General features: G+C 40.0%; 2 protein-coding genes across 2 annotated transcripts; both read left to right on the plus strand.

The window, feature by feature from the left end:
• Positions 1-13,145: 13,145 nt before the first annotated feature.
• LOC133577904 (probable vesicular acetylcholine transporter-B) lies at positions 13,146-15,530 on the plus strand. The gene has a single exon (XM_061932025.1). It carries the CDS (start codon positions 13,478-13,480, stop codon positions 15,050-15,052), a length of 1,575 nt encoding a protein of 524 aa, XP_061788009.1. The 5' UTR covers positions 13,146-13,477; the 3' UTR covers positions 15,053-15,530.
• A 4,530-nt stretch (positions 15,531-20,060) lies between these two features.
• LOC133577903 (choline O-acetyltransferase-like) lies at positions 20,061-47,615 on the plus strand. Its single transcript, XM_061932024.1, has 15 exons — positions 20,061-20,181; positions 20,319-20,395; positions 24,384-24,575; positions 26,749-26,867; positions 34,487-34,540; positions 34,610-34,790; positions 38,417-38,594; positions 38,654-38,823; positions 38,891-38,991; positions 39,063-39,191; positions 41,838-41,960; positions 42,021-42,162; positions 42,307-42,369; positions 43,955-44,092; positions 45,582-47,615. The coding sequence occupies exons 2-15, from the start codon at positions 20,357-20,359 to the stop codon at positions 45,840-45,842; spliced, it is 1,890 nt and encodes a 629-aa protein (XP_061788008.1). The 5' UTR covers positions 20,061-20,181; positions 20,319-20,356; the 3' UTR covers positions 45,843-47,615.
• Positions 47,616-72,089: the final 24,474 nt, after the last annotated feature.

Genomic DNA, 72,089 nt, shown 5'->3' on the forward strand with positions numbered 1-72,089 from the left:
GACTTTTTAAAACGCCGCTGTATGTAGTGGTACACGGACGTAGGTTCAAAAATTGTCATTTTGATAACAAAATAAAATGTACTAGTTTGTTCCCCCACTTTTACTGCATCAAATTTTTATATATTTTTTTTAATTTTGTTCAAGTAACCTGAAAAAAGCTGTTATCAGAGCCTAGACTAGAAATTAACATTACTTGTATTGCATTGTTAGAGCAAATATTTTACATTTTTATTAGATATCGGCAGCCCGATATTGGCCGATAAACGCTTCAAAATGTAACATCGGAAATTATCGTTATCTGTTTCAAAAAGTAAAATGTATGATTTAAAACGCCGCTGTACGTAGTAGTACACGGATGTAGGGAGAAGTACAGAGCGCCAATAAACCTTAAGCACTGCCTTTGCGTGCGGCTTTTCACACAAGTGTATGCCATGCATACTTGGTCAACAGCCATACAGGTCACACTGAGGGTGGCAGTATAAACATCTTTAACACTTACAAATATGCGCCACACTGAACTAACATCAAACAAGAATGACAAACCCATTTCGGGAGAGCATCCGCACCGTAACACAACAGAACAAATACCCAGAACCCCTTGCAGCACTAACTCTTCCAGGACGCTACCCCCTACCCCCCCAACCTCATGTTCTCTCAGGGAGAGCAGGTCCCAAATTCCAAGCTGCTGTTTTGAGGCATGTTAAAAACAATAATGCACTTTGTGACTCCAATAATAAATATGGCAGTGCCATGTTGGCATTTTTTTTTCCATAAGTTGAGTTGATTTATTTTGGAAAACCTTACATTGTTTAATGCAACACAACAAAATTAGGCATTCCACGACTGTATATATCGGTATCTGTTATCGGAATCGGTAATTAAGAGTCGGACGATATCTGATATCTCAAATTTTTATTCAACTTATGGGGCAATGTGGTGCAGTTGGGAGAGTGGCCGTGCCAGCAACCTGAGGGTTCCTGGTTCAATCCCCAGCTTCTACCATCCTAGTCATGTCAGTTGTGTCCTTGAGCAAGACACTTCACCCTTGCTCCTGATGGGTCGTGGTTAGGGCCTTGCATGGCAGCTCCCGCCATCAGTGTGTTTGAATGTGGAAATAGTGTCAAAGCACTTTGAGTACCTTGTAGGTAGAAAAGCGCTATACAAGTATAACCCATTTATCTAATAAAAATGTGAAGAAAAAAATCCTACTTTCCACTGCATTATTAGACAAAACTGATTTGTTCAACTGTTTAAAAAAATGTATATATACAGTACAGGCCAAATGTTTGGACACCTATTTTCATGACTATTTACATTGTAGATTGTCACTGAAGGCATCAAAACTATGACACCTGTGAAGTGAAAACCCTTTCAGGTGACTACCTCTTGAAGCTCATCGAGAGAATGCCAAGAGTGTGCAAAGCAGCAAAGGGTGGCTATTTTGAAGAAACTAGAATATTAAACATTTTCAGTTATTTCACCTTTTTTTTTGTTAAGTACATAACTCCACATGAGTTCATTCATAGTTTTGATGCCTTCAGTGACAATCTACAATGTAAATAGTCATGAAAATAAAGAAAACACATTGAATGAGGTGTCTGTACTGTAGAAATATAAAAAATATATCGAATTAGGCCCAGATTTTTTTGAATGTGGAAAAAAAAACTTGCAATATTTCAGATATAACTTTGTATAATATAAATAACATTATTGTTACTCTTTCCGAGGTCTTAATCAAGGCTCAAGTTAGTTTTTCTCCCACAGACATTTATTTCAGCCACGCCTTCTTCTCGTTAACGATGCCAAAATAATGCTAAAAAATGTATTAGTCTTACATCAAATAAAAGAAAACACATTGATCAGAAAGCATCATACCTCACTGGCCTCACAAACTCAGAGGGAATAAAGTTTCTTTTGAAGCCCAGACTCTATTAACCTCTTCCATCGAATGCTTGCTGTTTCATGCTGCTTTCCTTATTTCGTCACATATTAATTGTCCCCCCAACAATGTGACCAAACCGGAACAAAAAATATGTTCTCCTCCAAATTTACATGGGATTTGCAACAAAAAATAAAGTTAACATATACTTGCATGAATTAACCAAAGGAAATACATTTTTTAATCACATTATATGTACCGTATTTTTCGGAGTATAAGTCGCTCCGGAGTATAAGTCGCACCGGCCGAAAATGCATAATAAAGAAGGAAAAAACATATATAAGTTGCAATTTTTGGGGAAATGTATTTGATAAAAGCCAACACCAAGAATAGACATTTGAAAGGCAATTTAAAATAAATAAATAATGAATAAGTGTACGTTATATGAGGCATAAATAACCAACTGGTATGTTAACGTAACATATTATGGTAAGAGTCATTCAAATAACTATAACATATAGAACATGCTATACAATCTGTCACTCCTAATCGCTAAATCCCATGAAATCTTATACGTCTAGTCTCTTACGTGAATGAGATCAATAATATTATTTGATATTTTACGCTAATGTGTTAATAATTTCACACATAAGTTGCTCCTGAGTATAAGTCGCACCCCCGGCCAAACTATGAAAAAAACTGCGACTTATAGTCCGAAAAATACAAAATGAACTTATATTTATACTGTATTTATTTACTCTAACCAACTATGAAATGATATAACATATTTACAATGTGCTTCTGTCAGCAGCTACAATTGTTATTGGAGTGAGAGTTTCAAATACATAAAGTAAATGAACAAATGACACTTTTTAATCTTATAGCAGTGGTCCCCAACCACCGGTCCGTGGACTGATTGGTACTGGGCTGCACAAGAAAAAAAAAAAAAAAACTTTATTTTTTTATTAAATCAACATAAAAAACACAATATATACATCATATATCAATATAGATCAATACAGTCTGCAAGGGATACAGTCCGTAAGCACACATGATTGTATTTCTTTATGACAAAAGCCTAACTCTAAAGTGTTTGTGAGTTGTAGTTTGTAAATGAACACTGAAATTCAAGTATTTATTTTATTTATTTATATATATATATAGGCTTCACGGTGGCAGAGGGGTTAGTGCATCTGCCTCACAATACGAAGGTCCTGAGTAGTCTTGGGTTCAATCCCGGGCTCGGGATCTTTCTGTGTGGAGTTTGCATGTTCTCCCCGTGACTGCGTGGGTTCCCTCCGGGTACTCCGGCTTCCTCCCACCTCCAAAGACATGCACCTGGGGATAGGTTGATTGGCAACACTAAATTGGCCCTAGTGTGTGAATGTGAGTGTGAATGTTGTCTGTCTATCTGTGTTGGCCCTGCGATGAGGTGGCGACTTGTCCAGGGTGTACCCCGCCTTCCGCCCGATTGTAGCTGAAATAGGCTCCAGCGCCCCCCGCGACCCCAAAGGGAATAAGCGGTAGAAAATGGATGGATTGATGGATATATATATATATATATATATATATATATATATATATATATATAGCTAGAATTCACTGAAAGTCAAGTATTTCTTATATACATATATATATCTTAACCACGCCCCCAGCCACGCCCCCCGCCCCACCCCCGACCACGCCCCCACCCCCCACCTCCCGCAAACTGGAGGTCTCAAGGTTGGCAAGTATGGACTTAAAACCTGTTTTCCCTTTATATTGAAGCTTTTAATTTCATGTTTCCTACAATAAGTCTTTATTAAAACTAGAGATGTCCGATAATATCGGCATGCTTTAAATGCTTTAAAATGTAATATCGGAAATTATCGGTATGTTTTTTTTTTTTTTTATCATCGGTGTCTTTTTTTTTTTTTTTTTTAAATTAAATCAACATAAAAAACACAATATATACATTATATATCAATATAGATCAATACAGTCTGCAGGGATACAGTCCGTAAGCACACATGATTGTATTTCTTTATGACAAAAAAAATTAAAATAAAAAATGTCAAGAAAAAAAAAAACTTATTTGAACTTAAAACCTGTTTTCCCTTATTTTGAAGCTTTTAAATTCATGTTTCCTACAATAAGTCTTTATTAAAACTAAAGATGTCCGATAATATCGGCATGCTTTAAATGCTCTAAAATGTAATGTCGGAAATTATCAGTGTCGTTTTTTTTTTTTTATCGGTATCGTTTTTTTTTGTTAGTGTTTAAATTTTTTTTTTAATTAAATCAACATAAAAAACACAATATATACATTATATATCAATATAGATCAATACAGTCTGCAGGGATACAGTCCGTAAGCACACATGATTGTATTTCTTTATGACAAAAAATAAATAAATAACCCCCCCCCCCGGTCCGTGGGACACATTTTCAAGCGTTGACCGGTTTAACAGTTAATTTTACTCATTTTCATTAATTACTAGTTTCTATGTAACTGTTTTTATATTGTTTTACTTTCTTTTTTATTCAAGAAAATGTTTTTAATTGATTTATCTTATTTTATTTTATTAATTTTTTTTAAAACGACCTTATCTTCACCATACCTGGTTGTCCAAATTAGGCATAATAATGTGTTAATTCCACGACTGTATATATCGGTTGGTATCGGTAATTAAAGAGTTGGACAATATCGGCAAAAAAGCCATTATCGGACATCCCTAATTAAAACCAATACAATGAGTCAAAAATGTGGTTAAATGGCAACATTCCAGGCATACCTTGTACAGTTTTAAAAATTCCACAAAACGAAATTCTCATATAGTCGAGTAAAGACGTGGAAGATTAGAAAGGCCTTCTGGGAAAGTCTCCCCCCAATGGAAGGCGGGCGTTTGATTCCACGTAGCGCCTGGACTAGTGATCCAATTCGGTCTAAGCCGGCGCTAAATGAGCTCACTAAGAGCAGAACACTTTGTCATGGACGAGTATAGCGTGACGCTGACAATAACTGGCAATTGCATCATCATAAACTGGATAACACGGACTATCCTTCACTTTAGGAGGACACTTTGCACACAAGGGTGCCGAAAAAAGGCCCAAAAGTGGTGCAAAATGTAACGTTTGTTTGCAGGATCGTCACATACTTGGAAAGCGTAACAATATTCTGTCTCCAGCAACGGCTGGGGGTGTCAAAGGTCAAATGACGTCATGCTGACATTACATAACCGGGGCTTTTCTTCATTTTTTGAAATGATTGCGACAAATCACGCTCGGATTAGACGCGTCTGCGGTAAGGAGCGCGTTTATATGATCCCCCCTCAGAGGTCAGGGGTCACCGACGTCCAGAGCGGCGGGAGATGTAATAAAAAAACATAAATAAGTGACATTTGAAATGCGCTAATCCTCATGATTTGACCTGCAAAAAGCAACACAAAGTAGCACAAAATGACACTTTAGCGCACAGAAGAGGAAGGAAATTGTAACCTGCCTGTCGATCATGTCGCGGGAGTGTCGGTCGTTGGTCTCTACCGCCCTCTAGCGGATCAGCATAATAGCACACCGCTCCAGTGCAGAACTGCGTTCAAAAAAGGCCAACATGATTTACCTACAAAAAACAGCAAAAAAAGATACAGAACAGTCAAGAAAAAAAATTAAGTCTATTTTTTTAAGCATAAATATACACTTCGGCAATGATACTATTTAGATTTATAAGTACCGTGTCTTTACTAAGACTGTAAATCTCAGTTGTGAGTCATATAACGTAATTGACCAAAAACTTAATAATTGTGAGTGTAGTTTGCAATTGTATTTTTTAAAATTCTCAATATACACATTTAAAGGTTAATTAAATAATATATAACTACACTCCCTAATCAATCAAGCAATTCCTTTATTGTCATTGTCATAATAACCCTTAAGTCATACATGAACAACGAGATTTTGTTTGAGCTTTGTCCAGCGGCATAGAAACTGCATTGATGTGCAGGTTGACAATAGTTTACATTTTACATTTTTAATCTTGGGTTTCATTTCATCACATTGACTCCGACAATACACATAGTTTTCCTCCAGGATAATAATGCATCAAAATGCCATTAATAGTACGATATATTAATTGTAATTAACTTTCAGGATGAGCTCATTGCAGTCTTGACTAAGTCAATACTTGATGATTACATTGGTTGACCATAATGAATTATTGGCTAAAAAAAACATTCTTGCTTCAGAATAAAACTTAAAAAAAACACAAATAAATAAATGTATTTATAGTTAGGTCTGAAATTATCTGATGCAGTGAAAGTATTTTTTTTTTTACATTTTATTGCACTTTTAAGAAAATAAAGTGTCACTTCTCATTTAATTAGAATTGTATGCACTTCCACTTTCTACCACAAGATGTCACTAAAGTTTACATATATGATTTTCTCCCTCTCTCGCCAACCTTAGACTCGACTGAGGGCCCCACACCTAGAAATGAAAGCATGCGGGGGCAATTTTGACATTTTTCATTTCCAACACCAATACAATATATATTCTAACCCTTAGTGGATCTCAAACTTTGTCCCCCAAGTACCACATGAGAAAACACTTGGCTCTTCGAGTACCATCCCAGTGACCAACATTAGAATACAGTAACGTAGTAGGCCTAAGTATTCATTAAAAACAAGGCAGAGGTTTTATTTAACAAGTAAATGTAATATTTTCGGCCACTGTAACATTACGCACAATTTGAACAGTAACACCGTGTTTGAATATAGGGAGAATACAACACTGTACTTTAATGAAGTGATTATTTGGCTCCAATAGATGGAGCCTGTGTACCACAGTTTGAGAATCATTGCCTTAGGGCAGTGTTTTTCAACCATTTTTGCACATTTTTTTCATAAAAAAAAAATACGGAGGCACACCACCAGCAGAAAAGGTTAAAAAATGAAACTCCACCCGGTTGTCGTGCCTTATTTTGAGTTTGTTTTGCTTAAGTTTCTGTCTTGCGCTGTTATTTTGGTGACCCTTCCTGTTTTGTTGGTTTTCTCCTGTAGCAGCGTCACACCTTCCTTTGAGTGCTATCGCCCGCACCTGCTTTGTTTTCGCAATCAAGACTATTGAAGTTGTGCGTACGCTATCCTTCTTTGTGGGGACATTGTTGATTGTCATGTCATGTATGGATGTGCTTTGTGGACACACACGCTGTAAGTTTTTGCTGTCGTCCAGCATTCTGTTTTTGTTTACTTTGTAGCCAGTTCAGTTTTACTTTTGTTTTGCATAGCCATCCCTATGCTTCAGTGCTTTTTCCTAGCGGGACTTGCCTTTTGTTCACTTTTGGTTTAAGCGTTACATACCTTTTACATACCAAAAAAGGTTGAAAACACTGCACTAGACAACGGCACATTATTATGATTATTGATTTGCAAAAAATATTTTTGGGACCAATTAGGTGAAGTTGCATGATTTCCCACAGCACACTAGTGGTTGAAAAACACTGCCTTAGGGCTTCTCTCAATTTTGGAAAATGTTAAAGGTCCCGGAGACCCAAAAGGGTCCCAATAATTAAAGTCTTAATAAGTTATATAGTGTTTTTTTTTTTAAACTTTCAACAGCTAAATATCCATAAACAAACTTCATATCTATCCCTTGACATTAAGTTTATTTCATTATTTTATGCATTTTTGTCAAACCCTCTTTATATAATAGAAAATATTGCAAAATTTCCGCCCCCAAAAAATGTGCTAGGTGGAATATTTAATGTGAAGTAATTGGAGCCTTAAATAGGTAAATGGTTCATAACAACATTGCTTTTGGTTCATTATTATTTTTTGAACAATAACAGTTAAAAAAAATCAAATCTGACTAAAGGGCCCCGGGGGTTCCAAAAGGCCCCCACTCATAAAAGGGTTAAAAATGAGTCATATATCAACATACATTATTTTTTACTTTCGACACTTAAATTACACACACTTAAGAACCATCCATTGATTATAAGTTTTTTTTAATTTTTTTTAGCACTGACACTTTTCAAGTAAAAACTGCCAACACTTAGGGAAGTATCTGTTTATTTTGTTTTTACATGTTATAATCTGTGTAAAAACCTTCTTTATTCACCATTTTTATTTTCACATTTTATTTATTTATTTTATTATTATATGTGTATGTGTGTCTGTTGTTTCAACTATTAAGAAAACTGTCAGAATAATTGTATCTAAGTTGACAAAACTTTGTGTTTCAATGAGTTCCCGGCAAGGGGACAAAAGCCGTCTTTAATCCTACCAAGCAGAAGGCTTGTAAAACTCCACTGTGTAGGATGGGAAGCAACATGAAGGTGTCGGTTTCTTTCATGTATTGTAATCAACAGAAATATATTGTCGTGACCCAAGAACTACAAAGCGGAGAGGAAGCAGGGCCTGACTCCCCTCAAGGCGACCTTTTGTTTGAACTGTTTTACGACCTTTTTTTTTTAACCTGTTCTGTAACCAAAGGCGATGGCTGTTTACGACCCACGTCCCTTAGAAACAGCATGTAATCAGGGAAAGTCCAAATAAAAGAAGGCGTACAATCTTTCGTCAGAGCGTGATGGAGACTGTACAAGAGTACAGCCCAGACACGCTCTCCTCAATTGAGCCAAATTTAACTCTGTCTCTGTTTAATTCCTTGCTTCTTGTCTTGTTTAATAGATGTCATCAGTGTTTGAACCTGACAAAAACTGACAATAATAATAATGATAATAATAATAATAATAATAATATATTTTATTTGGTATAGCGCATTTCAGAGTACACAAAGATGCTTTACAAGATAGAACATTTAAATATAAAACAGTTCAAAGTAGTAATATGAAATACAGGAAATATAAAAGCAGTACATTGTAAAAAAAATAATTTAAAAAAATACATAATAATACTGGAGATTTACAAAAATACTTTGAAAATAAAAATAAAAATAAAAAAACTGCCGACACAGCAGCTTTGTGTTATTAGTAGGTATGTAACCATATTGTAGGAACCGCGGTATTACGGTTTCAAAATCCTCACAATAATGCAGTGACGTGTGACGGTATCAAACGAAAACTTAAGTGAGTGTAGTTTCTTCCATGAAAGTCTTAAAAGTAAATCTTTTTTTTTTATTTTACTTTCAACGCTTAAATCTCTAGATCAACTTCAGATCTATCCGTCGATATAACGTTTTTTTTAATGTTCTCTATGCACTTTTTGTCAAAGATAACCCAGTTTTTTTTATGGAAAACACACAAACTATACAATATTTTGTAACCTCTTATGTCACTACCAACATCGTTTTTATTACTAAGTTGTTTAAAAGCAACTAAATGAATATAATGGTACTCTATAGCAGTGTTTTTCACTAGTGTGCTGCGGTACACTAGTGTGCCGTGAGATACAGTCTGGTGTGCCGTGGGAGATTATCTAATTTCATCTATTTGGGTTAAAAATATTTTTTGCAAACCAGTAATTATAGTCTGCAAATGATGTGTTGTTGTTGAGTGTCGGTGCTGTCTAGAGCTCGGCAGAGTAACCGTGTAATACTCTTCCATATCAGTAGGTGGCAGCAGGTAGCTAATAGCTTTGTAGATGTCGGGAACAGCGGGAGGCAGTGTGCAGGTAAAAAGGTATCTAATGCTTAAACCAAAAATAAGCAAAACGTGAGTGCCCCTAAGAAAAGGCATTGTAGCTTAGGGAAGGCTATGCAGAACGAAACTAAAACTGAACTGGCTGCAAAGTAAACAAAAACAGAATGCTGGACGACAGCAAAGACTTACTGTGGAGCAAAGACGGCGTCCACAATGTACATCCGAACGTGACATGACAATCAACAATGTCCCCACAAAGAAGGATAAAAACATCCGAAATATTTTTGATTGCTAAAACAAAGTAGATGCGGGAAATATCGCTCAAAGGAAGACATGAAACCGCTACAGGAAAATACCAAAAAAAGAGAAAAAGCCACCAAAATAGGAGCGCAAGACAAGAACTAAAACACTACACACAGGAAAACAGCAAAAAAGTCCAAATAAGTTAGGGTGTGATGTGACAGGTGGTGACAGTACACCTACTTTGAGACAAGAGCTATAGTGATGCATGCTTGGTTATGGTTTAAAGTCATATCCAACAATTGCGACGACAACTTTTTACTGTCAACTGAGTTTCGTTTTTTAATGATTTCTGCTGGTGGTGTGCCTCCGGATTTTTTCAACGCCATGGCTCAAAAAAGGTTGAAAAACACTGATCTATGGTACTCTGGCGGTACTTAGTGGTTGAGGAGTCAAATTACACCTCTAATAGAATTTGCAAGTATTTCAAAGGGAAATGCTTGGATTCATTTGGTTTCCATGGAGAATGCCTAATAAAAAAACAAAAACAGCTTTACAGTATATCCAACAATGGTCATTATAAAAGGGAGTCAAAGGGGGACAGAAGGGTCCCGGGGAACTCCAATGTATACTCACTCAATAGTTAGTGCTGGCAAAGAAAGGACATTTTGAGATAAATCTAATTACAACTTCTGTGGCCATATTTCAGTCTGCTCATTTTTTTAAATGAACATTCTGTTGCATGATGTCATCTTCAAAGACAATAAAAACACCCAAAAAGGTCCCAGGTCTCCTTAAAGCAGCGTTTCTCAAAGTGTGGGGCGCGCCCCACTGGTGGGGAATAGAGACATGACAGGTGGGGCGCGAGGAACGGGAGGAAATTTCACTTTACATTTTTTTTTAAATTATTATATTCTTAGATTATTTTTTTTACTATGCTTTAATTTTCTATACACACTGTAAATCACTTTGTGATTCTGTCTGTGAAATCCGCTATATAAATAAATGGAAATTACCGGTACTTATTTTTACTGTAGGCTTTATATTTCTCGGTACGAGCGAAAGTTTGACAGACATAGCAACATTAACTAATGGGGGCGGGGCTAAGCGGAACAAACTTTCGCGCGGATGGGTAGCAGGCTAATGTGTGGACTACAATTACACAAATATATACATTTGTGACTCGCACCTCAAAGGTCGTCGAGCCAGAGCCAGCGCCTGCAGAGAAACAAAAATGTGACGGGCACACACTGTGTCATTCACCGGGAAGCACTCGCGTCAAGGCAGCTCAGCCCCGAACTCAATGAGGTTTTAACAGATGTTGTGAGCGCGGTAAATTTGATCAAAACACGACCACTGAAAGTGCGACTGTTCTCTGCACTGTGTGAGGAAATGGGAGCTGATCATACAGCCGTGCTGTTTCACAGTGAAGCAAGGTGGCTCTTCCGGGGAAAAGTGCTGTCACTTGCCCTGTCTTGCCAAATGCATAGCTCCTCCTTTTTTTTTGTTGCAAAGATTGCAAAGTGGCACTTTTATTGTATTTATTATTGAACTTGATGCAAGTTATTTGATTTATTATTGAACTTGATGCAAGTTATAACACTTTTGTTTTATTTGTTATTGAACTTGATGCAAGTTATAACACTTTTTTTGATTTATTATTGAACTTTATGCAAGTTATTTGATTTCTTATTGAACTTGATGCAAGTTATAACACTTTTATTTGATTTATTATTGAACTTGATGCAAGTTATAACACTTTTTTTGATTTATTATTGAACGTAATGCAAGTTATAACACTTTTTTGGATTTATTATTGAACTTGATGCAAGTTATAACACTTTTTTTGATTTATTATTGAACTTGATGCAAGTTATATCACTTTTTTTGATTTATTATTGATCGTGATGCAAGTTATAACACTTTTTTGATTTATTATTGAACTTGATGCAAGTTATAACACTTTTGTTTTATTTATTGAACTTGATGGAAGTTATTTTATTTATTATTGAACTTGATGCAAGTTGTACCACAGCTGCACAGTTATTTTATTTATCTTTGAACTTGATGTTATTTTATGTTATTGAGTTTGAATGTATACAACTTGATGTTCAATAAATTTGAAAATGTTAAAGCTTGGCATTAGCGCTCTGTTGGGGCGATGGGGGCAGGTGGGGCTTGAAAACTCCCCCTTGTCCAAAGTGGGGGATGACAAAAAAAGTTTGAGAACCACTGCCTTAAAGACACTCAACTTTGTTGTTGTTTTAAATATTTGCTTGAAACAGTGGATGTTCACGCACAATTCTTTGCACTTAAACATGGTTCGAAAACTTTTTCCGCCAAGTAAAACGTGGCTCCCTAAGTACCAATATAATGACCAACATAAAAAAAAACACAGTAGCATAGTGGCCCTAAGTATTCATTAAAAACAAGGCGGAGGTTTTATTTAACAAGTGCATTTAATATTCTTACACACATACTGTGTTTGAATATAGGAACTGTCGGAGGCAGATATTTACATATATCCGAATTTTTGTGTTACTTATTTTCTTTCATAGTCATATTTGAAAACAGCTCGTGTTTTCCATTTATTCTCTTTCTGTTTCTCTGCAAGTAAACTGTGTGTGTTAACCTTGAATTCTTTGGAATGTGTTTTGACTAGGGAGAGGGAGAGGAGAGAGGTGAGAGGGTTTTGGGGTCGGGGGGACAGACCATTTTGGCGACGCGATAGAATGTTCTATGCTGGACTGGTCTCAAATGTATATTTGCAAGGCTTTGCCAATATATTACAAAATACCTATTCTGTCTCTGGTGGTTTTTCAACTCAGCTTTAAGTGTCGTAAAGAGCTTGGGAGCGACTTGTGACTTGAATTCCCTGGGAGGAACAACTGGTCCAAAACGCAACAGAACATAAAACACTGTACTTTAAAATAGGACGAAAATTATTAGTCATTGAAATGATCACTGGTTGTATTTCACTTGTTTGCTCTTTTATTACAATTTTTAATGTTTTTGTTTGATATTATTTTTTAAATGTGTCAAAAATTTGCTGCGGCCCACAAATGGCCCCCGAGTCGCACTTTGGACACCGCTGCTTATGTATGATTGTTAACACACGTTTATTGTCTTATTGCTTGGGAATAGAAACCGGAAGTGCTTGAATGCTTCTCATTGGCTGACAGGTACTGTTATTTTTGTTAGTTTCCTTGCAAGTGATACATTCAGGCAATGTAAAAAAAAAAAAGTGTCATTTTGGATTAAAAATAAGCAAATCATTTTGTGGGAGAGAAATTAAGGGATAATTTTAAGGTTCTAATTGGAAGATGGAGGAGCCCACGGAGTCTCTCATTGGTTGAAGTGTCGCAGCAGGGGGGGGGGGGGGGGGGGTCGAATTAGCATAAAGTGGGCAAAGTGTGGAAGGGATGCAGTCAGGTCGTCGGTGCTGATGTCACATCTGCGTGGAAAGAGAGAAGGAGGAGGGTGGCCAGGAGCAAAACTCGCGCGTTAATGTGCTCCAATGGCCAGGAAGGCAGCGCCCACGCTGTCAGAGCCGCGCGCCAAAGTTCCACAGGTGGAGAAGGCTGCGAGGATGGAAGTCTGCCGGCGTCCCAGCCGCGAAAAGCCCGCCTGCACGGTGCTCAGTGCCGCGTAAAAAGACCCAGATGGCTGCGATCTTCGCTTTTACGCACGGGCGCGGTGAGGACGGCGGCGTCCAGGTATGACGCGTGAGCGGCGCTGAGAGAAAAAGCACAATTTTTTTTCTTTTTTTCTGAAAAAGACGCACAATGAATCCTGAGCGCGGACCGTCCGGGTTGGCCGTCAAACTGTCCGAGATGGGTGCGCGCACCAAGCAGCTGGGCACCGCCATGCGCGACCCGCACCAGCAGCGGCGCATCATCCTGGTGATCGTGTGCGTGGCGCTGCTCCTGGACAACATGCTCTACATGGTCATCGTGCCCATCATCCCGGACTACCTGGCCGACCTGGAGAGCGAGCAGGCGGAGCACGTCCACGTCGTGCTGCACCCTAACGGCACCGGCAACGGCACCAGCCCGCAGGACGCGGCGCGCATCCGCAACAACCTGGACATCCAGATCGGGGTTTTATTCGCCTCCAAGGCCATCCTGCAGCTCCTCGTCAACCCGCTCAGCGGCACCTTCATCGACCGCGTGGGCTACGACATCCCGCTCTTGATCGGCCTGACGGTCATGTTCCTGTCCACCTGCATCTTCGCCTTCGGGGAGAACTACGCCACGCTGTTCGCGGCGCGCAGCCTGCAGGGGCTGGGCTCGGCGTTCGCGGACACCTCCGGCATCGCGATGATCGCCGACAAGTACACGGAGGAAGGCGAGCGCAGCCGGGCGCTGGGCATCGCGCTGGCCTTCATCTCCTTCGGGAGCCTGGTGGCGCCTCCTTTCGGCGGCGTGCTGTACGAGTTCGTGGGCAAGCGCGTTCCCTTCCTGGTGCTCGCCCTCATCTGCCTGCTGGACGGCGTCTTCTTCCTGGCCCTCATCCGGCCCTTCTCCAACAGGACTCGAGAGAACATGCCGGTGGGCACCCCCATCTACCGGCTCATGATCGACCCCTACATCGCGGTGGTGGCGGGCGCGCTGACGGTGTGCAACATCCCGCTGGCCTTCCTGGAGCCCACCATCTCCAACTGGATGGAGACCACCATGCACTCCAAGCAGTGGCAGATGGGCCTCACCTGGCTGCCGGCCTTCTTCCCGCACGTCCTCGGCGTCTACATCACCGTCAAGCTCGCCGCGCGTCACCCCAACCTGCAGTGGTTCTACGGCGCCCTGGGCATGGTCATCATCGGGGCCAGCTCCTGCACGGTGCCGGCGTGCAAGACCTTCGAGGAGCTCATCGCCCCGCTCTGCGGCATCTGCTTCGGCATCGCGCTGGTGGACACGGCGCTGCTGCCCACGCTGGCCTTCCTGGTGGACGTGCGCCACGTCTCCGTCTACGGCAGCGTGTACGCCATCGCGGACATCTCCTACTCGGTGGCGTACGCCATGGGCCCCGTGGTGGCCGGCCAGATCGTGCACAACCTGGGCTTCGTGCAGCTCAACCTGGGCATGGGGCTGGTCAACGTGCTGTACGCGCCCGCGCTGCTGCTGCTGCGCAACGTGTGCCAGATGCGGCCGTCCCACTCGGAGCGGGACACGCTGCTGGAGGAGGCTCCGCAGGGGCTCTACGACGCCATCCGCCTGGAGGAGCGGCGCGCCAAGAAGAAGAAGCCGGGCTACCGCGCGGCGGGGAACTGCCTGCCCGTGGACGAGAACGGCTTCGACGCGTACAGGGCGCAGCAGCAGCGGTCGCCCTCCGAGGAGTCGTCCGGCGCGGAGTTCACCTGAGGCGGGCGCGCCTCACCAAAAGACGCCCCCCACCCCCATCATCTCAATTAATGCAGTGTTTTTCAACCAATTCTTTCCAAATCATAAAAAAATACAAATAAATTGCTGGATTGAAAATTTAACTCATAACCAACCGTGCATGACTGATGAACATTATCCGAAAATATAAATAAAGACAGAATATTAACCCGTGTAAAAAAATAAATAAAAACCCCCAATGACATTATGATTTGTAAATTTTTTTTTTCTAGAATGTCCTTTGTTCTATTTTCAAACAAAGAAAACAATCTGAAGTTGTCTTTATTTTTAAGTTATCGTGCCGTGATTTTGAGTAGATTTTTTTTCTCTATCTAAAAATGAGTTTGGCACCCCTGATCGACATCATTAATATGATTTGCCTGAGTGGCTGGACAGCACATATTTATTAAAAAAAATAAAAATAAATAATAATAAAAAAAAGTCAGTTACTTTTGTCATCGTTGTTGTCGACGTGCGTTTTGCCTTATTTCCATCAGGGGACAAATAGGATAACTAAGACGAAAATTATTAGTCGTTGAAATTATCACTGGTTGTATTTCACTTGTTTGCGGTATAGCTCAGTTGGTGCCAGCAACTTGAGGGTTCCAGGTTCGATCCCCGCTTCTGCCACCCTAGTCCTTTACCCAACCTTCTCCCAGTGCCACCCACACTAGTTTAAAAATGTCACTTAGACATAACTCTTGTCTACTATCACGCCGTGACTTATTTAGAGTTTTTTTTGTGTTTTCCTGTGAGGTTTTGTCTTGCGCTCCTATTTTGTTGGTATTTTTCTGTTGCAGTTTTCATGTTTTCATGTGTTGCCGTTCCCCGCACCTGCTTTGTTTTCGCAATCAAGAGTATCTAAGTTGTTGATTGTCGTATCATGCTCGGATGTACTTTGTGGACGCCGTCTGCTGCGCCACACGCCGTAAGTCTTTGCTGTCGTCCAGCATTTTGTGTTTTGATTACTTTGCAGCCAGTTCAGTTTTAGTTTGGTTTTTGCATAGCCTTGTCTTAGCGCCACTCGCCTTTTGTTTATTTTTTGGTATAAGCGTTAAATACCTTTTTACCTGCACTCTGCCTCCCGCTGTCGTCTGTATATTGTGATCATGACAAAAAAAAATCGTCGTCTCACACGACCTGTTCCCGACATCTACAAAGCAATTAGCTGTATAGACACTCAACAACGGCACATTTAATTGCGGATTATAGTTACTGGTGTGCAAAAAATATTTTTGACCCAATTAGGTGAAATGACATAATCTGTATTTCACGGCACACTAGTGGTTGAAAAACACTGAATTAATGTGCAACAAAATCGCGACCCCCCCCCCACCCCCTCTTCTTCTTCTCTCGGTTGTGATCGTGTCCACGTCATGTTCGTCAGAGTGTCTAGAAAAGATCGTCACGTATTAATGTGGGACCAACTATAAAGAGCACACACACAAAAAAAGAAGCCTATATCTCTACATATATTTTTTAAAGAATTCAATTTTTTTTTTTTTTTTTACTTTTTAAAGAGGCCACGTTTGAGTATTCGTTGGGAGAAATGACATTTTTAACAAAAAGGCCTGGTCAGTATTATATTTTTATTGTTGTTGTTTGGAATTAAATGTACCATCATGTTTGTACATATGTGACATAGCACAATGATGCACAATGTAAAGACTTCATTAATCAAGCGTGGACCACTGAAAAGTGCATGTGTGTGTGTGTGTGTGTGTGTGTGTGTGTGTGTGTGTGTGTGTGTGTGTGTGTGTGTGTGTGTGTGTGTGCGTGCGTGGGAGATTATGCTAAATAAAAATGTGTTCATTTATTTACTGTGGGTTTAATAAATCTGTTGGAATCTGGCAGACGCCTGTGGTTATTTCTTATTCTATTACACATTTATCATCAAAATATAAAAAAAACAAAATTGCTTGAATGACGTGTCAGGTGAGAGCAGGTCTCTATTTTTTTTTTTTCACGCTCATCCTGAAGTAAATATATATTTTTTATCTTTACTAACACTAAATTTGCTGTTGCCTCTCACAACCCCCCACCCCCCCTTTCTCCGACCCCAGACCCCCAAGGGGACCTGCCCCACTATTTAATTAACATACTATCAAAGGGGTTGTTTGGAATTTGCTCAAAGTTACAATTTTCAGGGGACATAATTTTTTCACGCCCCCCCCTAAAGCAAATATATATATTTTTGATCTGTATTTGCCAAGATATCTCTTTACGAACAGGAAAGATGCTGTTGCCTCTCACCCCCCCCCTTTCTCCGACCCCTAAGGGGATCCGCCCCACTATTTAAAAAACATCAAAGGGGCTGTTTGGAATTTGCTCAAAGTTACAATTTCCAGGGGACATAATTTTTTCACGCCCCCCTTATGTAAAAAAAAAAAAAAAAAAAAAAAAAATATATATATATATATATATATATATATATATATATATATATATATATATATATATATATATATATATATATATATATATATATATATATATCTCTCTGTATTTGCCAAGATAGTTCTTTACTAACACAAAATACTCTGTTGCCTCTCACGCCCCCCTTTCTTCGCCCCACTATTTAAGAAACATTGCAGCTGAGATAGGCTCCGGCGAACCCCCGCGTCCTCAAAAAGGGACAAGCGGTAGAAAATGGATGGATGGATGCATTAAAGGGGCTGTGTGGAACCTGCCCATATAGTTACAATGTACTCGGGGACACATTTTTCACGCCCCCCCCCCCCTTAAAGTAGATGTTTTTTTTTAAATTTGTCAAGAGAGTTCTTTACTAACACTAAAGATGCTCTTACGCTGTTGCCTCTCCTATTTTGTTTTTGTTTATCTTTATGTGTCAAAACAGTTCTTTACTAACACTATTGCGGTGTTGGCTCTCATGCCCCCCCTATTTAAGAAACACTGCATTAAAGGGGCTGTTTGGAACCTGCTTATTGTAAAATTTTTCTCAAAGACATACATTTTTCACCCCTCCCCCCTAAAGTATATATATATTTTTTATCTGGATGTGTCAAGATAGTTCTTTACTAACACTAAAGTTGTGATTAGATGTTGCCTCTCACACCCCCCTTTTCCTAGCTCCCCCCTCCCCCCAAATTACCAAGGGGACATCATTTTTTTCCACCCACCCGAAGTAAATTTTTATTAGTTTTATATGTAAAGATACATCTTTACCAACACTAAATATGTTATCACGCTGTCGCCTCTCACCCCCCCGCTTATCCCTGTGCCTCATGGTGCCCACCCCCCCAAGGGAATTTTCTATTTTCTCTTAGTTCCCTTTTTCTAGGGGATGACATTATTTCACAGCCCCTCCTGAAGTAAATGTCTATTTATTTTAATATTTTTGTGTCAAGACAGTTCTTTACTATCACTAACACTAAAGATGCTTTTACGCTGTTGGCTCTCACGCCCCCCTTCCCACATCACCTCGCGGCACCTCCCACCCCCTATTTAACAAACATTGCCCACCCCCAAAGTAAATTTTTTTTGTATCAAGACAGTTCTTTACTAACGCTAAATATGTGATTAGTTGTTGCCTCTCACACCCCCTTTTCCTGGTGCCTCATGGCCCCCTCCACCACCCCCAAATTGCCAAGGGGACATCGTTTTTTTCCACCCGCCCGAAGTAAATCTTTATTAGTTTTATATGTAAAGCTAGATCTTTACCAACACTAAAGATGTTATGAAAAACTGTCGCCTCTCACACCCCGCTTTCTCCGGCGCCCCCCCGAGGGACTTTGCTCATAGTTAAATTTTCCTAGGGGACGACATTATTTCACAGCTCCTCCTGAAGTAAATGTCTATTTTTTAAAAAATCTTTATGTGTCAAAACAGCTCTTTACTAACACTATTACGGTGTTGGCTCTCATGCCCCCCCCCCCTATTTAAGAAACACTGAATTAAAGGGGCTATTTGGAACCTGCTTATCGTAAAATTTTTCTCGAACACATACATTTTTCACCCCCCCCAAAGTATATATATATTTTTTATGTGGATGTGTCAAGATAGTTTTTTACTAACACTAAAGTTGTGATAAGATGTTGCCTCTCACACCCCCCTTTTCCTAGCGTCTCGCCCCCCCCCCAAATTGCCTAGGGGACATAATTTTTTTCACCCCCCCACCCCCGAAGTAAATCTTTATTAGTTTTATATGTAAAGATAGATCTTTACCAACATTACATATGTTATCACGCTGTCGCCTCTCACACCCCGCTTTCCCCGGCTCCCCCCCACAGAGAGACTTTGCTCATAGTTACATTTTTCTAGGGGACGACATTATTTCACAGCCCCTCCTGAAGTAAATTTAAATTTTTTTTTTAATCTTTATGTGTCAAAACAGTTCTTTACTAACACTATTACGGTGTTGGCTCTCACGCCCCCCTATTTATGAAACACTGCATTAAAGGGGCTGTTTGGAACCTGCTTATCGTAAAATTATATATATATTGTATATATATATTTTTTATCTGGATGTGTCAAGATAGTTCTTTACTAACACTAAATATGCTATTACGCTGTTGCCTCTCACGCCTCCCTTTCCACAGCACCTCACGGCGCCCCCCCAAGGCAATTTGCTCATACTTACATTTTTCTTGGCGACATTATTTTTTTTCACCCCTTCCGTAAATTAATATTTATTTACCTGTGTGTCAAGATATAAGCTATTACTCTATGGCCTCTCATGCCCCCCCCTAAGTGAAGTGTTTTTTTTGTGTGTGGATTTTATCGTCCCATATAAAAAAAAGCCTGGAATGAGCAAAAGTGCAGATGAATATGAAATTGTTGGATACAGGGGAGAGAGAGAGAGGGGTCAGATAATATGATGCGCAAATAGATTTTGATGGGAGGAGTCTCGTGCCTGCGGGGTGGGGTAGTAGTGGCGGCGGTGATGATGTCGATGGGTGGTGTTGTGGGGTGGGTGGGGGGAGAAGGGGGGGGGGGGTAGGTGGACTCACCCAACACCTTCCTCCCTTCAGCATCTTTCTCCACGCCGCCTTTTCCCGTGGAGCGTCACTAGCCAGCCCGAGACACGGCGGGCGGGACATGTCTCCGCCGCTCCTCCTCGCTGTCCCCAACAAGGGACATCTTCCAAGCAGGTAAGGAGACTTTTTAAAGACGTGATGAAATGCAAAGTGTTATTTTAGCCTACGCCGTCTTATGTTTGTCACTTTAAGGAATGAATTTGAAGAGTAGTTTTGCAGAAAAATCTTATGTGTTTGCACGCTCCCTGCAGGCTGTAGTGCTGTTTGCCCCTGATCGCCTCCGTCAGAGATGCCGCTTCTGGAAAGAAACACGACCGGCGACCCAAAAGTATGCCTCATTTTAACTTTTTTTATCTTTATTACTCAAATTATTCACAAAAACAAACCGTTTTTTATGTCTAAAATGCTTTGTGATGCTGTACTGTTAGAAGCAGCAACTTCAGCACGCGGGACAGCTCCTGCAGTACCGCCAACCCGCCGCTATGGGCGCTATAAGCACTGCACGCCAATTGGCCAAAACATTAGGTACAAGGAGAAAAGGACTTCTCCCTTTGCTTTTATTATAATTTTTTTTAATAAATATTGCTAATGCAAGGCTCTAAAAAGTATAAAAACGTTCACCTCACCACCTCATGGATAATAAACTCACACCGCGCTGTTTTTAGGGAGCTACTACAAAAACGCAAGTCAAAGATCCTCTATAAAAGGAGTGCAATCGGATGTTTTCAAGAATCTGCTTCACATACGTTAGTCAAAGATCCTTTTTATGACAGGAGTGCTGTGCTGATCTTAAAAACCTCTTACTAAAACACCAGTCCAAGATTATCGACATGACGCAAGTGCTCTTTTTTAAAGAATTACTGCAAAAATGCAAGTCAAAGATCCTCTATAAGAGGAGTGCAATCGGATGTTTTCATGAATCTGCTTCACATACGTTAGTCAAAGATCCTCTTTATGACAGGAGTGCTGTGCTGATTTTAAGAACCTTTTACTAAAACACCAGTCCAAGATTATGGATATGACACAAGTGCTCTTTTTAAAGAACTACTGCCAAAATGCAAGTCAAAGATCCTCTATAAGAGGAGTGCAATCGGATGTCTTCAGGAATCTGCTTCACATACGTTAGTCAAAGATCCTCTTTATGACAGGAGTGCTGTGCTGATTTTAAGAACCTCTTACTAAAACACCAGTCCAAGATTATGGACATGACGCAAGTGCTCTTTTTAAAGAACTACTGCAAAAACGCAAGTCAAAGATCCTCTATAAGAGGAGTGCAATCGGATGTTTTCATGAATCTGCTTCACATACGTTAGTCAAAGATCCTCTTTATGACAGGAGTGCTGTGCTGATCTTAAGAACCTCTTACTAAAACACAAGTCCAAGATTATCTACATGACACAAGTGCTCTTTTTAAAGAACTACTGCAAAAACGCAAGTCAAAGATCCTCTATAAGAGGAGTGCAATCGGATGTTTTCAGGCATCTGCTTCACATACGTTAGTCAAAGATCCTCTTTATGACAGGAGTGCTGTGCTGATCTTAAGAACCTCTTACTAAAACACCAGTCCAAGATTATCGACATGACGCAAGTGCTCTTTTTTTCAAGAACTACTGCAAAAACGCAAGTCAAAGATCCTCTACTTGACAGAAGTGCGCTGCTGTTTTCAAGGATTTAATGTAGGTCAAAGATCCTCTACTTGACATAAGTGCGCTGCGGTTTTTAAGGATTTAATGTAGGTCAAAGATCCTCTACTTGACAGAAGTGCACTGCTGTTTTTAAGGATTTAATGTAGGTCAAAGATCCTCTACTTGACAGAAGTGCGCTGCTGTTTTCAAGGATTTAATGTAGGTCGAAGATCCTCTACTTGACACAAGTGCGCTGCTGTTTTTAAGGATTTAATGTAGGTCAAAGATCCTCTACTTGACACAAGTGCGCTGCGGTTTTTAAGGATTTAATGTAGGTCAAAGATCCTCTACTTGACAGAAGTGCGCTGCTGTTTTTAAGGATTTAATGTAGGTCAAAGATCCTCTACTTGACACAAGTGCACTGCTGTTTTTAAGGATTTAATGTAGGTCAAAGATCCTCTACTTGACAGAAGTGCGCTGCTGTTTTTAAGGATTTAATGTAGGTCAAAGATCCTCTACTTGACAGAAGTGCGCTGCTGTTTTTAAGGATTTGATGTAGGTCAAAGATCCTCTACTTGACAGAAGTGCTCTGCTGTTTTTAAGGATTTAATGTAGGTCAAAGATCCTCTACTTGACACAAGTGCGCTGCTGTTTTTAAGGACATAACGTAGGTCAAAGATCCTCTACTTGACATAAGTGCGCTGCCGTTTTTAAGGATTTAATGTAGGTCAAAGATCCTCTACTTGACAGAAGTGCGCTGCTGTTTTTAAGGATTTAATGTAGGTCAAAGATCCTCTACGTAACACAAGTGCGCTGCTGTTTTTAAGGACCTAACATAGGTCAAAGATCCTCTACTTGACACAAGTGCGCTGCTGTTTTTAAGGATTTAATGTAGGTCAAAGATCCTCTACTTGACACAATGGGAGACCGGGCTTTCTGCTCCGCCGCTCCCAGTCTGTGGAAATGCTCTCCCTGATCACCTGAGGGCACCACAGACTGTGGATGCTTTAAAAAAAGGCTTAAAACGCTTCTTTTAAAAGAAGCCTTTTTCAGATATATGCGTGCTAGTTCTAGTTTAAATTTTTTTTAAATTTTTATTATCTTTTTATTTTTTTTAATACTCTGTAGCACTTTGAGGTTGTTTGCTCAATGGAAAGTGTTATTTACAAATAAAATCTATTATTATTATTATTACAAGTGCACTGCTGTTTTTGTAAGGGTTTAATGTAGGTCAAAGATCCTCTACTTGACACAATGGGAGACCGGGCTTTCTGCTCCGCCACCCCCAGTCTGTGGAACGCTCTCCCTGACCACCTGAGGGCACCACAGACTGTGGATGGTTTTAAAAAAGGCTTAAAACCCCCCCCTTTTTTTTTTTTTTAGATATATGCGTGCTAGTTCTAGTTTTTATTTCTTATTTATTTGTATTATCATTATTTTTTATTATTTTTTAATACACTGTAGCACTTTGAGGTTGTTTGCTCAATGGAAAGTGCTTTTTACAAATAAAATCTATTATTATTATTATTATTACAAGTGCGCTGCTGTTTTTAAGGATTTAATGTGGGTCAAAGATCCTCTACTTGACACAATGGGAGACCAGGCTTTCTGCTTCGCCGCTCCCAGTCTGTAGAACCCTTTTCCTGACCACCTGAGGGCACCACAGACTGTGGATGCTTTTAAAAAAGGTTTAAAAACCCTTCTTTTAAAAAAAGTCTTTTTCAGATATATGCGTGCTAGTTCTAATTTTTATTTCTTATTTATTTGTATTATTATTATTATTTTTTTTTAATACACTCTAGCACTTTTGTTTGCTCAATGGAAAATGCTTTTTCCAAATAAAATCTATTATTATTATTATTATTATTACAAGTGCGCTGCTGTTTTTAAGGATTTAATGTAGGTCAAAGATCCTCTACTTGACACAATGGGAGACCGGGCTTTCTGCTCACAGCACCCAGTCTGTGGAACGCTCTCCCTGACCACCTGAGGGCACCACAGACTGTGGATGCTTTTAAAAAAGGCTTAAAAATCCTTCTTTTTAAAAAAGCCTTTTTTAGATATATGCGTGCTAGTTCTAGTTTTTATTTCTTATTTATTTGTATTCTTATAATTATTTTTTAATACACTCTAGCACTTTGAAGGTTGTTTGCTCAATGGAAAGTGCTTTTTACAAATAAATTATATTATTATTATTATTATTATTATTACAAGTGCGCTGCTGTTTTTAAGGATTTAATGTAGGTCAAAGATCCTCTACGTGACAGAAGTGCTTTGCTGTTTTGAAGGACCTAATGCTGTTTTAGAGCTCTACAGTAAAAACAAAGATCCTCTATTGGCTCCATCATTCCAAAGCTCGGGTCAACCTTAACAACCGGTCGCCCACGGCAACGGTATGCAAATGCTCCAACATCACACGGTAAAAGAGATTTCATTAGCATTTCCCCGCCTTAAAAGAAACACAACAAGAGTATCTCGGAGTCCCAGTGGGGAATTTATCGACTAATTGGCCTTGAAGCGTTAACGATGAAATATTAACCCTCTAATAATTAAAGTCGCAAAAGCCCCGCCCCTTTATCCATCTCACTAATGAACAATCACTGAAGAGGGGGTGACATTAAACAGCTGTTTTTATGTTCATTACATGCCATGAGTGTTCAGTGTGTGTGTGTGTGTGTGTGTGTGCGTTAGGGGTTGCCTAAGGTCCCTGTGCCCCCCCTCAAGCAAACCCTGGACACCTACCTGAGGTGTGTGCGACACCTGGTGAAGGCGGAGCAGTTCGACAAAACCAAGGCCATGGTGGAGAAGTTTGGTGCTGCGGGCGGCGTTGGGGAGGTCCTGCAGAAGAAGCTCCTGGAGAGGAGGGACAAGATGGAGAACTGGGTAAGACATTACTAATCCAAACAAGATGGAAATAAATGTGAAGAAAAAAAGCATCCTGTCGTTTCTTTAAGAGTAGAATTGTTCGTCATGCGTCCATTCAAAAGCCCATTGAGATAATTGCTCATTTAGCATGGCTACGAATGACAGATTAACGAACGCACTTCTAAAATGACGGTACTATTCATGTTGACGTTTTAGCCGAACCCTTCCCCCAAAAATATAATGTTTAAAGAACGTTTGTTTTTAAGAGTTTTTGCTCATTTATTATGTTTTGTATACCTTTTTGATTGTTGCCAAAGCAGCATAGCAGTTTTGAATTGGCTTCACAGTGGTAGGAGATATCAAACACTCATCTGTCCTTTTGCAACCATCAACATATATTTGACCTTTTCATATAAACTTTGGACATCATCTGGAATATATGTGTTCATTTTTACGTACAATATACATGATGCAAATCTTTGCAGAACTCGTCAAATATTAATAATTCCTTATTTCCTAATATCTAGTTCTAGATATTTTATCTAACACTTTTTATCGCTGTTAATTGGTAAATTAATTTCCATGTAGTAGGAATTATTAATTATAAATTGAATATTTTTTTTACAGCTTTTACATACAAAAAACCTGATTTTCTAAATATGGTTACAAGCTGCAAACTTTGCCGTGAGTATTAAAAAATTAAATAAAAAATACATATATATATATATATATATATATATATATATATATATATATATATATATATATATATATATATATATATATATATATATACACACCCCATGCATATATACTGTACATATACACACACAGTATATATATAAAAATATTTATTTATTTATACACAGTATATATATATATATATATATATATATATATATATATATATACACATACATATGTATATCTACTATATATATATATATATATATATATATATATAGTCGAGGTTACTGTGGTTTAGCAGTTATACAGTGCTCAATACTGGGGTAGAGCAGAATATATGTTAAAATCCCCTGAAGAGCAGGAAACGGGCTTGTAGGGATGAAATAGTCTGTGTTTTTTCCAGACCTAATGTATATATATGTACATTTATACACATTTACATTTACATATATATATATATATATATATATATATATATATATATATATATATATATATATATATACATATAACTATATATATACACACTTACATATATACATATACATATAATTATATATATACACACTTACATATATATATAGTCGAGGTTACTGTGGTTTATCAGTTATACAGTGCTCAATACAGGGGTACAGCGGAATATACGTTAAAATCCCCTGAAGAGCAGGAAAACCTGTGAAACAGGCTTGTAGGGATGAAATAGCCTCTGTGTTTTTTCCTGACCTAACGTATATATAAAAATGTACATATATATACATATATATATATATATATATATAAATATATATATATATATATATATATATATATATATATATATATATATATATGTATATATATATATATATATAAAAAAAAAAATAAAAAAAAATATATATATATATATATATATATATATACACACACACAAAGTATATATATATATATATATATATAGATGTACATTTATACACATTTACATTTATATATATATATATATATATATATATATACATATATATATATATACATATATATATATATATACATATATATATATATATATACATATATATATATATATATATACATGTAAAAATCTGTCAGCTTAGTCGACAGAATTGTACTGTAAAATGTACGTTGTTTTTTTTACAGCATACTACTGTAAATAGACAAAAAGTACTACTGTCATCATGACAGAATTTCTCTTTGAAGCTGACTTTGCAGATCAGCCGTGGGGCCTTTCTGCATCAATTAAACGATCGTCTCTCCTACCCATCCATCCGTTTGATCGAATCGCTAAAAGACAGGTAAACGTAGCGACCCGGTAAAAGGAGAAGTAAATAGGATTGATCAGAAGAGTCTTTTTGCCGCTTCAATATCTCTAAGAAACTCTCGGCCATCTTCAGCGATATCCATCACTGGCGTTCACCCACGCGCTCCTCCATCCAGCGGAGACACAATGTCATGTTTGTGAGCGATCCAAAAAAGGAACCTTGGAAAAAAGTATTCTTGTGTCCTGCAGGTGTACGACTACTGGCTGGAGGACATGTACCTGAACAACAGGTTGGCCCTCCCGGTCAACTCCAGTCCGGTCATGGTGTTCCCTAAGCAGACCTTCAAGGACCGTAAGGACGCCCTCAGGTACGTGACGCGTCGACCACAACTAAGAGTCCTCCATGAATGCAGTCGGGAAGGGATTCCTGGGTGGATCTCGCCTAAGAAGAAAAGGGGGCGTTAATCACTTTGCAATGCAGTCTGCTGAAAATGATGGGAAGCGCCACTCTACATAGCAACTGACATTGTGGTCAAAGTTGGAATTGCCGCAAAACACATTTTAAGATATTCAACATTCTACTGCCGAAGTGGATAACGCACTTCCGTTATTCGTCACCTTTCATGTGTCAGGTAAAGCGCCACGACTACTGTAGGTAAGCGACCATGTGGAAGCTTGGTTCAGGGGCCCCTGCTGTGCACAATCCATGTGTACTCTGGATGCTTTCACATTACATCCCGTGTACTATGAATCTTCCATAGTAGTAGTTTAAGCAAGTGTTTCTTACCCCATTGTTGGGCCCCTAAAGGGCGGCCCCCGCAAAAAATCTATTTGTCAGCTCACCCCGTAATGGACCGCAGCGGTACTCAGTTGTAACAAGTAATGACGATCTCAAACAAACAGAAGAAGTCTGGAAACAAAGTCATAGAGAAGTTTCTTAAGCGCAAAAAATATGACTAAAGTGGTGAAGCTGTATTTTCATTTGCACTTTCAGTTAACTGACAGTTTATTTATTTTTAAGTCCTTTCTTTTGTTATATATTGGATTAGAATTTATTTTTGTAATCAGCCTGACCTATGTCAGGTTCAAACATTGATGACATCTATTAAACAAGACAAGAAGCAAGGAAATAAACAGACAGAATTCAATTTGGCTCAATTTGAGGAGAAACGTCTGGTCTGTACTCTTGTACAGTTTCCAGCACGCTCTAACGAAAAAAGGTTTACGTCTCCTCTTTTATTTGGATATTTCCTGTTTACACAACATCAGCTGTTTCTAAAGGAATGGGGGGTATGCAAACAGCCATTGTTTTCGGTCACTTTAACACAAAAGAAAAAGATGCCTCGGGCTTAGGCTGGTCCTGGATCGAGCTTGGGCAAGTCTTGGATCACAATAGATAACCCCTCCCGTCTCCTCCCATCGTACACAGCGGAATTTTCCAAGCCTTTGGCTTGGTGCAACAAAGACAGCTTTCACTTGTTCACTGGGAACGGAAAGTTTTTTGATCATTTACATACAATTTTTCTGACACCTAAGCCTTAGTAATAATCTTGGTGATCAACACATGTTTTCATATCATTTGACAAGGTTGTAAACTGTAATTAGGTTAGATATATTTGTTGAATACGAATAAAACCAAGAGTAAGATTACTAATTGATAAAAAATAAATACAAATAAAATAAAATATAATAATAATAATACATAATACATTGTGTATATATCAACACAAAAGTGGTGATGAAATAAATGCATTTATATTTTTGAATTAAAATAACGATATTTAATAATATTTTAGATATTAATTAATTAATAATAATAATTACATTATATATTATATTATATATATAATAATATTAATAATTATAACTAATATTTTAAATATTTTATATAAATACTAAATATTCAATATTTATATTTATTCAAATTTAGCCAATAGAGGGTTACTGCTTCACAAACATCTAAATATGCACGCACACATTATTTTTTTTTTTTACACATACACTCAACAGAAAATTCAGGTGGCGCTGGGGGCCCAACACTGGTTAAGAATCACTGGTATAGAGCAACTTGGACCCCTGCAAACACATTGGCAGATCCTTGCATTGACCTGCTTAAAACCATAGAACATTAGGGTCCAAACGTGTGATTTACATAACTGAGGAGTCCCTCAAGGCACCTCTTTAAGTCCTCTCCTTTTTGGCAGTTTTTGTCCCCCCGTAATTAGCTTTATGTAACTAAGGTGCTGCTGCAGTTTGTTTGTCGGTAGTCATTTCTTCAACTTTTTTAGTTATACTAGTCGTGTTCCTCAAGGTTCTATTTGTTGTAATAATAAATTGAGTAATCTAATCAACAGTCAAAATCTTTCGTATTCTTTTGGATAGCGCTGTCATGTTTAATGTAAAAGATCGCATTCGACCAAATATTACTTAATTTTCCCAGGAAACTCCAATCTGGCTGTGAGCAGGCTACTGAATGATCACATTTTGTTGCAAGTCATACAAATTATATTCATATTGGAGTTAATTACAGTCACCCGCACCTTCTAAAGTTTTACGTATCATTGTAACGGCTATATTTTCAAATGGGTCTTTTTTCATCTATATTTTTCTGTGTTCAGTTTTCGGAGGTACAGTAATGACCGGCTGACAATCGCTCCGAAACCCCAGAAACAAGCACCTCCAACTAACTTGGGACCGGGCAGACTGTGCCAAGCTCCAGCACATAGCTACTTATAATATGATTTTCATATTTATAAAGGGGCGTGGCCTGGACCTGCCCAGCCCATAGACATCTATGGTCAATTTCAAGTTGATTGCCAGGTAATAAAGACAATTCCTTGGATTTGTACGTGTGCACACTTAAATAGGTCTGAATATTTACTCGCCGTCGTTTTTTTCTATTTTTAGTCGGAAATCCACGCAACTCTCGTCACAAAAACCCAAAACCAGTGAAGTTGGCACGTTGTGTAAATGGTAAACAAAAACAGAATACAATGAAAATCCTTTTCAACTTATATTCAATTGAATAGACTGCAAAGACAAGATACTTAACGTTCAAACTGGTAAACTTTTTTTTTTTTTTTTTTTTGCAATTTGATGCCTGAAATATGTTTCAAAAAAGCTGGCACAAGTGGCAAAAAAGACTGAGAAAGTTGAGGAATGCTCATCAAACACTTATTTGGAACATCCCACAGGTGAACAGGCTAATTGGGAACAGGTGGGTGCCATGATTGGGTATAAAAGCAGCTTCCATGAAATGCTCAGTCATTCCCAAACAAGGACGGGGCGAGGGTCACCACTGTGTGAAGAAGTCCGTGAGCAAATTGTCCAACAGTTTAAGAACAACATTTCTCAACGAGCTATTGCAAGGAATTTAGGAATTTCACCATCCAAGGTCTGTAATATCATTAAATGGTTCAGAGAATCTGGAGAAATCACTGCACGTAAGCAGCATGCCAGTAAAAATGACTGCATCAAAAAGCAACATCAGTGTGTAAATGATATCACCACATGGGCTCAGGAACACTTCAGAAAACCACTGTCACTAACTAAAGTTCGTCGCTACATCTGTAAGTGCAAGTTAAAACTCTACTATGCAAAGCGAAAGCCATTTATCAACAACACCCACAAACGCCGCCGGCTTTGCTGAGCCCGAGCTCATCTAAGATAGACTGATACAAAGTGGAAAAGTTTTCGGTGGTCTGACGAGTCCACATTTCAAATTGTTCTTGGAAACTGTGGACGTCGCGTCCTCCGTACCAAAGAGGAAAAGAACCATCCGGACTGTTATAGGCGCAAAGTTGAAAAGCCAGCATCTGTGATGGTATGGTGGTGTATTAGTGCCCAAGACATGGGTAACTTACACATCTGTGAAGGCACCATTAATGCTGAAAGGTACATACAGGTTTTGGAGTAACATATGTTGCCATCCAAGCAACGTTACCATGGACGCCCCTGCTTATTTCAGCAAGACAATGCCAAGCCACGTGTTACATCAACGTGGCTTCATAGTAAAAGAGTGCGGGTACTAGACTGGCCTGCCTGTAGTCCAGACCTGTCTCCCATTGAAAATGTGTAGTGTAATATGAAGCCTAAAATTCCACATTGGAGACCCCCGGACTGTTGAACAACTTAAGCTGTACATCAAGCAAGAATGGGAAATAATTCCACCCGAAAAGCTTCAAAAATCGGTCTCCTCAGTTCCCAAATGTTTACTGAGTGTTGTTAATAATACATTTTTTATTTATTTATAAGGCGCCTTTCTGGGCACTCAAGGACACCGTACAAAATCAAAACAATAAAATCAAATTGCATAAAAACAACAACAACAAAGGTAGAAAAGAAAAGATGATTACAATGAATAAGCAGTCAGGAATAGGTGTGTTTTGAGTCTTGATTTGAAGAGGGATATTGAGTCTAAGTTACGAAGGTCTGGTGGCAAAGAGTTCCAAAGATGTGGGGCAGAGCGGCTGAAAGCTCGGGCACCCATGGTTAAAAGGAAAGGCATACTTGCCAACCTTAAAACCACCGATTTCGGGAGGTGGGTGGCGGGGGGCGTGGTCAGGGGTGGGGCGGGGCGTGGTTGGGGGCGTGGTTAAGAGGGGAGGAGTATATTGACAGCTAGAATTCACCAAGTGAAGTATTTCATACATATATATATATATATATATATATATATATATATATATATATATACATATATATATATATATATATATATATATATATATATATATATATATGTATATATCTACATCCTGAAAATATGCAAACAAAACTGTGTTTGGATAATTGATACTTCAAACTTGCATAAATAAATACTCAGGAATATAACATAACTTGGCTTCTGAGAGCTTCAAAATGTAATGAATAAAATGCTAAAGTTGTTGATAAACAAGCAATTATTTTAATAATTAAATATGGTCATTTTAAATGAATTATTATGATAATTTAAAATTAATTATTTCAAATATGTTTGGACCACCATCCACCGCCTCAGGAAGGGGAAGCAGTGCACTACCAACACTGTGTATGGTGCGGATGGTGTTCTGCTGACCTCGACTGCGGAAGTTGTGGATCGGTGGAGGGAATACTTCGAAGACCTCCTCAATCCCACCAACACGTCTTCCTATGAGGAAGCAGTGCCTGAGGAATCTGTGGTGGGCTCTCCTATTTCTGGGGCTGAGGTTGCTGAGGTAGTTAAAAAGCTCCTCGGTGGCAAGGCCCCGGGGGTGGATGAGATCCGCCCGGAGTTCCTTAAGGCTCTGGATGCTGTAGGGCTGTCTTGGTTGACAAGACTCTGCAGCATCGCGTGGACATCGGGGGCAGTACCTCTGGATTGGCAGACCGGGGTGGTGGTTCCTCTCTTTAAAAAGGGGAACCGGAGGGTGTGTTCTAACTATCGTGGGATCACACTCCTCAGCCTTCCCGGTAAGGTCTATTCAGGTGTACTGGAGAGGAGGCTACGCCGGATAGTCGAACCTCGGATTCAGGAGGAACAGTGTGGTTTTCGTCCTGGTCGTGGAACTGTGGACCAGCTCTATACTCTCGGCAGGGTCCTTGAGGGTGCATGGGAGTTTGCCCAACCAGTCTACATGTGCTTTGTGGACTTGGAGAAGGCATTCGACCGTGTCCCTCGGGAAGTCCTGTGGGGAGTGCTCAGAGAGTATGGGGTTTCGGACTGTCTGATTGTGGCGGTCCGCTCCCTGTATGATCAGTGTCAGAGCTTGGTTCGCATTGCTGGCAGTAAGTCGGACACGTTTCCGGTGAGGGTTGGACTCCGCCAAGGCTGCCCTTTGTCACCGATTCTGTTCATAACTTTTATGGACAGAATTTCTAGGCGCAGTCAAGGCGTTGAGGGGATCCGGTTTGGTGGCTGCAGGATTAGGTCTCTGCTTTTTGCAGATGATTTGGTCCTGATGGCTTCATCTGGCCAGGATCTTCAGCTCTCACTGGATCGGTTCGCAGCTGAGTGTGAAGCGACTGGGATGAGAATCAGCACCTCCAAGTCCGAGTCCATGGTTCTCGCCCGGAAAAGGGTGGAGTGCCATCTCCGGGTTGGGGAGGAGATCTTGCCCCAAGTGGAGGAGTTCAAGTACCTCGGAGTCTTGTTCACGAGTGAGGGAAGAGTGGATCGTGAGATCGACAGGCGGATCGGTGCGGCGTCTTCAGTAATGCGGACGCTGTATCGATCCGTTGTGGTGAAGAAGGAGCTGAGCCGGAAGGCAAAGCTCTCAATTTACCGGTCGATCTACGTTCCCATCCTCACCTATGGTCATGAGCTTTGGGTTATGACCGAAAGGACAAGATCACGGGTACAAGCGGCCGAAATGAGTTTCCTCCGCCGGGTGGCGGGGCTCTCCCTTAGAGATAGGGTGAGAAGCTCTGTCATCCGGGGGGAGCTCAAAGTAAAGCCGCTGCTCCTCCGCATCGAGAGGAGCCAGATGAGGTGGTTCGGGCATCTGGTCAGGATGCCACCCGAGCGCCTCCCTAAGGAGGTGTTTAGGGCATGTCCGACCGGTAGGAGGCCACGAGGAAGACCCAGGACACGTTGGGAAGACTATGTCTCCCGGCTGGCCTGGGAACGCCTCGGGATCCCCCGGGAGGAGCTGGACGAAGTGGCTGGGGAGAGGGAAGTCTGGGCTTCCCTGCTTAGGCTGCTGCCCCCGCGACCCGACCTCGGATAAGCGGAAGAAGATGGATGGATGGATGGATGGATGTTTATTTTAATGTATAATTCTATGGCTGGATGTAATAAGGAGTCAGAAAATATACAAATAAAAATACAATTAATTTTGATGTTTTTAACAAAATATAGTAAAAAATATATTTCGTTTTTTTTTTTTTTTTTAAATTAATAAATATATTTATTTTTAGGTGAGATAAACATAATAATACAATTTATCTCTAGTCTGGATGATTTAGTTCTTGTCACCCTGTTGTCCTCCCGTCATAAAAAAAAGGCTGTCCTCACTCAGGTCCGCATGGAGCTGGAGGGGGCGTGGCCTCCAGCTCCGGCTGAAAATCGGGAGATTTTCGGGAGAATATTTGTCCCGGGAGGCTTTCGGGAGAGGCACTGAATTTCGGGAGTCTCCCGGAAAATTCGGGAGGGTTGGCAAGTATGAGGAAAGGCCATGTAACACAGTGGTAAAAATGCCCCTGTGACAACTTTTTTGCAATGTGTTGCTTCCATTAAATTCTAAGTTAATGATTATTTGCAAAAAAATATATATTAATGTTCGAACTGAGAAACTTAAATATCTTGTCTTTGCAGTCTATTCAATTGAATATAAGTTGAAAATGATTTGAAAATCATTGTATTCTGTTTTTATTTACGAATTACACAACGTGCCGACTTCACTGGTTTTGGGATTTGTACATGAGGCCCCTGGTCGTTAGCTCTCTGGAAATGTGGCCAACAAAACAACTCAGTTGAATATCCCTGACCTAAAGGTTAGTGCAGTCTGAATTGAGGTGGATCTCACACTTACAGAACAGGAAACTAAAAGCCAAATAATCCCTGGTACAGCAAATACTAGACAGGTCGACCTGTCATTATTAGCTTTTGTCAGCTTTGATGCACTAATTGAATATTTCCAGAGCACCTGCTCTCGTCTACGCCACACACACTTATTAGATTGGGAGTGACAAGGCCAAGCTCTCCGCTGAGGCCGGCAGTCAGGCCTCATTTAGGGCTGCGACAGCCTTCCGACCAGTACCACCTCCCCCCCCCGTCGCATTGATCCGGCTTGGGAAACGCGATAATGGCAAAGATGAACGACGTGCAGCATTGGAGCTGACAAGCCTCAGTAGTTCCCCCTGGTCGTCCGTGTCGCCCACCCACGTGAACGCTGCTGAGCCCGTGCAAGCGTTCCCTCTGTAGTCCGGTAATTTCCACTAATGTCATTACCGCCGGTCCTTAAAGAGACGGGCGGGCACCTCATCATGAGGCTTGCGGGAAAACCTTTAACTTCCTATTTCTTTGCAGATATGGCGCTGGTCTCATCAGAGGCGTGTTGGAGTACAAGGCCCTCATTGATACGTAAGTCCGCGCAGTGACAATGAGTCCCATTGCAATGGAGACTCAACTGTGAGTGCGACTGTCTCTCAGGCGAGCGCTCCCGGTGGAGTTCGCCCGAGGCCAGCTGGCTGGGACTCCTCTGTGCATGGAGCAGTACGGCCGCCTGTTCACCTCGTACCGCTACCCGGGCCTGAAAACAGACACGCTAAAGGTCCAGATGAACGCAGCCTCCTCGCCATCGGAGCACGTCATCGTGGCGTGCAAGAACCAGGTCAGGGCGCCGACAGTCACAGCTCCACGTGAGAAGAAACGATGTCAACGCATGCATGTGTTCTCTCCATATGTGCATTTTGCTGATATTTGGATTAAAGCCACAGTTGTGACTTACAAACTGCAGGTCGATTCGGAATTTTTTGCCCATACGCGACCTGTATCGGATTTTTTCATGTCAGAGTGATCGTGCATTTCCGAATTTTTCATATCCGACCATTTGTATGTGGAAATAATTTGTGTGTATATATGTATATATATATATATATATATATATATATATATATATATGTGTGTGTGTGTGTGTATATATATATATATACATACACATATATGTATATATACATACATATATGTATATATATATATATATATATATATATATATATATATATATCAGTGACGTGCAGTCACTAGAGGCAGGTGAGGCGGGGCCTCACCTGCCATCATGGAAAGAAAAAAAATGTAAAAATATTTTTTTTTTATTAAATTGTTATATGTATCCAGTGATTATACTATAAAGTTATTTTCCATTTAACTTCACCAGTTTTAGATAATTTTTTATTTAAAATCGCTGAATTTTCACATTTGCCGTTCAAATACTGAGAAGAGACAATGCGGTGATCAGCAGCCAGTTGAGGCACGTCACTGCGTTGTGCCTCACCATGGATTGCGGACTCGGCTAACTGCTGGCCTGCTGTGCAGTGAGACCGTATTGCTATATGAATTATATTATACATTTCCATAGTTTAGTTAGCTGAGGTATATAATGTAGAGTGTATTTTGTCAACAACTGTATGTGTGTAACGTATTTCTTGTGCTGAGCGATCATAAAACGGCTGCAAAAGACGCACTGGCTGAGGCTCGCAGTAATCCCGCCTCCTGCACCCCCGCCGTAGAATGCACCCCCTGACGGGAGTGTTGTATCAACTAAAGCCCACACTTAAACTTTCCACGTGCAAGATTGAATCTATTTAAAAAAGTTATTTCATAAGAAGCCAAAAAGTGCCAAAACAATAATGTTTGTGTTGGAGGAGTTGCGAATGACTGCTGGGCCACAACATTAGGTACACCTGCAGACTGCAGGTGTATCTAATTCACAACTCCTCCAACACGAACATTATTGTTTTTGCACTTTTTGGCTTCTTATTAAATAACTTTTGTAACCTATTTTTATGGGCTTTTCTCTTTGTGATGTTAAGTTCCTGTTATGCACTGTTATACAGTATATGCCTTGAGCTCTTATTTTGAAGGCGCTAAGAGCGGAATTTTGACACGTTGGAGTGGAGCGGAAGTTTTTGAAAGAAGGTAAATAAAGTGGTCCTCGTGTAAACTGGAGCCTCCGTGTTTGTTATTTTGTAGTTTCATACAGTATAGGCCACATTTATAAACCCTCGGTTACACTTTTTAAAATAGATTCAATCTTGCACGTGGAAAGTTTAAGTGAGGGCTTTAGTTGATATAACACTCCCGTCAGGGGTGCATTAATCCAGCACAACAGCGGCGCATGGACTTAATTTATAATTAAAGGTAAGACCATAATAACGTTTTTTTTAATTAAATGTGCTTTTTTGTGTGCTACAGTTTGTATGTGTAAAGTTAAAGTAGCAATGATTGTCACACACACACTAGGTGTAATGAAATTTGTCCTCTGCATTTGACCCATCCCTTGATCACCCCCTGGGAGGTGAGGGGAGCAGTGGGCAGCAGCGGCGCCGCGCCCGGGAATCATTTTTGGTGATTTAACCCCCAATTCCAAGCCTTGATGCTGAGTGCCAAGCAGGGAAGAATGCTGGTATATATTCTGGTTTCTTCAAAATAGTCACCCTTTGCTCTGCTTACTGCTTTGCACACTCTTGGCATTCTCTCGATGAGCTTCAAGAGTCACCTGAAGAGGTTTTCACTTCACAGGTGTGCTTGAAGCTCATGTACTTGATATCTCCAACCCCCCCCCAATTTCTTTAATGACAAATACTGCTGTGATGTCGGTTGATCACTAATTTATGTTGTCTTTGTATTCTTTCAAACGGTTACTCTCCAAATGGGTTTCTTTTATGTGATGTTGTTAACTGCCTCATCCAATGTTTAACCAAAACATTCCTGTCCACGATCAGATAGATGTATTCACCCATTTGGTTCTCTCTCCTCCCTCCTCTCTCATTCCTAAAATCATACGAGATTTGAAAGTTCTCTCTCTCTCTCCTTCTTGCTCTTTCTTCTATCTTTCTGTAGCAGCTTAACACATTTCTCAAATAAATACTTAAAAAATATTTTAGTTTCCTCTCGACATTTCTTTATGGAAAAGGAAACAATTCAAAACACAGCAATACTAGCAAATTCTAATTGGAATAAAATAAGTTATATGTGATTCATACTTGCCAACCTTGAGACCTCCAATTTCGGGAGGTGGGGGGTGGGGGGTGGGTGCGGGGGGCGTGGTTGGGGGCGTGGTTAAGAGGGGAGGAGTATATTTACAGCTAGAATTCACCAAGTCAAGTATTTCATATATATATATATATATATATATATATATATATATATATATATATATATATATATATATATATATATATATATATATATACCCGCGACCCCGAAGGGAATAAGCGGTAGAAAATGGATGGATGGATGGATGGATATATATATATATATATATATATATATATATATATAAAATAATTGACTTTCAGTGAATTCTAGCTATATATATATATATATATATATATATATATATATATATATATAAATAAAAGAAATACTTGAATTTCAGTGTTCATTTATTTACAAATATACACACACATAACACTCATCTACTCATTGTTGAGTTAAGGGTTGAATTGTCCATCCTTGTTCTATTCTGTCACTATCTTTCTAACCATGCTGAACACCCTCTCTGATGATGCATTGCTGTGTGGCACGCACAAACGTGCTTTCATCAAATGCACTAGATGGCAGTATTGTCCTGTTTAAGAGTGTCACAACATTGCTGTTTACGGCAGACGAACTGCTTTACTGTAGACGTTCTTTATATTGTGGGAAAGCGGACTCAGGTCCGCATGGAGCTGGAGGGGGCGTGGCCTCCAGCTCCGCCTGAATTTCGGGAGAAAATTTGTCCCGGGAGGTTTTCGGGAGAGGCGCTGAATTTCGGGAGTCTCCCGGAAAATCCGGGAGGGTTGGCAAGTATGATGTGATTACTTTAGTTACTTGCTGTAAAATGTTTGGGTTCTGGAATCTATTGTCAAAGTATCGGATAGGGACTCGAAATCGAATCATCTTCGAGCTAAATAAATTGGATCAGAGGCCAAAAATGTTGATCAGGACATCTCAATCTTAAATCAGACTGAAGGACCGCGGAGTCATCTGGACGTGGTTCCTAAAGCCATCAATCTGCAGCAAGGGCCCATCCCCAGAGAGATAGCGTCGCTTAACTGAATTACAACTGATTCCATCTGCCACTTTGCCAGAGAGCTTCTTGAGTCCCATGTTTACCTGATTACAAGACACGGAATACTGTACCTATTTTGGGGGGTGACTGGCACTTTTACACATGAGTACTCTGAAATTCCTTTGCGTTTATTCTGTAAGTAACGAGTCGGTTAGAAAAAGTGTTGTTTTTTTTTGTTACAGTTTTTCGTGTTGGATGTGGTCACCAACAGCAAGCCGCTCACTGAGGAGGAGATCTTATCCCAACTGGAGAAAATCACGTCAATGGCAGGAAATGAGGAAGAAAGATCCCCTCCTTTCGGTATCCTGACGTCCGATGGGAGAACAGAGTGGGCGCGAGCCAGGGACATCCTGACAAAAGGTCTCACAGCCTGTTTGGCAATAATGAAGACACATCGACTCACAAGTTTGTCTGTCTAGATCAAACCAACAGGGACTCTTTGGGACTGATCGAGAGCTGCCTGTGTGTGCTTTGCCTGGATGAACCCAGTGGGATGAAGCCCAGTGACACAAACCGGGCCCTGCTGATGCTTCATGGTGGCGGTCAGGAGAAAAATGGTGCAAATCGCTGGTACGACAAGTCCATGCAGGTAAGACCGATGACATGTCCACCGTCTGGGAGTTTGATTCATCACTTTGGAACATGTTCCCTTTCAGTTTGTTGTAGGAATGGACGGAATATGCGGAGTGGTGTGCGACCATTCCCCGTTTGAGGGCGTCGTTCTGGTGCAATGCTCAGAATATCTGACTAAATATGTGTAAGTGTTGCCACTAAGTGCGGGAAAGGGGTCGCTAAAATGCGGAAAAGGACATTTGTTCTTCTAAACAGGGCTGGGACTCCATCAGAGGCCGGGAAACTGGCGAGCGCAAGAAAGCTTCCTGCCCCGAGAAGACTGCTCTGGAAATGCAACCCGCAAATCCAGGGACTGTTTGCGGCATCAGGAGAGCGACTCCAGAGGCAAGCTAAAGACAATTCCAGAGAGTCCGTATTTAAAGGGGAACTTTATCACCAGATCTATGTAAGCGTCAATATATACATTGATGTTGCAGAAAAAAGACCATATATTTTTTTAACCGATTTCCGAACTCTAAATGGGTGAATTTTGGCGAATTAAACGCCTTTCTAATATTCGCTCTCGGAGCGATGACGTCACAACGTGACGTCGCATCGGGAAGCAATCCGCCATTTTCTCAAACACCGAGTCAAATCAGCTCTGTTATTTTCCGTTTTTTCGACTGTTTTCCATACCTTAGAGACATCATGCCTCGTCGGTGTGTTGTTAATTGATACCGGAATTTCCATGAAATAAATCAATTATTTTCACAGTCAGCGCATTAAAAAACTGTTTAAACCCTTCTAAATGTGTTTTTTTTAAACATAATTAAAACCGCACTAAGTAACTTTTCAACCTTCATGAAATACTTTCATAACTTTTGGGATGATACATGGACATACAACTAGCTGAATGACACCTCTGTCATGGCTTGAGGGGGTGTGTATCGCTTTTACTTTGAAAAAAACTACAAATGTGCTGACTTGCTTTACAGCATACGTCACTCCCCCTTTCCCCATTCGTAAATAAGATGGAAGTTGATGCGAACGCCTACGTGCAATTACTGCTATCATGGCCGATGCTCCAAAACAACCAAAGAAACAAAAAGTTTTGTCTGAAATGACAAAAAAAGAAATAGGGAGGTTACCCGGTTAAAGGACAATCTAGGATCAACATTCAATCTTTCAATCGCTGGTGTGAGCTAAAAGATGAAGAGGGATTTTCGGCCGATGCTGCCTTGGCTGTGTTCCTGCTAAACTAGTGGGTACCTTTCGATGCTCAAATCAAAATGTTATTGCTAATGTTAGCTATCGGAAATTTGCGTGGTAGCAATAAATAACCACCAGCTTGATAGTTCTGTTCCTTCGAAAAAACTTTCCCGTCGTTCTTTCTCTGCTTCGGACCTGCATCCCCCCCTGATACATTCTTGATAGTAGCGTCATGTTTGTAGCACAAGCCGAGATCATTTTTTGATAATGTATGCTATTTAACATCAGCATAGCCATTAGAGACGTAATATTTGTAATCTGTGACAATGGAACAGCGGACATCATGTCAGTTTGACGCAATATGCGCTCGTCCTCATGGGAAATGTGGTCTTCCTTCTGGCAAAACACTACCGCTTTGGTCCACTGGTGCTGCCCAAAATCAACCAAAAGTGGAAATTTAATTGAATACAAATTTGTCAGCAAAATGCTTGTGGGAACATTATCACCAGACCTATGTAAGCGTCAATATATACCTTGATGTTGCAGAAAAAAGACCACATATTTTTTTAACCCATTTCCGAACTCTAAATGGGTGAATTTTGGCGAATTAAACGCCTTTCCACAACGTGACGTCACATCGGGAAGCAATCCGCCATTTTCTCAAACACCGAGTCGAATCAGCTCTGTTATTTTCCGTTTTTTCGACGGTTTTCCGTACCTTGGAGACATCATGCCTCGTCGGTGTGTTGTCGGAGGGTGTAACAACACCAACAGGGACGGATTCAAGTTGCACCAGTGGCCCAAAGATGCCAAAGTGGCAAGAAATTGGACGTTTGTTCCGCACACTTTACCCACGAAAGCTATGCTACGACAGAGATGGCAAGAATGTGTGGATATCCTGCCACACTCAAAGCAGATGCATTTCCAACGATAAAGTCAAAGAAATCTGCCGCCAGACCCCCATTGAATCTGCCGGAGTGTGTGAGCAATTCATGGACAAAGGACCTCGGTAGCACGGCAAGCAATGGCGGCAGTTTGTTCCCGCAGACGAGCGAGCTAAACCCCCTGGATGTCTTGGCTCACACCGTCCCTTATGCCACCGAAGATGATCAAGAGAAGAATATCGACCCTAGCTTCCCTGGCCTGCTGACATCAACTCCAAAACTGGACAGATGAGCTTTCAGGAAAAGAGCGCGGATGAGGGTATGTCTACAGAATATATTAATTGATGAAAACTGGGCTGTCTGCACTCTCAAAGTGCATGTTGTTGCCAAATGTATTTCATATGCTGTAAACCTAGTTCATAGTTGTTAGTTTCCTTTAATGCCAAACAAACACATACCAATCGTTGGTTAGAAGACGATCGGCGAATTCGTCCTCGCTTTCTCCCGTGTCGCTGGCTGTCGTGTCATTTTTGTCGGTTTCGCTTGCATACGGTTCAAACCGATATGGCTCAATAGCTTCAGTTTCTTCTTCAATTTGGTTTTCGCTACCTGCCTCCACACTACAACCATCCGTTTCAATACATGCGTAATCTGTTGAATCGCTTAAGCCGCTGAAATCCGAGTCTGAATCCGAGCTAATGTCGCTATAGCTTGCTGTTCTTTCCGCCATGTTTGTTTGTGTTCACTATGTGACGTCACAGGAAAATGGACGGGTGTATATAACGATGGTTAAAATCAGGCACTTTGAAGCTTTTTTTTAGGGATATTGCGTGATGGGTAAAATTTTGAAAAAAACTTCGAAAAATATAATAAGCCACTGGGAACTGATTTTTAATGGTTTTAACCATTCTGAAATTGTGATAATGTTCCCCTTTAAAGTCTGGTGTCGTTCCTCCAGGCTGGTGAACAATCTGGACATGGAGGTTTTCCAATTCAAAGATTACGGAAAAGAATTCATCAAGAAGCAGAAAATGAGTCCGGACGCGTTTGTGCAAGTCGCCCTGCAGCTTGCATTTTTCAAGTAATTGTCCATTTTCTCTCTGACGATCTCCAGATGGTTTCATGCGTCTTTGTGCTGCAGGTGCAACGGAAAGCTGGTCTCCACATACGAGAGCGCGTCCATCAGACGCTTCCGAAACGGCCGGGTGGATAACATTCGCTCGGCGACTGCCGAAGCCTTGGCCTTTGTCAAATCCATGACGGATGAGAGGACCGCGTACAGCGTGAGACATTTTTCTCGTATTTGATCCCCATGTTGGTTTCTCCAGCTCAAACAGATGATCCTACTACACATCTTAGACTTCCATTAAAAATGATGAAAGAGCTTTTGGTGAAACATACCTTTTGTTTTCTAAATGTACTTCCAGGATTCAGAAAAAATGAAAAGACTGAGGGATGCTATCAATGCCCAGACCAACTACACCATTGCAGTAAGTGTGCGTAAAGAACTACTATAGTCCTTGATTGTACAAAACCCAAAACCAGTGAAGTTGGCACGTTGGGTAATTTGTAAATAAAATCGGAATATAATGATTTAAAAAACTTATATTTAATTGAATAGACTGCAAAGACAAGATATTCAATGTTCCGACTGAGAAACACATTTTTTTTTTTGCAAATAATCATTAACTTAGAATTCACATTGCAAAAAAGTTGGCACAGGGGCATTTTTACCACTGTGTTACATGGCCTTTCCTTTTAACAACACTCAGTAAACGTTTGGGAACTGAGGAGACACATTTTTGAAGCTTTTCAGGTGGAATTCTTTCCCATTCTTGCTTGATGTACAGCTTAAGTTGTTCAACAGTTGTGGAATTTTAGGCTTCATATTACGCCACACATTTTCAATGGGAGACAGGTCTGGACTACAGGCAGGCCAGTCTAGTACCCACACTTTTACTAAGAAGCCACGCTGTTGTAACACGTGGCTTGGTATTGTCTTGCTAAAATAAGCAGGGGCGTCCATGATAACGTTGCTTGGATGGCAAGATATGTTGCTCTAAAACCTGTATGTACCTGCCTTCACAGATGTGTAAGTTACCCATGCCTTGGGCACTAATACACCACCATACCATCACAGATGCTGGCTTTTCAACTTTGCGCCTATAACAATCCGGATGGTTCTTTTCCTCTATGTTCCGGAGGACACGACATCCACAGTGTCCAAAAACAATTGGAAATGTGGACTCGTCAGACCACAGAACACTTTTCCACTTTGTATCAGTCCATCTTAGATGAGCTCGGGCCCAGCAAAGCCGGCGGCGTTTCTGGGTGTTGTTGATAAATGGCTTTCGCTTTGCATAGTATAGTTTTAACTTGCACTTACAGATGTAGCGACGAACTGTAGTTGCTGACAGTGGTTTTCTGAAGTGTTCCTGAGCCCATGTGGTGATATCCTTTACGCACAGATGCCGCTTTTTGACGCAGTACCGCCTGAGGGATCTAAGGTCTGTAATATCATCGCTTACATGCAGTGATTTCTCCAGATTCTCTGAACATTTTGATGATATTACGGACCGTAGATGGTGAAATCCCAAAATTCCTTGCAATAGCTGGTTGAGAAATGTTGTTCTTAAACTGTTGGACAATTTGCTCACGTATTTGTTCACAAAGTGGTGACCCTCGGAATGACTGAGCATTTCATGGAAGCTGCTTTTAAAGCCAATCATGGCACCCACCTGTTCCCAATCAGCCTGTTCACCTGTGGGATGTTCCAAATAAGTGTTTGATGAGCATTCCTCAACTTTCTCCGACTTTTTTGCCACATGTGCCAGCTTTTTCGAAACATGTTGCAGGCATCAAATTCCAAATGAGCTAATATTTGCAAAAAATAACAAAGTTTTCCAGTTCGAACGTTAAATATCTTGTCTTTGCAGTCTATTCAATTGAATATAAGTTGAAAAGGATTTGCAAATCATTGTATTCTGTTTTTATTTACCATTTACACAACGTGCCAACTTCACTGGTTTCGGGGTTTGTACTTTAAAAAGTGCTGTAATGAACATGTTCTTTAAGGCTATTACAGGAATGGCAATAGACAATCATCTCCTTGGACTACTGAAGACCTCAAAGGAGCTCAACATGGAGCGGCCCGAGATCTTTTGCGACGAGATCTATCTGACCAGCAACCAGTTCATCCTTTCCACCAGTCAGGTTAGGTTCACCTTTACGGATTGACAATCCAGTTAAAGGGGAACATTATCACAATTTCAGAAGGGTTAAAACCATTAAATATCAGTTCCCAGTGGCTTATTATATTTTTCGAATTTTTTTCAAAATTTTACACATCACGCAATATCCCTAAAAAAACCTTCAAAGTGCCTGATTTTAACCATCGTTATATACACCCGTCCATCGTTATATACACCCGTCCATCGTTATATACACCCGTCCATTTTCCTGTGACGTCACACAGTGATGCCAATACAAACAAACATGGCGGATAGAACAGCAAGGTATAGCGACATTAGCTCGGATTCAGACTCGGATTTCAGCGGCTTAAGCGATTCAACAGATTACGCATGTATTGAAACGGATGGTTGTAGTGTGGAGGCAGGTAGCCAAAACCAAATTGAAGAAGAAACTGAAGCTATTGAGCCATATCGGTTTGAACCGTATGCAAGCGAAACCCACGAAAACGACACGACAGCCAGCGACACGGGAGAAAGCGAGGACGAATTCGGCGATCGCCTTCTAACCAACGATTGGTATGTGTTTGTTTGGCATTAAAGGAAACTAACAACTAACAACCTGTAACACCTGTAACAAAATAATGGGGAGACTTCACTCAGGTTAACCATACCTAAATAGACACAAAATACTGCATTACACAAGACTACCCGAATGTACTCGAATGATTGAAAAAAATAAATGTTTTTAAACTAAATTATTGGTAAACACAGTTTATGTATAATAATTTACGTAAAACCGCGAGTAATGAATCAAGTTTTCATCAATTAATATATTCTGTAGACATACCCTCATCCGCTCTCTTTTCCTGACATCCAGGGGGTTTAGCTCGCTCGTCTGCGTGAACAAACTGCCGCCATTAGCTTGTCGTGCTACCGAGGTCCTTTGTCCCTGAATAGCTCAAACACTCCGGTAGATTCAATGGGGGTCTGGCGGCAGATTTCTTTGACTTTATCGTTGGAAATGCATCTGCTTTGAGTGTCGCAGGATATCCACACATTCTTGCCATCTCTGTCGTAGCATAGCTTTCATCGGTAAAGTGTGCGGAACAAACGACTGACCATTTCGTCGGCTTTCCCCACAGCCTCGTATTTTGAACAAATTTCGTTCAATTTCTTGCCACTTTGGCGTCTTTGGGCCACTGGTGCAACTTGAATCCGTCCCTGTTCGTGTTGTTACACCCTCCGACAACACACCGACGATGATGCGTTTGAGAAAATGGCGGATTGCTTCCCGATGTGACGTCACGTCATCGCTCCGAGAGCGAATAATAAAAAGGTGTTTAATTCGCCAAAATTCACCCATTTAGAGTTCGGAAATCGGTTACAAAAATATATGGTCTTTTTTCTGCAACATCAAGGTATATATTGACGCTTACATAGGTCTGGTGATAATGTTCCCCTTTAACGCCATGTCAAAGGGGCTTTGAACGTTCATTCCCTGTGGTCCTCAGGTGCCGACCACCGTGGAAATGTTCTGCTGCTACGGCCCGGTGGTGCCCAACGGCTACGGCGCCTGTTACAACCCGCAGCCCGACCACATCGTCTTCTGCGTGTCCAGTTTCTGGGAGAGCACGCAGACCAGCTCGGCGGTGTTCGCCAAAGCTCTGAACGAGGGCCTGCTGGAAATCCGGGATCTGTGCAACGCTGCGACCAAGGTGGCGCAAGACGCCCGCGGCCAGGGAAGTGGCAAGCCTCACCGATCAGGGACATAATATGTTAAGAGGGATCATATGTGCAATGGAGTTCCTTTCACACCAAGATGCAAGGCCTTATCATCATCACGTGACTTTCATATGTACAGTAAATGTGACTAGATTTGACTTGTTTTGTGACTCAGCAGACGGAGCAGTCTGCTGCCTTTAGGAAAACCGAAGCCATGTCCTCTTTACGGCAACTCCTCTATCAGACTGTGGCTGACATGAGTGATCCCAATGTTCTCCAACATATATCCACGCAGTAGCGTAGTCCATGTAGAGCAGGCCTGGGCAATTATTTCGACTCGGGACGGCCGGTATATCTATTTTTAAGAACACTAATACAAAACGTCACAATAATGTCTGATTGAATGCTAAAAACGTTATGACAGACCGCCTTAAAAAACGTAATGGAATTGTACATTTTTCTATGAAGGATAAAACACTGAATATTGACAAAATATGAATGTCACACCCTCTTTCGATCGACATATTGTACAATCAAGTGAAACGCAACAAACAGTGAAATATGAACGCGAAGGGTACAAAATAATCCCACCTACAATCTGATATATCGGATATATCACTAAGCTTTGGAACTTTGTCATGAAAATCTCCTTCCGCGTCTGTGGAAACGCTCCCCGCCCACACTGCTTGGTGCCTCGTCTGAGCTGCTGTGACGTAGATTACCATAGTAACGAATTAGATGACCATAGTAACTGGTACATCATCCCAAAGCGCAGATTCCAACCATTGAAATACTTGGTATAGTTCAAGACTTACGGTCATTAGAAAACATCACTGCACATCATAATGGCGGCTACACTTTCCATCTTAAAGATCTCAAAAAATGATTTGGGAATGTCCGGCGGGCCAGATTGAAAAGCTCAATTTTCTTAATTTGCCCAGGTCTGAGGTCTACTGTAGTTTGCTTTGTGTTTGTTGACTGTTTAGATGCAGTTGAACAAGAGTGCTCATTTGATGCCGCTGAAAAGTTGCCAAAGAGGTTGTGTAAATGCAAATGTGTGAGTCTTGAGTTGTGTGTGTGTGTGTGTGTGAGTGTTTTAGGCTAGGGGTGTCCAGTCTTTTCCACCCCAAAAAACATGCGGGGCCATTTTGACATTTTTCCTTTTCGAAACCGATACAATATGTAGATTTTTTTAACCGTTCGGGCTCCCCTTAAGTCTGTCTCCCAGGACCCAAAAGGGTCCTGGGAAACAATTTAAAATTTTTCAATTTTCTTTAATTTTTATAAATAATATATATGTATATATATTTTTTTTACATAATTATTAAACGTTTAAAAATCTAGATCTACATCAATTCCAGGTCTATTTGTGGATATGAAGTCACAATTTTTTAAATGTTTTATACCATTTTTGTCCCCCCGCCCCAAAAAAAACACTTTTTTACGGCAAAAACTCAAAATAAGCATTATGTCCACCAAAAGTGCAATATTTGATGTGAAGTAATGGAGTCTTAAATGTGGCAATAATTCATAACAAATGATCCAAAAGGACTTATAAAATTGTTAAAAATAAGACATAGTTATTTTTTAATTTAAAAAAAACAACTTTCAACAGTCTCTAGATCAGGGGTCCCCAAACTACAGCCCAGGGCCCAAAATCGCGGGAAGTTCCAAGTTAAAAGAAAAAGTAAATTTTTGTCATTTTTTTTTAAATTATTTTTTCAAATCTGTCCTTTCTAATCCATTTTCTACCGCTTGTTACTCTCGTGGTCTATTAGCCGTTTAGGCAAATCATATTGTCTAAAAATGCATTTTCCAATCGAAAATAAATAAATAAATAAATAAATAAAATAAAATAAATATATATATATAATATATATATATATATATAGCCCGGCCCCCGGCCAAATTTCTTTAACCCATTGCGGCCCCCCGAGTCAAAAAGTTTGGGGACCCCTGCTCTATCTATCTTTGTTTTTTAATGTGTTTGTTTTATTCCCTTTCTGTCAAAGAAAACTTGTTTTTATATGGCAAACACATAAAATATGAAATATTTTTCCCCCAAAATTTAATAATTGATTTGAAATAATTGGGAGCCTTAAATAGATCAATAAGTTATAACATTATTGATTTTGACTCATTATTTTTTTTTTTGAGCAATGACAACTTTAAAGAAAAAAAACAGCCTGCAGGGCAGCCTTGTTATTAGAGTTAACCTTTTGTCGTTACATTTCACCTGTTTGCTCTTATATTCCATTTTTGTAATGTGTTTTTTTTTTTATTGTATTTTTAGAATGTGCCAAAGGCAGTTAAAAAAATAGATGCAGACCGCAAATGGCCCCCAGGCCACACTTTGGACACCCCGACCTAGGGTATAGCAATAGTAAAGTACCTTTAAACGAGACGTACTGTATAAGTGGTGAATGAGGCAAACCACTGTGTCGTGTATAGGACTTGTATTTTTGTTTGTCGTAAAAGTAGGGTCAATGTGCAATAAACATATGTGTGCAATGTTATATTTATCTAGTTATATAAGGGAGCACGTGCAATTTTTAAGGGTCATTCGTGGCAGTTGTGCAATGTGGGTGTTGTTTTGAAAATAACATGGTTCATGTGACAAAAATGTAACAATTGTCATCCTGTCTAAACAATGTACTGTTGTCCGTGTATTATCAGCAAACATATTTTTGTAATAGTTTATTTTTCGACATCACAATCGGCAAGAATGCATGTTTATCATATCTGCTCAAATACTATATTGTGACATATAAATATATACTATTGAATATGAAGGAGAGAAAAAAAAAAAGTATTTTTGATCATATATTCAAACAATAATATACAGTATATATAAGTGTGTTTTGGTAGTTTACTGTTATATTCGGAGCGATGAAAAATGAAAGAATGTACCGTTTGTTGCATAAAGGGAACAATACATCAGTAATTTTAATGCAAAGCGTAAGATTATGTTGAGTCAGTGATGTGTGCAATGATAAGTTGTTGTTTTAAGAGCATTAGGGTATTATGTGATTGAGATGACAACTAAACAAATAAAATGATATTCAAAGTATGTCTTTGTCCTTGTTGTATTTAAAATGAACACCGACACAACAAAGCTCCAGGTTTCTAAAAAAAACTCAGCGTAGAAATTCAAATCCAAACCAAAAACTGAAGGTTGACGATGCGCTCGAAAAACAATCAGCAACAACAAGAACGCTTCACGACCACCACAGTCCCAACAGATGGTCCCATCTCTCTGGGGGAGACCCCAATTTAACTCTCCAATGGTTAGAACACCTAATCAGGTCGACACAGTACCCAAATGCCAAAAATCCTAGTTGCATCCATTTAGAGTCGTAATTCACTTTGTGTTAATCATACAGTTCAGTGCGTTAACTAGGGATGTCTCGATCAGATCTGATCTGATCTGGAGTCCATAGCCAACATTTTGAAATTTGATTATAGAAGTCAATATGTTTTACAGAAAGTAACTCAAGTAAACACAGTAAATGTTAGAATAATTATGTATATATTATCACACAACTTTTATGCTTAAAGGGGAACATTATCACTATTTCAGAATGGTTAAAACCATTAAAAATCAGTTCCCAGTGGCTTACTATATTTTTCGAAGAATTTTTCAAAATTTTACCCATCACGCAATATCCCTAAAAAAAGCTTCAAAGTGCCTGATTTTAACCATCGTTATATACACCCGTGACGTCACATAGTGAAGCCAACACAAACAAACATGGCGGAAAGAACAGCAAGCTATAGCGACATTAGCTCGGATTCAGACTCGGATTTCAGCGGCTTAAGCGTTTCAACAGATTACGCATGTATTAAAGGAAACTAACAACTATGAACTATGTTTACATCATATGAAATACATTTGGCAACAACATGCACTTTGAGAGTGCAGACAGCCCAATTTTCATCAATTAATATATTCTGTAGACATACGCTCTTTTCCTGAAAGCTGATCTGTCCAGTTTTGGAGTTGATGTCAGCAGGCCAGGGAAGCTAGGGTCGATAGGGGGTTTAGCTCGCTCGTCTGCGGGAACAAACTGCCGCCATTGCTTGCCGTGCTACCGAGGTCCTTTGTCCCTGAATTGCTCACACACTCCGGCAGATTCAATGGGGGTCTGGCGGCAGATTTCTTTGACTCTATCGTTGGAAATGCATCTGCTTTGAGTGTCGCAGGATATCCACACATTCTTGCCATCTCTGTCGTAGCATAGCTTTCGTGGGTAAAGTGTGCGGAACAAACGTCCGATCTCTTGCCACTTTCGCATCTTTGGGCCACTGGTGCAACTTGAATCCGTCCCTGTTGGTGTTGTTACACCCTCCGACAACACACCGACGAGGCATGATGTCTCCAAGGTACGGAAAACAGTCGAAAAAACGGAAAATAACAGAGCTGATTTGACTCGGTGTTTGAGAAAATGGCGGATTGCTTCCCGATGTGACGCCACGTTGTGACGTCATCGTTCCGAGAGCGAATATTAGAAAGGCGTTTAATTCGCCAAAATTCACCCATTTAGAGTTCGGAAATCGGTTAAAAAAAGATATGGTCTTTTTTCTGCAACATCAAGGTATTTATTGACGCTTACATAGGTCTGGTGATAATGTTCCCCTTTAAGGCCCGTTGCTATAATTATTGTCAATTGTGCGGAAGTGGTATTTTTCTCTGTCTGTGCAAAGCTGGCAATCCAAAAGATTGCAAGCCAGTCTGGTATCAGTGTCTGTGTCCAGGAAGGGCCTGCTGACTGCCAAGGCCGAACACCGCCGTGACGCAGACAGAGCAGAGACAAGGCGATATCACCAGCGTCAACACATTTGCATTTTTGTATAATCATATATAGTGTCTAACTGGATTGGTCAAGATTACCCCCTTTTCCCTCAGCGACAGCTTCACTGATGTAACAGGGACCTTCCAAATAAATAGAGGAAGCACGCGGGCTGGACTTTTAGAACGTAGTTTGGATCTGTAACTAGAATACAGCCCAAATAACGTGTCTCCTCAATTGAGCAAAATGTAACTCTGTCTCTCCTTGCTTCTTGTCTGTTTTAAAAGATGTCATGAGTGTTTGAACCTGACAGTAACACATTTTTAAAAATCTTGTATTTAAACGTAGAATTTGTTAGAATTTTTGTAAATCTACATACAATTTTTTTTTAACAGAATAAAGTGTATGTATAAAACCAAATAATAGTATTGCCTCCCATTTAGAGGGGTTAAATTATGATTTTTTTCTACATTTAAAACATTATTTTGTGGTCTACATACAGTCGCGGTCAAAAGAACATCATGTCATGGCTGTCTTGAGTTTCTAATAATTTCTACAACTCTTATTTTTTTATGATAGAGTGATTGGAGCACATACTTGTTGGTCACAAAAAAATATTCATGAAGTTTGGTTCTTTTATGAATTTATTATGGATCTACTGAAAATGTGACTAAATACAGCAATGTTAATATTTGGTTACATGTCCCTTGGCAAGTTTCACTGCAATAAGGCGCTTTTGGTAGCCATCCACAAGCTTCTGGTTGAATTTTTGACCACTTGTCTTGACAAAATTGGTGCAGTTCAGCTAAATGTATTGGTTTTCTGACATGGACTTGTTTCTTCAGCATTGTCCACACTTTGACTTTGGGAAGGCCATTCTAAAACCTTCATTCTAGCCTGATTTAGCCATTCCTTTACCACTTTTGACGTGTCTTTGGTGTCATTGTCCTGTTGGAACACCCGACTTCGCCCAAGACCCAACCTCCGGGCGGATGATTTTAGGTTGTCCTGAAGAATTTGGAGGTAATCCTCCTTTTTCATTGTCCCATTTACTCTCTGTAAAGCACCAGTTCCATTGGCAGCAAAACAGGCCCAGAACATAATACTACCACCACCATGCTTGACGGTAGGCTTGGTGTTCCTGGGATTAAAGGCCTCACCTTTTCTCCTCCAAACATATTGCTGGGTATTGTGCCCAAACAGCTCAATTTCTCTTTCATCTGACATCAAAAGGACAAAGATAAGACCTTCTGGGGGAAAGTTCTGTGGTCAGATGAAACACAAATTTGCCATTCTGCCCCAGAACAGGAAGATAGGGAAAAATATAGTGCGGACTACAATGGCGAACTTGCGCAAAGCACTTTGGGTACATATCCGCTGATGTCACCATGGGAAAATAGCAGAGGTGGGACCAAGTCATTGTTTTGCAAGTCACAAGTAAGTCTCAAGTCTTTGCCCTCAAGTCCGAGTCAAGTCCCGAGTCAAGACAGGCAAGCCCCGAGTCAAGTCCAAAGTCAAGACTGGAAAGTCTCAAGTCAAGTCCTAAGTCCTGCATTTTGAGTTTCGAGTCCTTTCAAGTCCTTTTAACCACAGACTAATATATTTACACGGATTGTGTATGCTTTTCAAACGCTGTATTTATTTATTAAAACAAGTGCATTTTAAATTGCAGGAAAGAAAATTGTGCTGACATTGCACTTTATAATAGCACTATTAACCAGTCATTTTAAACATTAACTCATTCCTTTACAGAACAAACACATTGAAAAATAAAGTGCAAATGTACTTATTTGTACAAAAGTGTTAACATTGAAAAAACATGACATATACGTGAACATAACAAAAAAGTTGTACTTTTTATATGTCAGGGCCCTATGCTGCATTGCATTTGCAAAAGACCAAATTAGCCAAGAGTCTGTCAGTCATTTGTGCACGATGGGGGCGTAGTATGATGCCACCATGGCTGAAAACTCGCTCCACTGGAGCACTGGAGGCAGGCACTGCCAAGACTCTCATGGCCACTCGGAACAGTGAAGGAAGAGTCTTCATGTTCAATGCCCAGAACAAAAGGGGGAGAGAGTTTTTTGGGGTTGGTGCACTACTTGTAAGTGTATCTTGTGTTTTTTATGTTGATTTAATTAAATAAAGAAAAAAAAATATATATATATATTTCTTGTGCGGCCCGATACCAATCGATCCACGGACCAGTAGCGGGCCGCGGCCCGGTGGTTGGGGACCACTGAGGTAAACAACCAACAGTATGTCAGAAAGCTAGCTAAAATGGTACACATTAGAGATGCGCGGATAGGCAATTATTTCATCCGCAACCGCATCAGAAAGTCGTCAACCATCCGCAATCCACCCGATCTAACATTTGATCAGAACCGCATCCGCCCGTTGTTATATATCTAATATAGACGATGCAAGGCATTAGTGAGGTTATAAAGCTTTTGCCTGTTAAAGAAAGGAGACTGATCCAATGCAGCACAGACATTCGCGTGCCACGCTGTCACAACCCAGATGCACACCAGTGCGCAATCATATGGGAGCCGCGCTGAGCGCACCTCCAAGCGCGTCTCGCTGCAGGCGACGGCCGGGTATATGGGCCCGACGCTCCAGCGCCATCCATTTTCAGGGCTAGTTGATTCGGCAGGTGGGTTGTTACACACTCCTTAGCGGGTTCCAACTTCCATGGCCACCGTCCTAGCTGCTGTCTATATCAACCAAGGTGAGCCCCACCCCTTTCGTGAGCGCACTGCGCGCGGAGTGACCCCTGTTACGCGCCCCCGGCAACAGGGGTGGCGGGCAGGTAAGCTGCGCGGGCGGAGCGCGCGGAGTGACCCCTGTTACGAGCCCCCGGCCACGGGGGTGGCGGGCAGGTAAGCTGCTTACCTGCTGCGCGTGACGCCGGCCCCGGCGAAGGCGGACGAGGCGGGGTGTCGGTGCGGTGGGCGCGGTGGTGACCCTGGACGTGCGTCGGGCCCTTCTCGCGGATCGCCTCAGCTACGGCTCCCGGTGGGGCCCTCTCGGGGGAAGGGGCCTCGGTCCCGGATCCCGGCGAGGCGTCACTTCTCCGCTCCGTAAAAGTGTCCATCTCTTTTTTTTTTCTTCTTCTGTTGTGGCATATGCTGCAGGTGCCTGCTTGTTTTTCGTATGTGGGTAACAACATTTAACTATGTATATATATTTCCCAATTGGTTTAACTGCCACCCGCCTGAATCTATTTAAAATCTAATTTTTTTTTAACCACCCGACCCGACCCGACCCGCGGATAAAATCTAATTTTTTAAAATTTCATCCGCCCGATCCGCGGATAATCCGCGGACTCCGCGGTTGTGCCCGCAAACCGCGCATCTCTAGTACACATATTCATAATATAGTATACATTTTAACTGACCTTTATTTTACTATTTTTGTCTTTTTTTAGGTGGCTAAAATACGCGGTGCTGCTGACCGCCGTCTAACGTTACGTGTGATATATTGACTAACGTAACCCTGCTTGAAAAAAATCACTGAACAAAAAGTATGAATAAGGTAGTGAACTGCAACAGATTCCCGTGTTTGCAATAACGTTATAACGTTAGCAGTGAGTTTACAGCCTCACTGATTTAACTACACAGCAAATAAAAGTCACGTTACTTAGCCAATAAACGTTATCTTACATTCAAAACTTACCCTTCTTTGTGCAACTTCAAATGCCGGACGAAGTTGGAAGTTGTTGCCTCTCCATCAGTCATTTTGGAACCGCATGTGTTGCATACTGCAAACCGTTTTGTGTTGACCACCTCGTAATTTTTATACCCAAACGAAGTTATTTTAGGTATCATTTTTTGTTCACTGGCGTGTGGTTTGGACATGTCTTCTTCGTTGGTTGTCCTGCAATTTGATTGGATGAATGCTGTGTGATGAAAACAAAGTAGATCTAATTTGATTGGCTGTTGTACTGAGAGCACACCAGCTGACACACGCAACGCTGATAGACAAGTACACAATGAAAAATACGGAGCGCTCCCGAATAACTTTTTCATCTTTGGGTTTTGGGGAAAGTAGCAAGTCATGTCAAGTCATGTCAATTCAAAAGGCTCAAGTCCAAGTGAAGTCACAAGTCATTGATGTTAAAGTCGAAGTCGAGTTGCAAGTCTTTTTACATTTTGTCAAGTCGAGTCTAAAGTCATCAAATTCATGACTCGAGTCTGACTCGAGTCCAAGTCATGTGACTCGAGTCCACACCTCTGGAAAATAGTAACAAATTGGGCAAATTTCAAATGGCTCGTTTCGATGAAATATGAAGGACGGCAAGATTATTTTATAAACATCTCCACCATGCATTCATGCTCAGAATTTTCGGGACTTATGCAGTTCCTAAATACAGATTAAAGGTACCAATGGGTAAGAAAAGTTGGTTTTGCATAAGAGGTCCCATTTAAATAATTTGGGTTTTGCCCTCCAAGCCTTCCAGCATCCAGATACTTACTCCCTGACTTGGTAAACAATAACAAAAACGACCAGAAAAAAAGGTTTTGTAATAATAAGAACAAGAAAAGGAAAAATATTGATCCAATCACTTTAGTATCGTTTATATACTGATACTATAATCGGTATCAATAGCATTGACATCTGGATCGATCACTCCTAATTTACATTAAAGCTTTAGTGGTTAGCTTCTTGTGTCGTCCTGCTCAAAGTGTGTGCGTGTGTAGTAGTGTTGTCCCGATTCTAACATTTTGGTATTGGTATTGGCACTAGAGATGTCTGATAATATCGGACTGCCGATATTATCAGCCAATAAATGCTTTAAAATGTGATATTGAAAATTATCGGTATCGGTTTCAAAAAGTAAAATTTATGACTTTTTAAAACGCCGCTGTATGGAGTGGTACACGGACGTAGGGAGAAGTACGGAGTGGCAATAAACCTTAAAGGCACTGCCTTTGTGTGCCGGCCCAGTCACATAATACTTATGGCTTTTCACACACACGTGAATTCAATCCATACTTGGTCAACAGCCATACAGGTCACACTGAGGGTGGCTGTATAAACAACTTTAACACTGTTACAAATAAACGCCACACTGTGAACCCACACCAAACAAGAATGACAAACACATTTCGGAAGAACATCCGCACCGTAACACAACATAAACACCACAGAACAAATACCCAGAACCCCTTGCAGCACTAACTCTTCCGGGACGCTACAATATACACCCCCCGCTACCCCCTACCCCCCCACCTCAACCTCCTCATGCTCTCTCAGGGAGAGCATGTCCCAAATTCCTAGCTGCTGTTTTGAGGCATGTTAAAAAAAATAATGCACTTTGTGACTTCAATATTAAATATGGCAGTGCCATGTTGGCATTTTTTTTTTCCATAACTGGAGTTGATTTATTTTGGAAAACTTTGTTACATTGTCTAATGCATCCAGCGGGGCATCACAACAAAATTAGGCATAATAATGTGTTAATTCCACCACTGTATATATCGGTATCGGTAATTAAGAGTTGGACAATATCGGAATATCGGCACAAAAGCCATTATCGGACATCTCTAATGTAAACACTGGGACGCGGATCTGTTAAAAAAGGCAATGATCAGCCCTTGATCACGACAACTCTATTGTTAACACGCATTTGTTGTTTCATCGCTCAACCAACGGAAAAAAACAGGCTCGATTTGCATAAAAGCGCACAATTAGTCACTGCAAACTGATTTGCATGCTAATATGAGTGATATGCAGACTTCATGACTTCAGACGCTTGGAGATGGATTTGGATGCAGGTTCATTTCGCAGAAAACTAATGGCCTCCATCATACACTTAATAATCCCTTTATTTTCCCGTGCCTTCTCTGTCAGGGTAACAATGCTGTCCTTCGCTTCCTTGGAAGAAGGCAGAACAGGCATAGAAGATATTTGATAGACCTCGACTAATAGGCCTTGAAGATGAACAAACTCTGCTATCGTGCCTTCAACCATGGGAGTCTTATTGTGCTTGTCCAGTCTCAATGTCATTATGGAAGAGACCTGAGGGCCCCAAAACACACGCGCATAACACCTCACACTTCCAACACCGACTGTGCAGCTTCCGGTTTATCGACAAGAGTGTCAACACGGGTCGCTAAAGCCAATGCCGGCGGCGACAATGTCCGCTTTCTCTGCATGTGGAGCAGCTACAGTGGTGGCAGGGCTTTGACGTCCAGATCAATGCCGGATGCCCACCCGGGGGGGTGAACAACGGGAGAACATTTCCGCTGAAGATGGAAACATAGGTGGAGCCTTACAAGCTGGCTGCTGTTGACTTCGAAAGGGAGGGACTCCAGACTTGTTTGCAGGACTCCATAAAGAAGTGAAGCAGTAGGTTTGGACGTAGAGGAGAAGGTTCTGTAACCAGTTTTCAAGTAAGTCACCCACGCATTAATGCTTCACCAACACACTCTGACTACACCCACTTCTCCTCAAGAAGACCTATCATGCAAAACCAACTTTTTTTTTACCCTTAGCAGTGCGCCTTATAATCCAGTGCGCCCTATGGTCCGGAAAATACGGTAATTCCTTTTTTTATTTCACTTAGAATCAGAGGTGGGTAGTAACGCGCTACATTTACTCCGTTACATCTACTTGAGTAACTTTTGGGATAAATTGTACTTCTAAGAGTAGTTTTAATGCAACATACTTTTACTTTTACTTGAGTATATTTATAGAGAAGAAACGCTACTTTTACTCCGCTACTTTTATCTACATTCAGCTCGCTACTCGCTACTAATTTTTATCGATCTGTTAATGCACGCTTTGTTTGTTTTGGTCTGTCAGACAGACCTTCATAGTGCCTGCGTTTCAACAAATACAGTCACTGGTGACGTTCACTCCGTTCCACCAATCAGATGAAGTCACTGGTGACGTTGGACCAATCAAACAGAGCCAGGGGTCACATGACCTGACTTAAACAAGTTGAAAAACTTATTCGGGTGTTACCATTTAGTGGTTAATTGTACGGAATATGTACTGTACTGTGCAATCTACTAATAAAAGTTCCAATCAATCAATCAAAAGTGTGAAGGAAAAACGACCCTTTTTTTATTTCAACCGTACATCCCGTCAAAAGCCTAAAGACTGACTGCACAGTTCCTGTCTTCACAATAAAAGTGCCGCTCCATCGCGCCTGCGCTTTCAAAATAAGAGTCTCCGAAAGCCAGCGCAAACAAGCTAGCAAGCTACGGAGTTTGCCGCCAATGTATTTCTTGTAAAGTGTATAAAAACGAATATGGAAGCTGGACAAACAAGATGCCAAAAACCAACCACTTTCATGTGGTATTAGACAGAAAGGAGGAACTTTTTTTCTCCTCCATTTGAAAACGTGGACGTTATCATCACTACTGTCTGATTACAATCAATGCAAGTCTTTAGAATCAGGTAATACACCAACTTATATTCTTGTCAACATGAAAGAAAGGAATCTATATGTGTTAAACATGCATGTATATTCATTAAAACACCTTTAACATGTAAACAAAAACGGCAAAATAAATAAATATAAATTATATAATGTATATATCAATGTGTGTATATATGTGTGTGTGTGTATATATATATATATGTATGTGTGTGTGTGTGTGTGTGTGTATATATATATATATATATATATACATACATATATATATATGTATATATGTGTATGTATATATATATATATATATATATATATATATATATATATATATATATATATATATATATATATATATATATATATGATATGATATGTGTGTGTATGTTACTCATCAGTTACTCAGTACTTGAGTAGTTTTTTCACAATATACTTTTTACTTTTACTCAAGTAAATATTTGGGTGACTACTCCTTACTTTTACTTGAGTAATAAATCTCTAAAGTAACAGTACTCTTACTTGAGTACAATTTCTGGCTACTCTACCCACCTCTGCTTAGAATGCTAATAAAACGTTGGACTAATTCCTAGTTAAAGGGGAACATTATCACCAGACCTATGTAAGCGTCAATATATACCTTGATGTTGCAGAAAAAAGACCATATATTTTTTTAACCGATTTCCGAACTCTAAATGGGTGAATTTTGGCGAATTAAACGCCTTTCTATTATTCGCTCTCGGAGAAGCAATCTGCCATTTTCTCAAACACATTACAAACACCGAGTCAAATCAGCTCTGTTATTTTCCATTTTTTCGACTGTTTTCCGTACCTTGGAGACATCATGCCTCGTCGGTGTGTTGTCGGAGGGTGTAACAACACCAACAGGGACGGATTCAAGTTGCACCAGTGGCCCAAAGATGCCAAAGCGGCAAGAAATTGGACGTTTGTTCCGCACACTTTACCGACGAAAGCTATGCTACGACAGAGATGATCAAGAGAAGAATATCGACCCTAGCTTCCCTGGCCTGCTGACATCAACTCCAAAACTGGACAGATCAGCTTTCAGGAAAAGAGAGCGGATGAGGGTATGTCTACAGAATATATTAATTGATGAAAACTGGGCTGTCTGCACTCTCAAAGTGCATGTTGTTGCCAAATGTATTTCATATGCTGTCAACCTAGTTCATAGTTGTTAGTTTCCTTTAATGCCAAACAAACACATACCAATCGTTGGTTAGAAGGCGATCGCCGAATTCGTCCTCGCTTTCTCCCGTGTCGCTGGCTGTCGTGTCGTTTTCGTGGGTTTCGCTTGCATACGGTTCAAACCGATATGGCTCAATAGCTTCAGTTTCTTCTTCAATTTCGTTTTCGCTACCTGCCTCCACACTACAACCATCCGTTTCAATACATGCGTAATCTGTTGAATCGCTTAAGCCGCTGAAATCCGTGTCTGAATCCGAGCTAATGTCGCTATAGCTTGCTGTTCTTTCCGCCATGTTTGTTTGTATTGGCATCACTGTGTGACGTCACAGGAAAATGGACGGGTGTATATAACGATGGTTAAAATCAGGCACTTTGAAGCTTTTTTTTAGGGATATTGCGTGATCGGTAAAATTTTGAAAAAAACTTCGAAAAATAAAATAAGCCACTGGGAACTGATTTTTAATGGTTTTAACCCTTCTGAAATTGTGATAATGTTCCCCTTTAATTAGTTTTTTAGTGGCAGCACGGTGGACAGAGGTTAGTGCATGTGCCTCACAATACGAAGGTCCTGAGTAGTCCTGTGTGGAGTTTGCATGTTCTCCCCGTGACTGCGTGGGTTCCCTCCGGGTACTCCGGCTTCCTCCCACCTCCAAAGACATGCACCTGGGGATAGGTTGATTGGCAACACTAAATTGGCCCTAGTGTGTGAATGTTGTCTGTCTATCTGTGTTGGCCCTGCGATGAGGTGACGACTTGTCCAGGGTGTACCCCGCCTTCCGCCCGAATGCAGCTGAGGGTCCAGCTCCCCTCGCGACCCCAAAAGGGACAAGCGGTAGAAAATGGATGGATGGATAGTTTTTTTTAGTACAGATGCATACTATACAGATACATGTCGCTCAGCCCTATAGGATGTGATAATCAGCTTAGAATAATCACAAATAAGGAAGCAACACCACACAAAAGTTGGGAGCACAACAATATTTTTTCCTCAAAAGACCCTCTAAGTCCAGTGTCTAGCGATCCAGAAATCCACAGGCCAATATTAGTCCATTCAATAACGTGACAAATTGAAGTAATCATCTATAAAGTAGCTCAGAAGCAAGATAGCATCCGCAGACAGGTTTGCGTGGCACCAAAACACACCTTGCTTAATTGCACACCTACCTAATATGCTAATTAATTGTATTGATGACATACAGGTAAAAGCCAGTAAATTAGAATATTTTGAAAAACTTGATTTATTTCAGTAATTGCATTCAAAAGGTGTAACTTGTACATTATATTTATTCATTGCACACAGACTGATGCATTCAAATGTTTATTTCATTTAATTTTGATGATTTGAAGTGGCAACAAATGAAAATCCAAAATTCCGTGTGTCACAAAATTAGAATATTGTGTAAGGCTAATACAAAAAAGGGATTTTTAGAAATGTTGGCCAACTGAAAAGAAAGAAAATGAAAAATATGAGCATGTACAATACTCAATACTTGGTTGGAGCTCCTTTTGCCTCAATTACTGCGTTAATGCGGCGTGGCATGGAGTCGATGAGTTTCTGGCACTGCTCAGGTGTTATGAGAGCCCAGGTTGCTCTGATAGTGGCCTTCAACTCTTCTGCGTTTTTGGCTCTGGCATTCTGCATCTTCCTTTTCACAATACCCCACAGATTTTCTATGGGGCTAAGGTCAGGGGAGTTGGCGGGCCAATTTAGAACAGAAATACCATGGTCCGTAAACCAGGCACGGGTAGATTTTGCGCTGTGTGCAGGCGCCAAGTCCTGTTGGAACTTGAAATCTCCATCTCCATAGAGCAGGTCAGCAGCAGGAAGCATGAAGTGCTCTAAAACTTGCTGGTAGACTGCTGCGTTGACCCTGGATCTCAGGAAACAGAGTGGACCGACACCAGCAGATGACATGGCACCCCAAACCATCACTGATGGTGGAAACTTTACACTAGACTTCAGGCAACGTGGATCCTGTGCCTCTCCTGTCTTCCTCCAGACTCTGGGACCTCGATTTCCAAAGGAAATGCAAAATTTGCATGGTTGGGTGATGGTTTGGGGTGCCATGTCATCTGCTGGTGTCGGTCCACTCTGTTTCCTGAGATCCAGGGTCAACGCAGCCGTCTACCAGCAAGTTTTAGAGCACTTCATGCTTCCTGCTGCTGACCTGCTCTATGGAGATGGAGATTTCAAGTTCCAACAGGACTTGGCGCCTGCACACAGCGCAAAATCTACCCGTGCCTGGTTTACGGACCATGGTATTTCTGTTCTAAATTGGCCCGCCAACTCCCCTGACCTTAGCCCCATAGAAAATCTGTGGGGTATTGTGAAAAGGAAGATGCAGAATGCCAGACCCAAAAACGCAGAAGAGTTGAAGGCCACTATTAGAGCAACCTGGGCTCTCATAACACCTGAGCAGTGCCAGAAACTCATCGACTCCATGCCACGCCGCATTAACGCAGTAATTGAGGCAAAAGGAGCTCCAACCAAGTATTGAGTATTGTACATGCTCATATTTTTCATTTTCATACTTTTCAGTTGGCCAACATTTCTAAAAATCCCTTTTTTGTATTAGCCTTACACAATATTCTAATTTTGTGACACACGGAATTTTGGATTTTCATTTGTTGCCACTTCAAATCATCAAAATTAAATGAAATAAACATTTCAATGCATCAGTCTGTGTGCAATGAATAAATATAATGTACAAGTTACACCTTTTGAATGCAATTACTGAAATAAATCAAGTTTTTCAAAATATTCTAATTTACTGGCTTTTACCTGTATTTGATATGACATTTATGATATACAGTACCACGTAAAAGGTCTGTGTTCTGCCTACATAAATATTAATTATAATAAAAGTATAATTGTAATGAATAGAAACACAGTGTGTGGTCCTTTACAACAGTGGTCCCCAACCTTTTTGGAACTGCGGACCGTCATAAAAAAATACAATCATGTGTGCTTACGGACTGTATCCCTGCAGACTGTATTGATATATATTGATATATAATGTAGGAACCACAATATCAATAACAGAAAGAAACAACCCTTTTGTGTGAATGAGTGTAAATTGGGGAGGGAGTTTTTTTGGGTTGGTGCACTAATTGTAAGTGTATCTTGTGTTTTTTATGTTGATTTAATAAATAAAAAATACCGGTGGTTGGGGACCACTGCTTTACAAGATGACATAACTACCGTTGCACCTTGCACTGCAAACATAGTCGACTTGTTTGAGACGTAAAAAGCAGGTGTTGATAAAAGACCTCCCAGCTGTGAGATGTTACATGATGTTAACCTCTTGTATGGCGTCACATTAGGGCCAAAAATCCGAGCGCATAAAAACTGTTATCGCGCGCTGATTCTCCACTTCGTGCGCGCGCGTGACACCCTTTTGCGCGTGTGGTGCCTTTCTGCGCGCGCAACTCCTTTCTGCGCACGCGCGACGCCTTTCTGCGCGCTCTCTGTGTACTCCTGGCATCTCTCCTCGCGCTGTCATGTTTCTTTTTGGCACTTTGGGGGCGGGTATGCTTAGACGGCCCCTTCTTTCTGATTGGTCAGGCGAAAAAGGCTGAAAAATGCTCAGAGCCAATCAGAAGTATAGCAGGGCGGGTCATCGTCAATATGTATCAAGATTTACGGAGGAAGAAGTGGATAAAAAAATGTCGTGCGCTGATGAAGGTTATTTCATAGCACATAAACACAATACAGGGTAATACAAAATGTGAGCCAAATAAATAATAAGACAACAAACACCATAATCACATCTTTCAGCCAGAACTGGTCCACCAGCAATAACATTATTTTATATTTTCACTTCTTCTTGAACATTTGTTTTGTAATTTATGGAATTTCTTTTGATTCAGCCATAAAATTAATGAAATAATCTTTGAATTTTGTTTTTAAAATGTTAAAAATAGCTTTTAATAATGTATTCTGAAACAGTTGAAAATAATCAGAGAACTGACTAACACTGACCCTACACAACTATGTTGCACAATTAAGTAATTTTTTTTTAAAGCGAAAGAGGTAATTTCAACAGGTACAGCATCCTATGTCATATCTACATGTAATAAGATTTGTAACAAGGCAAACCGTTTGTAAAATGGTCGAAAATCGAGCAAGTTATGGTAATTTAATTAGTACATGTACCATTGACATCAATGTAATGATTGAGGCTAGATGTCCGAGGTAAAATGGCTACAACGTTGCTACGCTGGAGAATGATGGGTCATATGAAAAATGCTCACAGCCAATCAGAAAGAAGGGGCCGTCTAAGCATACCCGCCCCCAAAGTGCCAAAAAGAAACATGACAGCGCGAGGAGAGATGACAGGAGTACACAGAGAGCGCACAGAAAGGCACCGCGCGCGCGCGCAAAAAGGCACCAGGCTTGCGCAAAAGGGTGTCGCGCGCGCACGAAGTGGAGAATCAGCGCGCGATAACAGTTTTTATGCGCTCGGATTTTTGGCACTAATGTGACGCCATACTCTTGTGCCAATAAAAAAAATTAATTAAAATGCATTTTTAACATCCTTATTTACACCACTTATATATAGTATCGATAAATACCAGTATCGATAAGAAATATCGATAAGGGTGTCGTATCGATACAATCTTAACGATATACAGTACAGGCCAAAAGTTTGGACACACCTTCTAATTTCAATGGATTGTCTTTATTTTCATGACTATTTACATTGTAGATTGTCACTGAAGGCATCAAAACTATGACACCTGTGAAGTGAAAACCCTTTCAGGTGACTACCTCTCGAAGCTCATCGAGAGAATGCCAAGAGTGTGCAAAACAGTAATCAGAGCAAAGCGTGGCTATTTTGAAGAAACTAGAATATAAAACATGTTTTTTTTAGTTATTTCACCTTTTTTCTATTAAGTACATAACTCCTCATGTGTTCATTTATAATGGTGATGCCTTCAGTGACAATCTACAATGTAAAGAGCCATGAAAATAAAGAAAATCCATTGAATGAGAAGATGTGTCCAAACTTTTGGCCCGTACTGTACATCCTTAGTAGCAATATGGTTGTTAAAGGTAAGGATTTCTGATCTTTTGTGAGGGCACCAAAGGGACTTCTGTGTGTGTGGGCGCGTTGGCAGATCAACGCATTCAAGAAAGTTCAGTTTGTATTTTTTACCATCTTAATAAAAAAATATAGTACTGTACAGAGATGTCCAATAATGGCTTTTTTGCCGATATCCGATATGGTCCAACTCTTAATTACCGATTCCGATATCAACCGATACTGATATATACAGTTGTGGAATTAACACGTTACTATGCCTAATTTTGTTGTGATGCCCCGCTGGATGCATTAAACAATGTAACAATGTTTTCCAAAATAAATCAACTCAAGTTATGGAAAAAAATGCCAACATGGCACTGCCATATTTATTATTGAAGTCACAAAGTGCATTATTTTTTTTAACATGCCTCAAAACAGCAGTTTGGAATTTGGGACATGCTCTCCCTGAGAGAACATGAGGTTGAGGTGGGGGTAGGGGGGTAGGAGGTATATACGTCCCGGAAGAATTAGTGCTGCAAGGGGTTCTGGGTATTTGTTCTGTTGTGTTTATGTTGTGTTACGGTGCGGATGTTCTCCCGAAATGTGTTTGTCATTCTTGTTTGGTGTGGGTTCACAGTGTGGCGCATATTTGTAACAGTGTTAAAGTTGTTTATGCGGCCACCCTCAGTGTGACCTGTATGGCTGTTGACCAAGTATGACTTGCATTCACTTTTGTGTGTACAAAGCCGTAGAAATTATGTGACTGGGCCGGCACGCAAAGGCAGTGCCTTTAAGGTTTATTGGCGCTCTGTACTTCTCCCTACGTCCGTGTACACAGCGGCATTTTAAAAAGTCATACATTTTACTTTTTGAAACCGATTATTTCCGATATTACATTTTAAAGCATTTATCGGCTGATAATATCGGCAGTCGGACATCTCTAGTACTGTAGTTAATTCATCGCTTCCCTTTTATGTTTGTTCGATATACAGTACTGTATAGTAGGGCTGCGAATCTTTGGGTGTCCCACGATTCGATTCAATATCGATTCTTGGGGTCACGATTAGATTCAAAATCTATTTTTTTCGATTCAACGCGATTCTCTATTCAAAAACGATATTTTCCCAATTCAAAAGGATTCTCTATTCATTCTATACATAGGATTTCAGCAGGATCTACCCCAGTCTGCTGACATGCAAGCAGAGTAGTAGATCTTTGTAAAAAGCTTTTATAATTGTAAAGGACAATGTTTTATCAACTGATTTCAATAATGTACATTTGTTTTAACTATTAAATGAACCAAAAAATATGACTTTTTTTTATCTTTTTGAAAATATTGGACACAGTGTGTTGTCAAGCTTATGAGATGCGATTCAAGTGTAAACCACTGTGACACTATTGTTCATTTTTATTTATAAATGTCTAATGATAATGTCAATGAGGGATTTTTAATCACTGCTATGTTGAAATTGTAACTAATATTGATACTGTTGTTAATAATATTCATTTTTGTTTCACTACTTTTGGTTTGTTCTGTGTTGTGTTTGTGTGTCCTCTCGATTGCTCTGTTTATTGCACTTCTGAGTGTTGCTGGGTTGGGTTGGGTTTTGGAATTGGATTGCATTGTTATGGTATTGCTGTGTATTGTTTTGTTGGATTGATTCATTAAAAGATAAAAAAATAAATAAATAAATACATTTAAAAAAAAAAAAAAGATTTTTTAAAAATGAAAATCGATTCTGAATCGCACAACGTGAGAATCGCGATTCGAATTTGAATGGATTTTTCCCACACCCCTACTGTATAGCCCAGGGTTCGGCAACCCAAAATGTTGAAAGAGCCTTATTGGACCAAAAATACAAAAACAAATCTGTCTGGAGCCGCAAAAAATTAAAAGCCATATTACATACAGATAAATTGAATTAATATGAATTAAAGGAAACTAAACGACCTCAAATATAGCTACAAATGAGGCATAATGATGCAATATGTACATATAGCTAGCCTAAATAGCATGTTAGCATCGATTAGCTCGCAGTCATGCAGTGACCAAATATGTCTGATTAGCACTCCACACAAGTCAATAACATCAACAAAACTCACCTTTGTGCATTCATGCACAATGTTAAAAGTTTGGTGGACAAAATGAGACAGAAACACGTCCTAGAAAGTCGGAGAAAGTTATACATGTAAACAAACTAAGGTGAGTTCAAGGACTGCAAAAATTAGTAGGACAAAACGGCGCTCGCCAAATACTGGAATCGGTGAAGCATGTTTAATATAAACAATGTGCTTTATAACAATTAGGGAGGTTTGTGTCATGTTTGTCCTCTTACAGAAACCATATTAAAACAAAAAATATTTTTTTTCCCCCTCAACTTTTTCCCATTTTCATACACTTTTGAAAAAGCTCCAGACAGCCACTAGGGCGGCGCTAAAGAGCCGCATGCGGGTTGTCGACCCCTGGTATAGCCCTTTATATTGTGTACAAAGTGTACAAACCTTAAATATGGACTTTTGTATTTATATTTACATAATTTCTTATGGAGAAATTTGCTTCATTATACAAACTTTTTGATCTACGAACCCTGTTCAAGATGAAGTTCGTACATAAAGGTTACACTGTACACAGAAACCAACAGGTAGGAAAACTGGGTTTTGCATAATAAGAACCGACAAATCCGGAGGCCACTGAACAATGATACAGCTATTTGAAAGGCTGACATTTTATCTCCAAAACGGGAGAAGGAATAAAAGTGACATTTACGAGGGAATTGAAAGAAAGAAGCGCCCGTCATTGTCACAATCATTCAATTAAGGCCGAGGCTCCCAATTATTAAGATGTCTGTTTTCACTCACAGGGATTCTGATAATAGCCACGGTGGCATTTATGGGGGGGAAAGCAACCCTGCAGAAGCTGCGTTTACGAACCATCTTGAAGCCTAATTGGCCAAGAAGTGAAGCCCCATTAAATGATAGGCGGCCATCTTTGCGAGAAGAGTGTGCTGACAGATCCCCTCTCATGGTCTTAATAAAAACACACCGATTCCGCCTCATATTCGTTATGATTTCCCAAACAGTCGGAACTGCAATTATACTAAAAAGTCTTAAAAACACCTGCAAATGGAGGGAACTTGAAGCTGTCAGCATTCGCTGCTGTTTTAATGAGGCTCTCTGGATGACACCAATTCATCCCAGGACTTTTTTGGGGGAACAACAATCCATCGCTGATATAACACAAGTCGCTCTACTGTAAATGTAGCATCTCGTCGGCACCGAATGATTTATTTTGTGATCGGAGGATCAATTACCAATTTGAAGATGACCCCGTGGATGAGGATCAAGAACGCTGTCCAGCTTCTCAGGCAAATCATATAGTAGATGTAGATGATCATATAGTAGATGTAGATGATCATATAGTAGATGTAGATGATCATATAGTAGATGTAGATGATCATATAGTAGATGTAGATGATCATATAGTAGATGTAGATGATCATACAGTAGATGTAGATGATCATATAGTAGATGTAGATGATCATACAGTAGATGTAGATGATCATATAGTAGATGTAGATGATCATATAGTAGATGTAGATGATCATATAGTAGATGTAGATGATCATATAGTAGATGTAGATGATCATATAGTAGATGTAGATGATCATATAGTTGATGTAGATGATCATATAGTTGATGTAGATGATCATATAGTTGATGTAGATGCCCATGTCGGCTGTTCACATTTACTTTACAAAAGACAAGTGTAGGATACTTCTCTTGTTGCCTTATTTGTATTTGACTTTATTAAAACTATTTACATATTATCATTTGGTGCAATTCATTTTGAATGGGAAAAATGTCCTGGGAAACCTGGAATTCTGGGAAATCTATGAATTTGAGGAATTTGTCAAGGGAAAGCCCGCAATTCCAGAATAGGCTGAACAGTTTGAAGTTGGAACGGTTTGAATCGGGAGAAAAATGTGGGAATTGTGGAACTTTAAAAATTGTCCCATTGATTTCAATTGGACTTTCCCAAAAAATTGGGAATTTCGGTAAAAGCGGGAATTTTTTTGAAAATGGTAAAAAACTTGAATATTGTGAATGAGTTGAAATGGTTGGTGTTGGAATTTTTCAAATGGGTGGAGAAATGTTTAAAGTATTCCTGGAATTTCGGTTAAAAACGGGAATGTTTCCACTTTAAAAAACAACTTTGGTCTTTTGTCCTGATTAAGAGGAATGTTTTGACGGTGAAACGGTTGAAATGCGTTGAAAAATGTGGAAGGATTAGTCAACAGAAAAAAAAGGGTGGAAATAGGGCTTTGAAAAAGCAGGAATTTTGGAAAATCCTGGAAAAAAAATTTTGAACTCGGAAAAAAATGTAGTTTAAATATCCAGGATGAGTGAAATGTGTTGAAGGTGGAATGGTTTGAATCGGTTGAAAAATGTGAAAATGGTGGAAGTTTGAAAAATGGCCAATTCATTTTGAATGGGAAAAATGTCCTGGGAAACCTGGAATTCTATGAATTTGTGGAATTTGTCAAGGGAAAGCCCGCGATTCCAGAATAGGCTGAACAGTTTGAAGTTGGAATGGTTTGAATCAGATGAAAAATGTGGGAATTGTGCAACTTTGAAAATTGTCCCATTGATTTCAATTGGACTTTCCCAAAAAATTGGGAATTTCGGGAAAAGCGGGAATTTTTTTTGAAATTGGTAAAAAACTTGAATGTTGTGAATGAGTTGAAATGGTTGGTGTTGGAATTTTTCAAATGGGTGGAGAAATGTTGAAGTAGTAACATATTGAATTGAGAAATGGTATTGGAGAATTCCTGGAATTTCGGTAAAACCGAGAATTTTTCCAGTTTAAGAAACAACTTTGTTTTTTTGTCCTGATTAAGAGGAATGTTTTGACGGTGAAACGGTTGAAATGCGTTGAAAAATGTGGAAGGATTAGTCGACAGAAAAAAAGGGTGGAAATAGGGCTTTGAAAAACCAGGAATTCTGGAAAATCCTGGAATTTTTTTTTGAACTCGGGAAAAAAAGGTGGTTTAAATTTCCAGGATGAGTGAAATGTGTTGAAGGTGGAATGGTTTGAATCGGTTGAAAAATGTGAAAATGGTGGAAGTTTGAAAAATGGCCAATTCATTTTGAATGGGAAAAATGTCCTGGGAAACCTGGAATTCTATGAATTTGTGGAATTTGTCAAGGGAAAGCCCGCGATTCCAGAATAGGCTGAACAGTTTGAAGTTGGAATGGTTTGAATCAGATGAAAAATGTGGGAATTGTGCAACTTTGAAAATTGTCCCATTTTGGACTTTCCAAAAAAAAGGGAATTTCGGGAAAAGCGTGAATTTTTTGGAAAATGGTAAAAAAACAAAACTTGAATGTTGTTAATGAGTTGAAATGGTTTGGTGTTGGAATTTTTCAAATCGGTCGAGAAATGTTGAAGTAGTAACATGTTGAATTGAGAAATGGTATTATGGAATTCTTGGAATTTTGGTAAAACCGGGAATTTTTCCAGTGCATAATGCTGGAGTCGGGAACCTTTTTGGCTGAGAGAGCCATGAAAGCCAAATATTTTAAAATGTATTTCCGTGAGAGCCATATCATATTTTTTAACACTGAATGCAACTAAATGCGTGCATTTCTAAATAAAACCAACATTTTTACAGTATAATAAGTCTCTTATTATTTTTAATAACATTGTTATTCTGAAGCTAACCAATAATAAATAAAATACTTCTTACCATTAATGCGGTAGAAAACAGATGGATGGATTAAAATTAGAGAGTCGGACTGCCGATATTATCGGCCGACAAATGCTTTAAAAAATGTATTATCGGAAATTATCGGTATCGGTTTCAAAATTATCGGTATCGGTTTCAAAAAGTAAAATGTATGACTTTTTAAAACGCCGCTGTGTACACGGACGTAGGGAGAAGTACAGAGCGCCAATAAACCTTAAAGGCACTGCCTTTGCGTGCCGGTCCAGTCACATAATATCTACGGCTTTTCACACACACAAGTGAATGCAAGGCCTACTTGGTCAACAGCCATACAGGTCACACTGAGGGTGGCCGTATAAACAACTTGAACACTGTTACAAATATGCGCCACACTGTGAACCCACACCAAACAAGAATGACAAACACATTTTGGGAGAATGTGAAAAATGTGAAAATGGTGGAAGTTTGAAAAATGGCCAATTCATTTTGAATGGGAAAAATGTCCTGGGAAACCTGGAATTCTGGGAAATCTATGAATTTGTGGAATTTGTCAAGGGACAGCCAGCGATTCCAGAATAGGCTGAACAGTTTGAAGTTGGAATGGTTTGAATCAGATGAAAAATGTGGGAATTGTGCAACTTTGAAAATTGTCCCATTTTGGACTTTCCAAAAAAAATGGGAATTTCGGGAAAAGCGTGAATTTTTTTTGAAAATGGTAAAAAAAACAACTTGAATGTTGTTAATGAGTTGAAATGGTTTGGTGTTGGAATTTTTCAAACCGTTCGAGAAATGTTGAAGTAGTAACATATTGAATTGAGAAATGGTATTGGAGAATTCCTGGAATTTCGGTAAAACCGGGAATTTTTCCAGTGCAAAAAACAACTTTTTTTGTCCTGATTAAGAGGAATGTTTTGAAGGTGAAACGGTTGAAATGCGTTGAAAAATGTGGAAGGATTAGTCGACAGAAAAAAAGGGTGGAAATAGGGCTTTGAAAAACCAGGAATTCTGGAAGATCCTGGAAATTTTTTTTGAACTCGGAAAAAAAGGTGGTTTAAATTTCCAGGATGAGTGAAATGTGTTGAAGGTGGAATGGTTTGAATCGGTTGAAAAATGTGAAAATGGTGGAAGTTTGAAAAATGGCCAATTCATTTTGAATGGGAAAAATGTCCTGGAATTCTGGGAAATCTATGAATTTGTGGAATTTGTCAAGGGACAGCCCGCGATTCCAGAATAGGCTGAACAGTTTGAAGTTGGAATGGTTTGAATCAGATGAAAAATGTGGGAATTGTGCCACTTTGAAAATTGTCCCATTTTGGACTTTCCAAAAAAAATGGGAATTTCGGGAAAAGCTAGAATTTTTTTGAAAATGGTAAAAAAAAACTTGAATGTTGTTAATGAGTTGAAATGGTTTGGTGTTGGAATTTTTCAAACCGTTCGAGAAATGTTGAAGTAGTAACATGTTGAATTGAGAAATGGTATTATGGAATTCTTGGAATTTTGGTAAAACTGGGAATTTTTCCAGTGCATAATGCTGGAGTCGGGAACCTTTTTGGCTGAGAGAGCCATGAAAGCCAAATATTTTAAAATGTATTTCCGTGAGAGCCATATCATATTTTTTAACACTGAATGCAACTAAATGCGTGCATTTCTAAGTAAAACCAACATTTTTACAGTATAATAAGTCTCTTATTATTTTTAATAACATTGTTATTCTGAAGCTAACCAATAATAAATAAAATACTTCTTACCATTAATGCGGTAGAAAACAGATGGATGGATTAAAATTAGAGAGTCGGACTGCCGATATTATCGGCCGATAAATGCTTTAAAAAATGTAATATCGGAAATGATCGGCATCGGTTTCAAAATTATCGGTATCGGTTTCAAAAAGTAAAATGTATGACTTTTTAAAACGCCGCTGTGTACACGGACATAGGGAGAAGTACAGAGCGCCAATAAACCTTAAAGGCACTGCCTTTGCGTGCCGGTCCAGTCACATAATATCTACGGCTTTTCACACACACAAGTGAATGCAAGGCCTACTTGGTCAACAGCCATACAGGTCACACTGAGGGTGGCCGTATAAACAACTTGAACACTGTTACAAATATGCGCCACACTGTGAACCCACACCAAACAAGAATGACAAACACATTTCGGGAGAATGTGA

The sequence above is a fragment of the Nerophis lumbriciformis genome, linkage group LG39 (genome assembly GCF_033978685.3).
Source record: "Nerophis lumbriciformis linkage group LG39, RoL_Nlum_v2.1, whole genome shotgun sequence".
NCBI classification, from domain to species: domain Eukaryota; kingdom Metazoa; phylum Chordata; class Actinopteri; order Syngnathiformes; family Syngnathidae; genus Nerophis; species Nerophis lumbriciformis.

Excerpts from the sequence above, each read along its gene's own strand:
- LOC133577903 (XM_061932024.1), top strand. The coding sequence starts at position 20,357 with ATGCCGCTTCTGGAAAGAAACACGACCGGCGACCCAAAA. Across the intron at positions 24,576-26,748 it reads GGGACAAGATGGAGAACTGG|GTGTACGACTACTGGCTGGA; the intron begins GTAAGACATTAC and ends TGTGTCCTGCAG. Across the intron at positions 42,163-42,306 it reads ATGAGAGGACCGCGTACAGC|GATTCAGAAAAAATGAAAAG; the intron begins GTGAGACATTTT and ends ATGTACTTCCAG.
- LOC133577904 (XM_061932025.1), top strand. The coding sequence starts at position 13,478 with ATGAATCCTGAGCGCGGACCGTCCGGGTTGGCCGTCAAACTGTCCGAG.